At 43.5% G+C, this 72,089-nt stretch overlaps 1 protein-coding gene across 1 annotated transcript; it reads right to left on the bottom strand.

Annotated features, from left to right (window-relative positions):
- Positions 1-30,192: 30,192 nt before the first annotated feature.
- Positions 30,193-60,681, bottom strand: LOC138680971 (cytochrome P450 2K6-like). The gene is made up of 10 exons (XM_069768157.1): positions 60,650-60,681; positions 56,203-56,399; positions 54,675-54,837; positions 52,784-52,933; positions 45,244-45,404; positions 43,928-44,104; positions 38,727-38,868; positions 32,254-32,438; positions 30,648-30,789; positions 30,193-30,540 (listed from the first exon to the last, which is right to left on the bottom strand). The coding sequence occupies exons 2-10, from the start codon at positions 56,383-56,385 to the stop codon at positions 30,362-30,364; spliced, it is 1,482 nt and encodes a 493-aa protein (XP_069624258.1). The 5' UTR covers positions 56,386-56,399; positions 60,650-60,681; the 3' UTR covers positions 30,193-30,361.
- Positions 60,682-72,089: the final 11,408 nt, after the last annotated feature.

Genomic DNA, 72,089 nt, shown 5'->3' with positions numbered 1-72,089 from the left:
ACTCATAGACATCACCAGACACAGTGTTTCCTCCTTTTTGATGCTCTGCCAGGCCTCAACTGCGGTGGTTTTCAGTTGCTGTTTGTTTGTGGCCTTTCTGTCTGAAGTTTAGTCTTTAACAAGTGAAATGCATGCTCAATAGGGTTGAGATCAGGTGACTGACTTGGCCATTCAAGAATATTCCACTTATTTGCTTTAATAAACTCCTGGGTTGCTTTGGCTTTATGTTTTGGGTCATTGTCCATCTGTAGTATGAAACGACGATCAATCAGTTTGGCTGCATTTGGCTGGATCTGAGCACACAGTATGTCTCTGAATACCTCAGAATTTATTCGGCTGCTTCTGTCCTGTGTCACATCATCAATAAACACTAGTGACCCAGTGCCACTGGCAGCCATGCATGCCCAAGCCATCACACTGCCTCCGCCATGTTTTACAGATGATGTGGTATGCTTTGGATCATGAGCTGTACCACGCCTTCGCCATACTTTTCTCTTTCCATCATTCTGGTAGAGGTTGATCTTGGCTTCATCTGTCCAAAGAATGTTATTCCAGAACTGTGCTGGCTTTTTTAGATGTTTTTTAGCAAAGTCCAGTCGAGCCTTATTATTCTTGATGCTTATGAGTGGCTTGCACCGTGCAGTGAACCCTCTGTATTTACTTTCCTGCAGTCTTCTCTTTATGGTAGATTTGGATATTGATACGCCGACCTCCTGGAGAGTGTTGTCACTTGGTTGGCTGTTGTGAAGGGGTTTCTCTTCATCCTGGAGATTATTCTGCGATCATCCACCACTGTTGTCTTCCGTGGGCGCCCAGGTCTTTTTGCATTGATGAGTTCACCAGTGCTTTCTTTCTTTCTCAGGATGTACCAAACTGTAGATTTTGCCACTTCTAATATTGTAGCAATTTCTCGGATGGGTGTTTTCTGTTTTCGCAGCTTAAGGATGGCTTGTTTCACCTGCACGGAGAGCTCCTTTGACCGCATGTTTACTTCACAGCAAAACCTTCCAAATGCAAGCACCATACCTCAAATCAACACCAGGCCTTTTATCTGCTTAATTGAGAATGACATAACGAAGGGATTGCCCACACCTGTCCATGAAATAGCCCTGGAGTCAATTGTCCAATTACTTTTGGTCCCTCTAAAAACAGGGTGGCACATGTTAAGGAGCTGAAACTCCTAAACCCTTCATCCAATTTTAATGTGGATACCCTCAAATGAAAGTTGAAAGTCTGAACTTCAACTGCATCTGAATTGTTTTGTTTAAAATTCATTGTGGTAATGTCTGTAACCAAAATTAGAAAACTGTTGTCTCTGTCCAAAATATATATGGACCTAACTGTAAGTTTGTCCTCTTTTATGCCCATAGCAGCCAGAGATGCAGATGTGTTTTTTGCAGCATGAGACGGTGCATTATCATGCATGAAAATGATCTTGCTGCGGAAAGCACGATTCTTCCTCTTGAACCATGGCAGGAAGTGTTGTTTTAGAAACTCCACATAGATTATGGAGTTCATCTTTACCCCTTCAGGGATCATAAAGGGGCCGACAATCTCTCTCCCCATGATTCCAGCCCAAAACATTACTCCACCTACTCCTTGTTAGCGCCTTAGCCATGTTTTCATGGGGTGTCCATCAACCAGCCATCCTCCACTCCATCCATCTGGACCATCGAGCGCTGAACGGCACTCATCAGTGAACAAAACAGTTTGGAAGTCAGTCTTCATGTATCGTTTGGTTTACTGGAGCCATTTCTGCTTGTGTGCAGTGGATAGAGGTGGTCGACAGGATGGCTTACGCACAGATGCAAACCTCTGGAGGACCATGCATCTTGTTGTTCTGGGGACGTTGGAGGCACCAGCAGCTTCATAAACTTGTCTGCTGCTATGACAAGGCATTTTTGCAGCTGCTCTTTTAACCTTATGCAATTGCCTGTTGGAAAGAGTCCACAATTCTTCCTTATCAGCATGCCCACGTGTGTGCTGGGAATCAGCTACATACTTCTTGATTGTGCGATGATCAAGATGAAGTGTCTTGGCAATGTTGATTGTAGTCATGCCTTGACCTAAATACTCCACAATTTGTTGCTTCTCAGCAGCCTGAGCCGACACATCCTTTTTCTTTCCCATTTTGGCCAAAAATGTAGGCTGATTAATAATGTGGAACAACCTTCTTGAGTAGTCTTGCCTTTATTTGGACACACCGGCCAAACTAATTTGCACAGGTATCTGCAATTGCTTTCAGTGATATAAAAAGCCCTGACACACATCACCATCAATGAGTTTAAATGACAAACAAAAAAAATTCTAACCTTATCACTCCTAAACTCTTTGTGCATAATAATTTGGAACACAGTGTATAGACTGTATATATGTTTTCACGAATATTTGAGGCCATGGATCCGTTATATGTCAATTTTGCAAGCCGACGAGAAAATCTCGCCATGCGGATGTCACACGGATACTTTAGCGAGAAAAAAAAATCGCATCCTCGCATTGCACATGGATGACATACGGATCACTGTTCGGGAACATTTATGCAAATCTCGGCCGTGAAAAATGGACCGATTTTTTTTATATTTTATGTGTGACCTTAGCTTAACTCTTAATCCGATTCAGCTTTCCTTTAAAAAATTAAGAATCTTGGTAAATTAGAAAAACACTCAAGAAATGAGAGCGGCAGCATTCTTGTTAGTACACCTGATCTTATAAGGCTGCGGTAACACTAGCAGTATGTGGTCAGTATTTTCCATCAGTATTTGAAAGCCAAAACCGGGAGTGGAACAATTAGAGGAAAAGTATAATAGAAACATATTCACCACTTCTGCATTTATGACCCACTCCTGGTTTTGGCTTACAAATACTGATGTAAAAAACTGACCAAATACTGCTAGTGTGACGGCAGCCTAAGGCTGGAGGGTAATTTTCCATTGATTGACTTTGTTGCTTTTTAGTTTCATGTTAGTGTTGGATTTCGCATTGTTCTGAAGTATAGAAGTGAGTGCTTAGTAGACAGAGAGGTCAGACAGGTTTTGGAGGAGGAGGGAAGGTTGCATAATATGAACAACTATTGGTAAGGTGAATAGAGATTTTCCTTTAGTAGAAAGGTAATAAATAATTGTACTTGTCCAGACATAGATAAGCATTGACTATCTGGTAGAGGAAAGGTAAAGCCGTCATTAGTAGTGAAATGTAATGTAAAAAGCTTAAAAAAAATTACTAATAAAAAGAAACTAGCAATAAAACAAATTATGTATATTATGTAAAATGGCTTGCTGTTTTCACAGTGAAGAAGCAATGGCTTTTCAATAAGCCTTTCAAATGATCTGCCCTGTTTTGGTAACTGCTTCATGTTTGGGTACCCTGGCCTATAGATAGAAAGTTTCCCATACAGTCTAGCACTATAAAAACAGTGGGCAGCCAGGAGATGAGTGGAGGACCTGGTTGTTCAGTGGCAGCAGCAGAAGATGCAGAGTAGAATGAATGGATGGCTCAGGCGAGGAGAAGTCTGCCAGTAGTAGGACCAACAATGGCCACCCTGTCAGCTGCGGGATAGTATAGCATTATAGAACGCAGTGACCAACCAGGAAATATGTGACTGACATTGCTGGGCAGTGTCAGAAGCTGCATTAAAGACAACGATGATGGGGTAGTCATGGAAGAATCTAGTAGTGTGCAGCCATCATATCCAACAGCAGCATACTACAATACATAGTATAAATGACATGATGAACAGGGAGTCAATGCCTGGCTGAGCATGGCCCAATGCACTGACAACAGAAGAATGGTATAGACAATTGACATTAAGGCAGGCAGATGATTTGGCCGATTTAGGCTAGGTTCACACTTGCTTACAGGGTCTTTGTGGATGGCTGAGAATGTGGCATCCCTAGGGGTATTTGCCACAAAAACAGTTACTGACACTAAATACAAATACTAAAATAGCAAGACTGCACTACCACCTCCGGCCAGAAGGGGGAGTTCCAGAGACTCCCCTTGATCCATTCTGGTCTGAGAGAAGAACTGGCAGTTGGGCTAAGGAGCTGAAAGTGAGAGGTCATACAACTGAATTTCTAACAGCCCTATGACGGTTTCCAGGCCCAAATCACCGGCCTGAGGAGAAAAGGGACAGAGAAAAAGGACATTGTGAGAACCGGGTAGCATTAATCACTACCCAGAACAGGCGCAAAGACGGATACCGGATCCGTGGCTGTATTCATTATATATAATACAGCAACCGGAAAAACGTGAGGTGATATCAGCTTCACTAGGGCCGGACGCAGCAACAGACACAGAGTTCAGCGGTACTCCCAGAGGGGGTAAACCGATAAAAGGACTCGGGTTGCTCGTCGAACCAGGACCCGGAGGGGACAGATTGGGCCGGCTGCCAGTTCACATACAGCAGCAGGGCCACACAGAAACTGCATACAATAAGAGGCGAAGACCCCGGCAGGGACAAAGTAACTCAGAGTTCCCATACAGACTCCGGTGACAGGACTGGTTGTAAATCCCTTTATGTTGAAGTAAACTGGTTAAACGTTTCAGTGCCTCAGTCTTTCATTTGGACAATAGCTATCTATCCAGGATCAGGATCATCACCGCTAAGAGAACCTGCTGCTGATCAAGTAAGTGCCTGTTCCCTCATGATACCCCTTACACTGTGCATTGCCTGAGGCCACAGCACCGGGTCAAGCCACCCGTGACATCTCCCTCAAGAGACAGACCCCATTGGTCCGGTGCTGGGTACCCCGGTCTCCTGGGCGTCACAATTAGCGTCACGAACAGGATTCAGCCAGCCCGTATACCGGGTATTGTGTGCCGTGATTGGAGCCCAAAATTGTGAAAACTTGGATGAAAAATCTTGAAAATTGACTTTATTAAAGAAAATTCCATTTCCCATTAAAAACTATTGAAAGTGACTTTTCCCCATTGGTTATAATGGAGTAAAGATGGCCGCCATCACCTCATAATCGTTAGGCACGAGACTGTTAATTGAGCTACGCCATTACCTGAGCCCCAGTCTGACTGAAAAACTTCAGAATCCGCCATTACAGAGCGCGTGGCGGGCGGGAGCAGCAGGGGGCGTGTCATTGTGGGCGGCACCAAGCTGAGCGCTCTGACGTCAGAGCAAGGGGAAAACCAATCCTGCTGCACAGCGGAACGAATCTACACTATCCCGACGGAAGCGGAGGACCGGAAGGGTCCGGATTAACTAAGGGGGCACAGTATGTCGCAGCACGGAGACGCCGCAGCACCCGGCGACGCTAATGCAGCTGAAAGACAGAGTGTCGATAGAGAGTCCGGTAGCGCAGCGGTGCAAGGAGTGGCGCCCATCATGCCGGTGCTGATGCCATATACCCCGGGTGGCCCATGGCTTCCAATGTATGAAGGTGAGCCTAATACCCTTGACGATTTCAGAGAAAAGATGCTGGCCCATTTTGACATGTTCCCCGTGGGTGAAGTTCAGCGTGTTAGTCTCCTGATGATGCAGTTAAGTGGCCATGCTAAGCGAGAAGTCACAGCATGGGCAGCTGATCTAAAAGGCACTGTTAAATGCATATTTGCTGGATTAAAAGCTACATTTGAAACCACTGCCGGCAGCAAAGCTAAAGTACGATTCTTTAATTGCAAACAAAAAGTTAATGAGGGCGTGGGAGACTTTGCCTTAAACCTGCAGGAAGCCCTTAAATCACTTACACTGGCTGAACCCATTTTTAACACTGGAGCGGATAAACTGCTAAGAGATCAATTTATTGAGGGACTCTACACCCCTTCTCACCGGGGGCATGTGAGCATGCTTGTTTTTAAGAACCCTGAATTGACATTTGCCCAATTAAAGGAGAGCGCTATACGTCTCCAGCTGGCAGAGGCACCTCGGGATCAGGATCCTGCGCAACCCATGGCAGAGGCTCCTCAACAACAGGGAGTGCCAGTGACATCAGCTATTTCCGGGGCCATTGCTAAGCCCCTGGGGCCCAGTACTAATGAGGCTCTTCAACAAAAGCTTGACTCTTTAACTGATGTTGTTGCTTCAATGGCTAAAACCATGCAGGAGATGAGAGGACCCAAGATGGAGTTGGCAAATCGTAGAGAGGATGTTCCATGGATGAGACCCCGGAAATACCCGACATGGAGAGGACGACCCCGCGACCGCTACCAACCGGATGGACAGCCCATTTGCCGTCGTTGCCAGGCCACTTTGCACGAGATTGTGATTTAAAAGGGAATCTCCTGGGAATGCGGGCTGCTTCACAGGAATGAACTTTCAAGGCCCAACACCCTGGCACGACAGGTACATCGGAGGACGACCCATTATCCCTATCGTGCTGGACGGAATTCCCCTCAACGCTTTGCTGGACACAGGTTCCCAGATTTCATCTATACCGTATATCCTTTATAAGAGGTACTGGGCTGATGCAGGTATTGATAAAGGGCCCTCTGATGTTGAACTAGATATATGGGCCAGTAATGGTAAGTTGGTACCGAAACTAGGATTCAGGGAGATGACCATAAAGATTGGTAAAGTAGAATTGAAGAAACAGGGTATAATTGTTGTTGATGTTGACCGGCGGAACTGTGAACCAACTGTATTGATAGGAATGAATGTGTTAGAGAACTGCTTTGCCGAAGTTATTTCTGTCTTACAGCAAATTGCTGAAACTGCCCAATCCTACCAGCAGAGAGTTCTCCGGAGGGAAATAAAAGTATTGATGTTAAGGCAACAGGTAGAAGTTGCAGGTGGAGAAATCGGCAGTGTGAGGGTAAGTGATCCAACGTCTATTGTAATCCCACCAAAAACAGAAATGCTGGTATGGTGTAGAGCAGCCATTGGTACTAAGGGACAAGATTATCAAGCCTTAATAGAACCAGTGTACACCGACAGCAGGCCCACTATACTCACAGCACGAGGGGTAGTCGAGGTACACCGGGGACGAGTGCCGGTACGACTTTTGAACTGTGGAGAGGAAGAGGTCACTTTGCCAAGGTATGCTACAGTGGCAAAGCTATATACTGTTGACAACAATGCCATCACAACCATTGAGCCCTTAGAACCAACCTGTCAGGTGGAAGTCAACGGCTCAGATGGAGAATTGGAGGATTGGTGCCAACAGCTACACGTGGGCATAAATTCAACACCTACCCATCAAAAACAAGGGGTGTATAGGCTAGTGACGGAATATGAAAAAGTCTTCAGTAAACACCCATTGGACTTCGGACGGATAGAAGGGGTAGAACACACAATCCCCACCGGTGACCATCCCCCAATAAAAGAAAGATATAGACCCATAACGCCCGCTCACTATCAATGTGCAAAAGATATGCTGAGGGAGATGAAACAGGCCGGGGTAATAAGAGACAGCTGTAGCCCCTGGGTGGCCCCTCTAGTGATTGTCAAAAAAAGGACGGAACCATGAGAATGTGCATAGACTACCGGCGGATTAATAACATCACCCATAAAGATGCCTACCCCTTGCCTAGGATAGAAGATTCCTTGACTGCTTTGAAATCTGCTAACTATTTTTCCACCTTAGACTTAACAAGCCAAGTCCCTGTGGCTGAGAGAGATAAGGAAAAGACGGCATTCACCACACCAATGGGTCTATGTGAATTTAATCGCATGCCATTCGGACTCTGCAACGCATCCGGTACCTTCCAGCGGCTGATGGAATGCTGCCTCGGACACAAGAACTTCGAGACCGTCCTCCTGTACCTAGATGATGTGATCGTCTACTCAAAGACTTACGAACAACACTTAAAAGACCTGGAAAAAGTGTTCGAAGCCTTTTCCCGGTATGGCATGAAAATCAAGCCATCCAAATGTCACCTTCTCAAGCCAAAGGTACAGTACCTGGGACACATCGTGAGTTCGGAGGGAGTAGCACTGGATCCCGAGAAAATAAGCGCCATAAGGGATTGGCCAAGACCTACCAACGCAAAAGAAGTGAGGCAATTCCTGGGATTGGTGGGTTACTATCGCAGATTTATAAAAGGATTTACCAAGTTGGCAGCACCCTTGCAAGACGCCTTGCAAGACGCCTTGGTAGGGCAGACGAAGAAACCTTCAAACTGAACCCCTCTTTTTCAGTGGAACGACGAAAGGGAAGACTCCTTTGAACAACTAAAGAAGGCACTAACCGGAGAAGAGGTTCTGGCATACCCAGATTACCATTAACCTTTCATCCTCTACACCAGTGTTCCCCAACTCCGGTCCTCAAGAGCCACCAACAGGTCATGTTTTGAGGATTTCCTTAGTATTGCACAGGTGATTGAATTCTTGCCTGTCCAGGTGATGCAATTATCACCTGTCCGATACTAAGGAAATCCTGAAAACATGACCTGTTGGTGGCTCTTGAGGACCGGAGTTGGGGAACACTGCTCTACACCGATGCCAGTAATGTGGGACTAGGAGCGGCGTTGTCACAAAAGCAAGAAGGTCGGGAGAAATTCATCGCCTTTGCAAGTAGAAAGCTCCGGCCTACTGAAAGAAATTCAGAAAATTACAGCTCCTTCAAATTGGAACTACTGGCAGTAGTTTGGGCTGTGACTGAACGTTTCAAACACTATCTGGCCGCTGCAGAATTTATTGTCTATACTGACAACAATCCGTTGACCCATCTGGACTCAGCCAAATTAGGTGCGTTAGAACAGCGATGGATAGTCCGGTTATCTAATTACAACTTCATAATCAAGTATCGAGCAGGTCGCAAGAATGGAAATGCCGATGCCCTATCCCGGATGTCACACTTGAGAGATGTAGAAGAAGAAACTGGGGAGCTTGAAGAAATTGAACTACCAGCCTTCCATCATCCCAAGGCAAAACATCATCAGTCAAGTACCTATCAGAAACAACAAGAGGTGAATTTTAATCCGTTAGCACACCATAGATGGGCTGACACCCAAGACAGCAATCCTGATGTGAAGTTGGTGAAGGAACTGCTGACTGAGCAAAGTGCATATCCTGATGAGGATGCCCCAGAAGAGACGCATCAACTCTGGAAAGAGAGAGGCAAAATGTTCCTGTATCAAGGGAAGCTCTGTAGAAGGTACACCAATCCGAAAACACATGAATTGGTTTGGCAGATTATCGTGCCTAAACAAGATGTGAAGATGGTCCTCGAAGCTTACCATAATGGTGCTGGTCACTTCGGTTGGAAAAAATTAGAAGTACTTCTAAGATAAAGATTTTATTGGGTCGGGATGAGAAAATCAATCGAACAGTGGTGCAGAAATTGTGGCCCGTGCAACCTCAGAAGAAACGATCAAAAGAACCAAAGAGCACCACTGCAGCCCATAATCACCAAACAACCACTTGAACTTGTAGCCATGGACCACGTGAAGTTGACACCAAGCCGGTCCGGCTATGTCTATTCCTTGACCATCGTGGACCATTATTCACGCTTCTTGGTAGTAGTACCCGTAAAAGATCTGACAGCAAAAACAGCAGCCAAAGCGTTCCAAACGTACTTTTGTAGACCCCATGGATATCCGGAACAGGTTCTCACCGACCAAGGTACAGCCTTTGAATCAGAGATCTTCAGAGAATTCTGTAATATGTATGGTTGCAAAAAGATCCGGACGACGGCCTATCATCCACAAACAAACGGCTTATGCGAGAAGATGAACCATATTGTAATAGACCTACTAAAGACTTTACCTGAGACAGAAAGGAATCAATGGCCAGAGAAATTGCCTGACTTGGTGGATCTGTATAATCATGTCCCGGTGAGCTCCACCAACTGCACCCCAGCTTACCTTATGCGTGCAATTACCAATCGATCTAGAAATGGGAATTCTGAAACCAGACGCAGAAGTTCAAGACTCCAATTGGGATATCATACGGAAAAAGCAGTATCGCCAAGTGCAAGAGAGTGTGGAAAGAAGCCTTCAGCAAACTAGAGAAAGACAAGAGCGAACTTTCAACCAGAATGCTCTAGCGACCCCATTAAGACCGGGTGATCAAGTGCTCAAGAGAAATCGTCGAACCAATAAACTAGACAATCAGTGGGAAGCCGTACCCTACACAGTTTTACCAACAAGAATGGATAATCCTAAAATGTGTCTCATTAGCAAAAACGGAGGCTTAACATCTGTATTAGTGTCAAGAGACAATCTTAAATTGTGTCCGGAAGCATTGAAAGAGCCCGAAGTTGTCCAGCCAGAACCAGAAGTTATTCAACCCATTTAGGTTCAACCAGTAAAGGAAAAAGAAGAGGAAATGTATCACACCTGTATAGGAGACTTTCCCAAAACCCTACTAACATACCATGGTGCAGTAGTGGTTCCCATGGTGGCCTTTTACCCAACACCGAACCCAATACCAGAAGTCCCAAGACAGGAAGAGGCTGACCCCGTACTACAGGAGGTTCCAGGCCAGGAAGAACAGATTCCTGATCAGAGTAATACCATTCACGGTGGACTTGCCAACTCCATAGTCATGGAATTATCTTTAGCAGAGTGGGCAGATACTACATCCGCAGTAGACAGTAGTACACCACATGAAGAGATACCGCTATTACGTAGATCACAGCGTAGTACCCAGGGTCAATTACCGGCCAGGTATGCAGATTACCAACTATAAAACTATAGTCATTGTTATCATTCTGCAACGTTTAAGCCCAGTGCCTACAGAGACTTGTCTGTATGAACTTCTTGCATATTCTTGAACTTGTTATCAACCCGGAGGCACTAAATCAAAGCTCCAGAAAGACTGCTTTTTGAACTTTGCTTTTTGCTCTTTTTGAACTTTCTTTAGACTTTATATTGACAACTCTGTTGGAAAAAATGGAACTAAATTCCTGGACACAAAGTGCAGTGCCTTTCCTAGTACCTTCAAGGATAGAACTGTATTAATGGACGCTATTTGAAGTGACTTTTTACAGAACTCTATTTTTGTTTCCTTGAGTGGTTTTTGTAACTTTTCATTTTTAAGACTCTGTACATATTAATTGTTATTTCAAAATGTTATCGTCCCACAGTCCCGGAGTACTGTTCTTTTACTAAGGGGGAATGTGGCACCCCTAGGGGTATTTGCCACAAAAACAGTTACTGACACTAAATACAAATACTAAAATAGCAAGACTGCACTACCACCTCCGGCCAGAAGGGGGAGTTCCAGAGACTCCCCTTGATCCATTCTGGTCTGAGAGAAGAACTGGCAGTTGGGCTAAGGAGCTGAAAGTGAGAGGTCATACAGCTGAATTTCTAACAGCCCTATGACGGTTTCCAGGCCCAAATCACCGGCCTGAGGAGAAAAGGGATGGAGAAAAAGGACATTGTGAGAACCGGGTAGCATTAATCACTACCCAGAACAGGCGCAAAGACGGATACCGGATCCGTGGCTGTATTCATTATATATAATACAGCAACCGGAAAAACGTGAGGTGATATCAGCTTCACTAGGGCCGGACGCAGCAACAGACACAGAGTTCAGCGGTACTCCCGGAGGGGGTAAGCTGATAAAAGGACTCGGGTTGCCCGTCGAACCAGGACCCGGAGGGGACAGATTGGGCTGGCAGCCAGTTCACATACAGCAGCAGGGCCACACAGAAACTGCGTACAATAAGAGGCGAAGACCCCGGCAGGGTCAAAGTAACTCAGAGTTCCCATACAGACTTCGGTGACAGGACTGGTTGTAAATCCCTTTATGTTGAAGTAAACTGGTTAAACGTTTCAGTGCCTCAGACTTTCATTTGGACAATAGCTATCTATCCAGGATCAGGATCATCACCGCTGAGAGAACCTGCTGCTGATCAAGTAAGTGCCTGTTCCCTCATGATACCCCTTACACTGTGCATTGCCTGAGGCCACAGCATCGGGTCAAGCCACCCGTGACATCTCCCTCAAGAGACAGACCCCATTGGTCCGGTGCTGGGTACCCCGGTCTCCTGGGCGTCACAAGTACTTCCTCCCTGAAGCTCCGCCCACTTCTGCACTTCTTCCGTTTAGGTCCGCCTACTTCTGTATGCGTCCTGCGCTGGTATCTTCAACATTGGGTATGCAGGACATGCGGATGCAGGCGGATGTATGCGGATGAATCGTTTTGATGTGCCTGCTGACCCCAAGGCATCGCAACTTGTTGCGCAGGGCCGCGCTTAGTAACCCGATGTTTACCCTGGTTACAAGCGTAAAACTAAAAAGAAACAAACAGCACATACTTACATTCTGGTGTCCGTCAGGTCCCTTGCCGTCTGCTTCCCGCACTGTGACTGCCGGCCGTAAAGTGAAAGCAGAGCACAGCGGCTGTGCTTTCACTTTCACTTTACGGCCGGCAGTCAGTGAGTGCGGGAAGCAGACGGCAAGGGACCTGACGGACACCAGAATGTAAGTATGTGCTGTTTTTTTTTTTTTAGTTTAACGCTTGTAACCAGGGTAAACATCGGGTAACTAAGCGTGGTCCTGCGCTTAGTTACCCGATGTTTACCCTGGTTACCCAGGGACCTCGGCATCGTTGGTCGCTGGGGAGCTGTCTGTGTGACAGCTCCCCAGCGACCACACTACGATTTACCTATGATCACGGCCAGGTCATATCGCTGGTCGTGATCGTAGGTAAATCGTATAGTGTGACGGTACCCTTAGTGATGAAGGAGATAAGAATTCCCTTTTGATCCTGCTGGGATTCCATGTGGTTCTAATCTCAGGTGTTGCATCTTTTAGCCGCTCCTTTCCATTATTTAAACTCTTGCAAAGAAACAAGAGAAGGTAGCACACATGAGCAGGACCAGTGAGACCACGAACAGTATAATGGCTGTGACAGACGAGAGGCCACTAACCTTGTAGGGTCATGCACCCCTGCATAACCTGGGTATAGAGTGAGGAAGGAGTGCTGTAACACCATAGAAATCATGGTTCAGTCTGTTGTGGACAATAAAGGTTGGTGCCTTTTTTAATGATATTTCCTTGCGTCATCTCTGCCTTAGCGCTCCGTTCAGACCGCACTGTTTCCTTTTCTCATTATTTAAACTCATTCCTAGCTCTCTACTTTGCCAGGTATAGGGTTTTTTTTATGCTGACCTCCCTGGAGAAGTTGTTCCAGTCCCTGGAAACCTGATTCCACTTAAAGCTGTGGAGTTCCATTTGTTGTTTGATTTCTCCCTGTTTGTCTCCATCCCTCTATCTTCTTATTATAGTAGTGAGACTAGGGTCTTGTTGCTCTACTCATTTGTCAGGGTTAGCTCAGAGCTAACCAGTGCTTAGCCACGTAATCGCACATGGGGGAAAGATCCATCAAGGGATGATAAGGAGAGCAGTGTTCAGTCTCAGGTGAGTGTAAAGGGGTCTCCCTTCTTCCCTCTCCTTAATATCAGGGCTCTTTTTACCTGTCTCCTAGGGTTTTTCCCTATTTCGTGCCACACACTGGGCATTACCTTTCTCCAGTGGTACAGTAACAAAGCCACTGCCTACAATTAATCCCCTCTGTGACATTATTCTGGAGTCTGGACATGATAGGACACCTGTAGTAAACTGGGCCAGTTCTTGCCATTCTTTCAATCTGACTTAAACGACTATGACATTGGGATTCGGGATATGACTAAACTTGGCTTCTCATCCAGTGTGTCTGAACTAAAGTGCATCAGATTATTCCAAAATTCCCACATTTTGCTTTTATAACAATAGTCTACAGCTTGCCATGTTCTCAAGAATGACCCTACTGGTCACTTTTTATCAATCTGCTGTGTTGGGTAGCGGTAATTGCTAGCATCATCATCATTTTATCTGTGATTGTAAGCCTCATTCCTTGCCTGTACCAACTCTTTGCCTCCCTTCACATCCACCTGTTGCTGTGCCTCTTCTTCTTCCTCCAAATCCTGCAGCATTATACATGGACCTTGACAGTCCCCAACATACAAAAATGGTGATGACCACATGCTGTTCTTTCTACTATCCATTGTATCCAGTCATCAGAAGCCAATGGCAGATATCAAAGAAAAGCACTCTCCAGTTTGAATGGTGCATGGTATATTCCATCACAACTTTACACTGCTCGTACAGATGCTCTAAAATGAGCAGCATTGTATTCCAACGAGTTGCGACATCACGAATCAGGGACTGCTCTGGCAGGCTATTCTATTTCTGAAAAAATATTTTAAAATTAAATTCAGGCTTTGTGCCATGCATAGAACATGCATTACTGTATTATCCCAACCATGCGGCAACCAGAATAATCCTTGCATTGTTATAATAGTTTCCAGTTGCCTTTCATTAGGAGCTATCCAGTGTGAGCATTTTCTGAATGTTTTTAGTAACATGCTTTCAAGAGTGACAGAACTTCACCAGCATGAACAAAAATAGTGAGTTCAGTGTGTGGGATCCATGTAGTGCTCTGTGTCTGTTGGAAATGGGGTCATGTCTGTTGAGTAGGATCAGGTGTTAAGGTACCGTCACACATAACGATATCGTTAACGATATCATTGCTTTTTGTGACGTAGCAACGATATCGCTGAAGGCGAGGGACATGACCAGACACCGGGAATGTAAGTATGTAGTGTTTGTTTTTTTACTTTTACGCTGGTAACCAGGGTAAACATCGGGTTACTAAGCGCGGCCCTGCGCTTAGTAACCCGATATTTACCCTGGTTACCCGGGGACTTCGGGATCATTGGTCGCTGGAGAGCTGTTTGTGTGACAGCTCTCCAGCGACCAAACAGCGACGCTGCAGCGATCAACATCGCTGTCGGTATCGCTGCAGCATCGCTTAGTGTGATGGTACCTTAAGAGATAGGCCACTGCCGCTTGGTGATGGAAATAGATGTAAATCCCAGTCGCAGAGATTCCAGTACCTGTCCCAGTTGTGGTGCATCTCTGCCATTCATACAGTGAGCTGTGAAATGCATGTATTGTTCCTGGACACAGTTGCTGCTCCATATATACAGAGTACAGTGTACTTTGGAACTCAAAGATGTGTCCAGAGCATGGCCTTTGCCTTCCTGCTCATGAAGACATAGCGTGGGCACCCCTTTCTATGAGAAATAATGGTGGATGGGTATCTTCCAGAGATGATGACATACAGTCACTGCCATACCATGGGGTGGTATGGTAGTGACTTGACAAGTAGCGTGTGTTGAGCTCGCATCAGTCAACTTCACATGGTGGTATGGCAGCAACTGCTCCATCAGCAATTCGACTAGGTAAGAATTTGTTTGGCAAATCAGTGGTTGACTGCTTGCTCAACACATAATCAGAGATGGATATTTTTCTGGGGTATGGAGAAATACTACAAGCAGTAGTGGTAGATGAAGATGATGGTGATTTAATCACCAACCAGGTGCAGTAATTTTTTAGGGCTTTACTTTGCTGGCAAAAAAAACAAATTTGAGAAGAAGAGAGAAAGACAACTGTTCCCTTGCTCTCAATGATGGTAGGCTTGCTTTCCCAACTGAATGGAAATTGTTGCTTCATGTGCTGATAGAGAGACATAGTTCCTAGTCTATATGAGCTGGGAAGTCAACTGCTTATTTTCCTCTTGCAGAGCCTGCAGACTACCAATACATTTTCTGGCAGCAACTTGTAAAATTACTCCCAACATGATATGTACACATGTATGACGCGCCATCACCATGACCAGACCTCTTAGGCACTGCTGACCCTCCTCCACCAGCATGGGTGGCATCATCTGCTCCTGAACTGACAACAGAACAAGCAGATTTTACTCTTCAAGATCTTTTATCTACATATTACTGGGCCCAATAACCTCTTAGTCTGATGACATCATCTTCTTGGCAACCCTGCCTGGTTCCCAGGTCTTGTCCACCAAAGAATCATCATCGCCATCCCTAACTTGGTAGATAGTTGTCTCTGTGTGAATAATGGCCTGATCTCCTTGCCCCTCCCTCTCCTTTTCATTACCACCTTTATATTTACAGTGATTAAACTAGCTATTACCACTGCTAGTACTCCTACCATAGCATATTAGTATAACTATGTTCTCCATCTCTCCAGCCCTATGTCGTACCTATACAAAGGATGACTGTTCCTCTCTTCCAAAATGTCTACTGTAAAAAGTAGTTCTTGTGTAGTACAGTATATTTTTTAGCTGTTACGGTTGATGTGGGTTAGGAAATTAAAGGGTTGAATAAAAACATATGTTATTGATGTAATCGAAATTTACCATGTAAAACATTGTGTTCTGGTCGCAGAGGAGGTGAACTTACCAGTATACTGACTCCAGCTGATGGTGTTACTGACAGAGGTTACATTATCCTGCTGTAACTGAGATGGATGATGTGGTGTTTATTCCTTTTACACCCACTCCTCTGTCACATTTAACACACTTGGCAGATGCAAAGGAGGTGATATATATTTGGCACAACCAGTGTTGGGATGGTTGCTGCCAGGAGTACTAGTGGTGGTGTTGCTGCTAGTGTTTTTACTGAGTTTTTTCTATATGAGCTGTTTTTTGATATTAGTGGCAAGACTCGCAATATTATGAGGACCCTTGACGTTGGGTTGCAGGATTACTTTATTTTGGCCAAAATATTAAACCAATACCTCATGTAGTGTATGTGTGTATCATATGCATACATTTTTTTGCACTATATCATATCCTTTTTTGCAGGATGTGGCCAGGCCTCTTTATGTTGGTTAGGTTTTTCTGGGGCGTCTGTCACTGTGGGCTGCATATTATAGTGCTGGGCAGCCCTCCTGTTAATACAAGGGGTGTCATTAATAGGCTGCATACCAGACACTGTGCACCACACTTCTCAGTGTGACTGGCGTCCTATGTGAGCTATATCAATGTGCATTTTTTCAACTAGGCACCAACCCCTGTAATGTTTGGTTGGTGTGGGGGTGGCCGTTTTTATCAAGTAGTTTGCACCTGTGCTGCTCCTAGCCTTTATCAGTGGAGGCCTGCTGCATCCTGCTAAGTGTGCATTTGTCATCAGACAGGGTTTTAGGAAGGCCGTATCTCATGGTATGTATTTTTTCTGAGTTATTTCTATGTGAGCTGTTATTTGATATTAGTGGTAGGACCCAAAATATTATGAGGACCCTTGACGTTGGGTTGCGGGCCAAATATACAGTGGGGCAAAAAAGTATTTAGTCAGTCAGCAATACTGCAAGTTCCACCACTTAAAAAGATGAGAGGCGTCTGCAATTTACATCATAGGTAGACCTCAACTATGGGAGACAAACTGAGAAAAAAAAATCCAGAAAATCACATTGTCTGTTTTTTTAACATTTTATTTGCATACTATGGTGGAAAATAAGTATTTGGTCAGAAACTAAATTTCATCTCAATACTTTGTAATAAATCCTTTGTTGGCAATGACAGAGGTCAAATGTTTTCTGTAAGTCTTCACAAGGTTGCCACACACTGTTGTTGGTATGTTGGCCCATTCCTCCATGCAGATCTCCTCTAGAGCAGTGATGTTTTTGGCTTTTCGCTTGGCAACCGGACTTTCAACTCCCTCCAAAGGTTTTCTATAGGGTTGAGATCTGGAGACTGGCTAGGCCACTCCAGGACCTTGAAATGCTTCTTACGAAGCCACTCCTTCGTTGCCCTGGTGGTGTGCTTTGGATCATTGTCATGTTGAAAGACCCAGCCACGTTTCATCTTCAATGCCCTTGCTGATGGAAGGAGGTTTGCACTCAAAATCTCACGATACATGGCCCCATTCATTCTTTCATGTACCCGGATCAGTCGTCCTGGCCCCTTTGCAGAGAAACAGCCCCAAAGCATGATGTTTCCACCACCATGCTTTACAGTAGGTATGGTGTTTGATGGATGCAACTCAGTATTCTTTTTCCTCCAAACACGACAAGTTGTATTTCTACCAAACAGTTCCAGTTTGGTTTCATCAGACCATAGGACATTCTCCCAAAACTCCTCTGGATCATCCAAATGCTCTCTAGCAAACTTCAGACGGGCCCGGACATGTACTGGCTTAAGCAGTGGGACACGTCTGGCACTGCAGGATCTGAGTCCATGGTGGCGTAGTGTGTTACTTATGGTAGGCCTTGTTACATTGGTCCCAGCTCTCTGCAGTTCATTCACTAGGTCCCCCCGCGTGGTTCTGGGATTTTTGCTCACCGTTCTTGTTATCATTCTGACCCCACGGGGTGGGATTTTGCGTGGAGCCCCAGATCGAGGGAGATTATCAGTGGTCTTGTATGTCTTCCATTTTCTAATTATTGCTCCCACTGTTGATTTCTTCACTCCAAGCTGGTTGGCTATTGCAGATTCAGTTTTCCCAAACTGGTGCAGGGCTACAATTTTGTTTCTGGTGTCCTTTGACAGCTCTTTGATCTTCACCATAGTGGAGTTTGGAGTCAGACTGTTTGAGGGTGTGCACAGGTGTCTTTTTATACTGATAACAAGTTTAAACAGGTGCCATTACTACAGGTAATAAATGGAGGACAGAGGAGCCTCTTAAAGAAGAAGTTACAGGTCTGTGAGAGCCAGAAATCTTGATTGTTTGTTTCTGACCAAATACTTATTTTCCACCATAATATGCAAATAAAATGTTAAAAAAACAGACAATGTGATTTTCTGGATTTTTTTTTCTCAGTTTGTCTCCCATAGTTGAGGTCTACCTATGATGTAAATTACAGGCGCCTCTCATCTTTTTAAGTGGTGGAACTTGCAGTATTGCTGACTGACTAAATACTTTTTTGCCCCACTGTATCAGCCCTCCACCAGCATGTCAAAGACCGCATTGTCCATGCACTGAGGCAAACAGTCAGAGGAAAGGTGCACCTCACAACTGATACATGGTCCAGTAGGCATGGCCAGGGACATTACGTGTCCATCACGGTGCCCTGGGTTAATGTGGTGGATGCAGGGTCCACAGGGGACAGCCAAAGTGGGACAGTTCTGCCTTGCCCACGGTCTAGGAAACAGTTGGTTGTTGGCGTTTGCCACCCCTCCTCCTCCTCCTCATCCTCCAGAAGTGAAAGCTTGTCCACAGAGCGCAGTCGCATGACCACTCCATCTGCAGCTGCCAGTGTTGCACGCGAGGTGTTCCATTATTGAACAGCTAATGGTAAGCATCAGCAGGCTGTGTTACAAATGAAGTGTTTGGGCGACAACAGACACACCGCGGAAGTACTGGTCGAGTACTTGCAGCAACAAACTCAGTCATGGTGTACTACATCTTGAGGCAGGCAAGGTAGTCAGTGATAACGGAAGGAATTTTATGGCTGCCATAGGCCTTTCAGAACTGAAACACATACCTTGCCTGGCTCACACCTTGAACCTGGTGGTGCAGCGCTTCCTCAAAAATTATCCGGAGTTACCAGCCCTGCTCCTGAAGGTGCGAAGACTTTGCTCGCACATCTGCCGGTCGCCCGTACACTCCAGCCGTATGCTGAACCATCAGCTGAATCGTCCCCAGCACCACCTAATAATCGACATTGCAACAAGGTGGAACTCCACACTGCACATGTTTCAGAGGCTGTGCGAACAGAGGCGTGCTGTAACTAATTTGTGGGAGGATACACATACACGAGCAGGCACTTGGATGGCAGACACGGAGTTGTCTGGTGTGCAGTGGTCGAAGCTACAGGACCTCTGTCAAGTCCTTCAGTGTTTTTAGGAATGCACACGGCTGGTAAGTGCAGACGATGCCATCATAAGCATGAGCATCCCACTAATGCATCTGCTGATGCAAAGTTTGACCCACATTAAGGTGCAGGCATCTGCAGCCGAGGAGGAGGGAAGCATTGATGACAGTCAGCCATTGTCAGCTCAGCGAACTCTTCTGGACGAGGTGGCGGACGAAGAGGAGGAGTAGGATGATGGGGATGAATAGTTATGGGAGGAGGATGCTTCTCAGGGGGCAATAGAAACTGGTAGCGTTGCAAGGTCAGGTACAGGGTTTTTGCGGGACACAAGTGATGTTGATTTTGCAAGAAAGTGCCCCTCAACCCAGCACACACAGTAAATTGACACCTGGAACATTGGCCCACATGGCTGAGTATGCCTTGTGTATCCTAAAAAGGGACCCCCGCATTACCAAAATGATGACCGATGACGATTACTGGTTGGCCTGCCTCCTGGATCCACGATATGAAGAAAAATTACAAAATATCATGCCACATGAGAACCTTGAGCAAATATTGGCTACTAAACAAACAACTCTTGTAGACCATTTGGTTCAGTCATTCCCAGCACACAGCGGCAGTGATGGTTCTCACACGAGCCGTAAGGGGCAACATGACAGAGGTGTTAGAGGTGCACAAATCAGAAGTGGTGGTGGACAGAGGGGTTTTATGACCAGGTAGTGGAGTGATTTCGCAATGACCACTGACACGACAGGTACTGCTGCATCGATTCAAAGTGACAGGAGACAGCGTTTATCCAGTATGGTTACCAACTACTTTTCCTCCCTTATCGATGTTCTCCCTCACAGGTCATTCCCCTTTGATTACTGGGCATCTAAAATAGACACCTGGCCTGAACTGGCAGAATATGCATTACAGGAGCTTGCTTGCCCTGCTGCTAGTGTGCTATCAGAAAGAGTCTTCAGGAGGGTGTGGCTTAGGCACCATCAAGAGAGGAAGCTTCTTCCAAGAGCTCCTGATCTTCAGCCTGGAAATCAACATCCATCGGCCACACTGCTGCTGTAAATCATCTTGTCTTACCATCTAAGCCTCCATGAGAGTGTGCTGCATCTGGTGGACTAAAACAAAATAGCTTTTACAGAGTGTGAAGGGATCTCTGGAGCCTGAGCCCCGAGGCCTGGTGAGTGTAACAGGCCAGTGCTTCTCCTGTGGGAGAGGGCCTGTGATTTGCTCTTTGCACCTCTCGCTTCCCAAACATCTAACAGCAGAAACACCAGCACTTTTATCATCTTCCAGAGGTTTCCTTAATCCTTCTCTGCCCACAGTCAGATCTGTTAGGAGATTCCCCCTGAGCAGAGCAGTGATTACAGCCTGCACATGCTTGCAATAGCCCTGTTCTCATAGTGAGGGGGCCGGGACAGATCCTCCTCTGCTGGGCAAACACACTCCAGTGTGAGAGATAAGGGAGGCTGACAATATCCCTTCTAGTCAACAGAAGCTGATCGTCTACCACTGTCACTCTCCTCCATAAGAGAAGATAAACTATTTCTTTGGAATCCCATCCCTTTTCCTGCAGCAGCACCCAGGAGAACAATAAGACATATATCAGAGAGTGTGCTTCCTGTATGTGTTTTCTGCTTCTACAACATCATCACTGAGTTGTACCCTCAAGTACACTGTCCTGGGCTTGTCCCACACCTAACCTTATCATGCTGGACCTAAAATGAGGTGACGAGCTTTGGCATCACCAGACATAACGCGGCTCATACCGGCTTTCACTGACTCTCCTGACCGCTGAGGCGCTTACCGCTAGCACTGCAGCACGACTGGGCACATGATGACCCGAGGCAGATCTCAGAAGAAGGCCTCTCCTCCTCGCCTGCCAGACTTCTTTCCGCGGTCTCAAACCGCACATGCCGCATGGAAAATGGTGGCGGCTTCTCCCTCCAGATCGTCACACTCCTCCCGTGGCTCCCAGGATTCAGAAAGAGGTGAGACCTCAGCAGGAGCACAATATAGCAGCTCTGCACCTATGACCAGGGGGGATATGAAAGAATTCCTCACATCTATACGCGCCTCATTAAAAGAGGATATGCAGGACATGTTGAAGGAGATAAGAGGAGACATTAACTCCTTAGGGGCCCGCACGGATCATTTGGAAAACAAAATGTCCGAATATGTCTCTGTAATTAACGCTCTGGTGGATGAAAACCAAGTTATAAAAGGCAAGTTAGCAGGGGCATTTAATAAATTGCACGACTTAGAGGACAGATCCAGGAGGAACAATATTCATGTGAGAGGAATCCCTGAGAATGTTGCAGATAAAGATTTAGCTGCTTTCCTCCAGAATTTTATGCAGGCTGCCCTGCCCTCACTTTCCTCGAGAGATCTACTGGCGGACAGGGTACATAGAACACCCAAGCCCAAGCATCTAGACCCATCTCTTCCTAGAGACATCCTTGCACGGATTCATTTGTACACTACTAAAGAGACATTCCTGCGGCAGATAAGGAGCCCCCCTGACCTTCCCCCTGAATTCCGGGATCTCCAGGTCTTCCCGGATTTGTCAGCTGCTACCCTGGCCAAAAGGAGAGAATACGCCCATGTCTGTAAAGCATTGAGGGACATCAACATACGTTACCGATGGGGGTTTAATCCTGTGCGTTTGATTATCACTTATGAAGGACGCACGGTCGCCTGCCCCTCGCCTAAACAGGCAGAGGAGAGGCTTACGGCCTGGAAAATACCCTTTGCTCCCAGACCTGCGGATACAGGAAAGAAAATAGCCTCAGACTGTTCTACGGTTTGACAGTGCCACACGGACGGTGTCTGGATTGCTGAGCTCTCCTACTGCACCCCTCAGTGGGCCTTTGGATTGTGAACCTCTCACTTCCACCCCTCCACGCAGATTCTGTTCTGCGGACTGTCTGGACTGTTCTGGACGTTCCTACGAGGATTCCTCGTATATTGACCTATGTTTTGTTTTGTTTTCCTTTGTTTTTACTTTTTATTTTTTGGTTCTTTTTACTACATACTTGCCCTTCCCCTTTCTTCCCTCCAGGTTTTTTCTCTCCAAATCCCCGGGCATTCTCTGTCTATATTGATTTTTGATTGTTATTATGGAACTGGCAGTTATTTGAATATAAGTTTTGGTACACCGCCAGTGGGGTCACTGGGTAATACCAGCAGTATAGACTTTAGTATAATGGTATCATGACTTTACAAATTCTTTCTTTGAATGTCAGGGGTTTAAACTCCCCTGACAAGAGATCTATGATGTGGAGGGAGGTGAAGCGGTCAGGGGAAGATATTATCTGCTTGCAGGAGACCCATTTGTTGGTCGAGGATAATTTTAGGCTTCGTCATCCCCTCTTCCCACACATTCTATTTGCTAATGGCCCATCCAAAAAGGCTGGTGTGTGCATCATGGTGAAAAATACAATCGCTTTTAAATTGATAGCGCAAAATAATGACCCCACTGGTAGGTGCTTAACTATCACGTGCTTATTGAATGGTGAGTTACACACGTTGACAAATCTTTATGCTCCCAATGAGGGACAACATAAATTCCTGAGAACAACCCTTCATGAGGTCTCTGAGAATGTGAAGGGCAGCAATATAATATGTGGTGACTTTAATCTCCCCATGCATGTGGACCTTGATTGCTCTTCTGGTAGCAGACGACCTAGAGGGGACTTGACTCTCCTCACAGGCGAGTTTCACCTGCATGATTATTGGAGATATTCACATGCATCTGAGAGGGATTATACCTTTTACTCTTCCAGGCATTCCACATACTCCCGTATTGATTATTTTCTAACAGACAGTGCAACCTTGTCCAGATGTAGATCCGCAACTATAGGCTTAATAACGTGGTCTGATCACGCTCCCATCACTCTAAATCTTACTTTAGCACACCAAGCTAACCCAGCCTTTAGGTGGCGATTAAACGACGCATTGCTGTTGAATGGGGAGGTGTTAGATAGAATCTCTTCGGAGTTGGAACACTACTTTCAGATAAATGATAATGGAGACGTTTCTGATGAGTCCTTATGGTTGGCGCGTAAAGCAGTGATTAGAGGTGTGCTTCTCCAACAAGCTTCGTACCTGAAAAGGAAGAGGGAGAGTGGCAGAGAGGCTTTACTTTCCCACCTGCAATATTTAGACAATATCAACAAGTCTGCTCCCACGCCTTCTATCTCTGAGGAGATCTATCAGATTAGGTTTAAATTGAGAGAAAATCTCTTGGCCAGATATGCACATAACATGAAGAAATTCAAGACTAATCTATATGCCGCAGGTGATAGGGCAGGTGCACTCCTGGCGCGCAGAGTACGTAAGAGGGAAGCTAAATCAAGAGTGGACCATATCTTAGATAAAAATGGGAAAGTCCTCAGGAACCCTCAGGACATAGTCCAAGCTTTTGCAGAATATTATACCGGCTTGTATAATTTAAAAGATGACCCTTCTACTCCCCAGCCGGATCACCAATCTATTTATAAATATCTAGACTCTATAAAATTACCCCGTATTACATCTGAGCAGCTAAACAACCTTAATTCTCCCTTCACAGATGTAGAAATTAACTCGAAGATTAATCAAACTAAATCTCATAAGGCCCCAGGCCCAGACGGGTTGACGAATGACTATTATAAATCCTTTTATCTGTTGTTGACTCCATATTTGCAGAGATTATTCTCGGTGTGGACAGACTCGGGTACTGTGATGGCTCCTGGTTTGGAAGCTACCATATCTACCATACCCAAGCCTGGGAAACCCCTCACACACCCTGGTGACTTTAGACCCATTGCTCTGCTCAATTCAGATGTCAAAATATTCACTAAAATTATAGCGTCCAGACTAAAGCTTATTATCCCAACTATAATTTCACCGGACCAAGTGGGTTTTGTAGCCGGACGGGAGACGAAAGATGGGGTGCGGCGCATGCTGAATCTGATTAAAATAGCTGAGCTGTCTGGCCTACCCAGTGCATTCCTGTCGCTTGATGCTGAGAAGGCTTTTGACAGGGTGCACTGGGGGTATCTTCGGGCAGTATTGGAAAGGTTTGGACTGTCGGGCCCAATATTCTCAGCAATCTGTGCTATGTATTCGACTCCTTGTGCCAGGGTCTTGACATCCGGTTTTTTATCTGGTCCGTTTCAGATCACAAATGGCACTCGTCAGGGTTGCCCACTCTCTCCTATTATTTTCGCTCTGTGTATGGAGCCGCTTGCTGAACGCATTAGAACCTCTATTAATATCACCGGAATCAAGGTTGGACAGATGGATCACAGAATTGGCTTGTATGCTGATGATGTTATTCTATCCTGTATCAACTTGGAGACATCCTTGACAGCTATTACCTTGGAACTCAGGGAATTCAGTAATGTGTCATACTACAGGTTGAATCCCACGAAGTCCTTGTTGTTTCCGGTGGCGGTTCCATGCGCGGCCAAGTCGAAAATGGAGGCTGAGTTTCCATTTAAATGGATGACAGAGGGTATCCCGTACTTGGGAGTTATATTGACGGGCTCTGAACAGATTGTCGAGAAGAATTTCTCTAAATTGATCACACAGGTTAGGGCACAACTTGACCATTTTCACAAAGTTATGACATCCTGGATTGCCAGGATTAATGTTTTCAAAATGATGATCCTGCCTAAAATACTGTATCTCCTTAGGTGTATCCCATTAAAAATCCCCAAACGTTTGATTTTGAAATTACAAACTATGACATACGATTATATTTGGTCACACAAAAAATCCAGAATCTCTAGGACCTTGATGTACTATCCGTACAAACGGGGAGGGCTGGGAATGCCGAACCTCATGCTGTACCGTAGAGCGGCCATACTAACTGGACTTAGAGACTGGTGGCAGGTAGACAAAGACCACAGATGGCTCCAAATAGAAAACTATTATGCCAAAACTAGATCTACCCGCACAATTCTTGAGGCTGAATCTATTGCAATCACTGATTATTCCCCTCCCTTACCAACCATGAAAATCGCGCTCCACTATTGGAGGACACTGGTCCCTTCCTTGATTAAATTATCTCATGACTCCCTATCCTTAAAAGCCCTTGAGACACACATCCCATTTATTAATCTCCAGCCCTGGGTTGATGCTGGAATCGTAACATAACGGCAGATATTGGATGCCGCTGGCCTTGTCCCCTTTGACCGCTTGGCCTCCAACTTCCCGAATGTCCTGAGATATTTCTATCAATATTTGCAGATACGTCATCTACTTCATAATTCCCCAAACTCGCCTTTCTTCAACTCCCATTTAAATAACAGGGTTAATCGTTATTTCTTGTTGCCTGACTCTGGCCCGAAGGGAATTTCAATATTATATAAAGCCTTAAACGACCCAGCAGAAGATGTTAAACTGCCATATATGATCAAGTGGGAACAGGATCTGGACTTCCTATCGGACCCGATAGATTGGGAGGAGGGACTGGGTGAAGTATTACGGGTATCAGCCTGTGTCAATCATCTCGAACAATTGAAAAAAGTACACCTTAGATGGTATCAATATCCAGTTCAGGTGGCTCACTATGACCCTACCGGGTCGGACAAATGCTGGAGGGGGTGCGGTCACAGGGGAACTCTGGAACACACCTGGTGGTCGTGTCCAATTCTTCAGTCCTGGTGGAGAGATATGGACCTTTTAATTGCACAGGTCTTGGGGATCCAGCTGACTATGTCACCTAGGCAGGCCATTCTTCACATCGGCCTAGAGGACATTCCACACATACTTCGAGGTACACTATCACATATTCTAATAGCTGCCAGGTTATTAGTCGCCTCAAGATGGAAAGACACTAATCCTCCCAATATTAGTGAATTAATTAATAAACTTAATGTCCACTGCCAATATGAACTCGCTTTGGCTCACTCCATGACTGCCAAAACCAAAAGACAAAATATTTGGCACCCTTGGTTACATAGTGGTCATTCTTCTATTGACCCGCACCACCTTGTTTGATCGTTTACTTGAGTGGGAATAAGTAAGCATAATTGACATGTCTGTTTTTGTGTTTGTAATATTCTTATTCTGCCATAGTTTGCCAGGACCCCTTGTCTATAACTGAATTGCTAGATAATGTCTTGTGAATGCCTATACTCCTTTCCTCCCCCCCCCTCATTCCCCCCTACTGTACCTATTCCTCCCCCCGCCTTTCTCCCCTACTTCTTCCTTTCTGATTGGTTTGGTTTTTCTCCTTACTTATTTCTGGTCATTTTTAGTTGACCCCTGTTACTGTTATTACTGTTTGATTGCACTGTATTGTTTTGGAAATCTTCAATAAACACTAATTGATAAAAAAAAAAAGAAAGAGTCTTCAGTGCTGCTGGTTCAATACTGATGTAAAAAAGGACACATCTGGCTACCCAGAATGTTGATGATCTAACCTTCATTAAAATGAACCAATCATGAATTTCAAATTATTTTGCCCCACCTTCCCCTGCTGACACGTAGCTTGCCTGAAAAATGTCTTGCTTTTGGCCTCCTATTACTGACTTCTCCAATTCCTCCATTTGCAGCTGCTGAATGTCCACCATAGGCCATTTTTATACCTCCCTAAATGGGCTGACTCCCCTCATAGGGCCGTGGTCACCACCTGTCGCAAGCACCCATGCGAGTGCCATTTGCCTGGACAGGTGGGTGGGCCCACTCTTGGGCGATGGCACTGGCACAGGGTCCCTCATAGTACAGTGAAGTGTCTCCAATGGTGGTGGTGCACAATCAATGTCAGACACATCGTCGTAATATGACGGGCCCTGTGCCAGTACCACCGCCCACGAGACAGTGTTCCCCCCAGCTCGAACAGTGCTCTACCACTTGCAATAATTTCCTCTCCCTGCTCCACCACTGTGTAGTCTGTGCTGTTAAATCTTTCAATGGCACTGCCAATACAAATTTGTTGAAATGATAGATGATAGTTAAAATATACAGGGTCCCTGGCCTCCATTTAGACCAGTTAATACTTTGCGCCTACTACCACTGTCTGCTAGTCAGCAGGGGAGCCCACCCCTGTACCTAGCCATGCCACCTGTTTATTTTTTAGCAATTTTTTGGCAGACATTTTTGCCCACTTTATAATTTGGGCCAACTAACTGTGTCTGCCATTCATTACAGTTTTTCTCCACTGAACAAAGCTATGCCGCCTGTTTAGTCCTGTTACCACATTTGAACTGCATTTAGCCTACTTTATTATTTGGGCCTACTAACTGTGTCTGCCACTCATTACAAATGTCCTCCACTGAACAAAGCTATGCCACCTGTTTAGTCCTGTTTACAATTTTGAACTGCTTTTAGCCTACTTTTGTATTGTGAGCCTACAAACTGTGTCTGCGCCAGTCATTACAGTCATCCTCCACTGTACAAAGCTATGCCACCTTTTTAGTCCTGTTTCCAATTTTGAACTGCTTTTAGCCTACTTTTGTATTGTGGGCCTACAAACTGTGTCTGCGCCACTCATTACAGTCGTCCTCCACTGAACAAAGCTATGCCACCTGTTTAGTCCTGTTTCCAATTTTGAACTGCTTTTAGCCTTCTTTTGTATTGTGGGCCTACAAACTGTGTCTGCGCCACTTATTACAGTCGTACTTTACTGAACAACTGCTTTTAGCCTATTTTGTATTGTGGGCCTACAAACTGTGTCTGCGCCACTCATCACAGTCGTCCTCCACTGAATAAATCTATGCCGCCTGTTTAGTCCTGTTCCCAATTTTGAACTGCTTTTAGCCTACTTTTGTATTGTGGGCCTAAAAACTGTGTGTGCGCCACTTATTACAGTCGTCCTCCACTGAACAAAGCAATGCCGCCTGTTTAGTCCTTTTCCCAATTTTGAACTGCTTTAAGCCTACTTTTGTATTGTGGGCCTACAAACTGTGTCTGCGCCACTCATCACAGTTATCCTCCACTGAATAAAGCTATGCCGCCTGTTTAGTCCTGTTTCCAATTTTGAACTGCTTTTTGCCTACTTTTATATTGTGGGCCTACAAACTGTGTCTGCGCCACTCATTACAGTCGTTCTCCACTGAACAAAGCTATGCAGCCTGTTAAGTCCTGTTTCCAATTTTGAACTGCTTTTAGCCTACTTTTGTATTGTGGGCCTACAAACTGTGTCTGCGCCACTCATTACAGTCGTCCTCCACTGAACAAAGCTATGCCGCCTGTTTAGTCCTGTTTCCAAGTTTGGCATCTGGCGATAAGAATGTCATCCATGATCCTCTAGTGGATAGGAAGGACATTGTCTTTCCTCCCTTACACATAAAACTTGGATTGATGAAGCAGTTCGTCAAAGCTCTCAATCACAGTGGAGAATGCTTTAACTATATATGTTCAACTTTTCCTGGTCTCCGTGAAGAGAAGAAAAAGGCTGGAATATTTGATGAACCTCAAATACGAACACTTATGAGAGACCCAAATTTGATCACATTAATGAATGAGAGAGAAGAAAGAGCTTGGAATGCATTTTGTAATGTGGTGCAGAATTTTCTAGGGAATAAGAAAGCAGACAACTAAGAAGAGATTGTGGAAGAGCTACTAATGAGTCTGCGAAATCTTGGATATAGAATGAGTATCAAGATTCACTATTTACACAGCCATTTGGACTTTTTCCAGACAACCTTGGGGATGAGAGCGAGGAGCAAGGGGAGCATTTTCATCAGGACATTAAAACAATGGAAGAACGGTATCAAGGTCGGTGGGACTCACATATGATGGATGACTATTGCTGGAGCTTGAGGAGAGACATCCCAGAAGCTGGAGATCACAGATCAGCCAAGAAAAGAAAGTTCAAATAACTACCATTTGTCCTTCATCTGTGCGCCATATATATGTGTTTTTATATTTTGTAGTTTAATTCTGTAAGTATATTTGATTTGCTGTACATAGACTTTGTAATCTTTGTTATTCCTTGATTAAAAATATATAAAATGTAGTACCGAAAATCATGTGTTTTTAACATAAAACATTAGGAGTAATTTTCATCAAAAATTGAAAATATCTCGAAATCCTGATGTGATAGCCAAAAACGGAGTTCATATTCGTAATCAGCAGCCAAAATTGACTTAAAATATGTTTTATAACCTTTTGCCAGAAAATTTGCGTTGACCAGTATTATTCATTATTTATCAAGGTTATAAATGAAACTAGCTTGTTAATTAGTGAACCTTTGTAAATGCAAAGTACTAAACTGAGGCTCATTACCAGAGCAATAAGCAGAGCAAGATATCAGGTTATCTGTAAAAGCTAATCTGCTGCTGATAGTTTTCATGTTCCTTTGCATTCAAACCAGGAGCTGAGACAGAGTTACTTTTTCATTCTATTTTTATTGGGTTTCTTACAAAATGCACACGTAATACTGACAACAATGAAATATACAAGAATATAACGTACATTTACAAATAGCATTAAAGGGCAGGAATATTTATTTTCATAATTACAGTCACTCCTCAAGAAACTGAGAGTTGTCAATGACTTACTACGTTATGTTTCCCAAGTAACGTGACGTGACAGACATCGGAATGTGAGTATGTGTTTTTTTTTTTTTACTTTTACAATGGTAACCAGGGTAAATATCGGGTTACTAAGCGCGGCCCTGCACTTAGTAACCCGATGTTTACCCTGGTTACCCGGGGACTTCGGCATCGTTGAAGACAGTTTCAACGATGCCGAAGTTTTTCCCCTGATCGTTGGTCGCTGGAGAGAGCTGTCTGTGTGACAGCTCCCCAGCGACCACACAACGACTTACCTACGATCACGGCCAGGTCGTATCGCTGGTCGTGATCGTTGGGAAATCGTTTAGTGCAACGGTACCTTAACACTTGCAGTGGCTGACATGTTTTGTTTAATAATGTGGAATTGCACATATCTCATGTTCTTGGGGGCGTGTGGAGAAGCCAACGGTACCATTGAGATCCAGCTTTGCTCCGGGAGGAGCCTTGAATGTGAAGTTCTGAAGCAGCTTTGTAAAGAAGAGGAAAAGTTCCATTTTAGCCAAGTTCTCTCCTGCACAACTTCTCTTCCCTATAAAAATGAGCAGATAGAAAACATAAGACCATGGAGTGTTCTGGTATCAGAAAGTCCCTGAGATGGTTGAATTATTCACCATCTCTACTTTTGAGAATACTCACCAACAGAAAATGGTATAAAGGCCTCATTTTTGACAAAATTTCCATCAGAGTCCAAAAAATGTTCAGGATAAAAGTTGTCAGGTTTCCTGAAGTACTTGTCATCTCGAAGGACAGATGTCAGTGATGGTATTACATGAGTTCCCTGCAAAAAAATCATGAATTCATTAATGATTCTTCATGCTAAGATGTACTAAATGTAGGGCAGAACCCTCAGCACTAATAACTGGACCTCATAAGGGCACATTATTAGATCCCCATGTGGAAATGTATTCAGTACTTTTTGTGGACAACAGAGGAGGCTGGCGTATTTCGTCTCAAGCAGCCTCTCATTTATTATTATTATTATTATTATTATTACTCATTTTTAAATCAAGTGACATCTGAAAGTGATCTCTATGCAGCCTCTTTGGCCCAAAACATATATTTATTTAGGCAAGAGAAACTGAACAATAATCTTGGACATTGTGTTAAAGGGGTATTACAAAAAATCTTAACTTGCTGATTGCTGATGCTTTGACCACTGAGACTCCTAGTTATCCTGTTATCGGGACTTTGGGACCTTTTACATACTTGTCATTAGTTTGGAGTATAAAATCCTGATAACATCTCCATATTGCATGACTAAATAAATGACCTCTTCTAATATTTCCTAATACCTCAGGATGTCCTATAAACTATGGAAAAATACAAGGTCCCATTAATCAAGAATTGAGATAAGTTGATCGCTTCAATCTTTGAATTTGTCAGGTTTGATAACTTTACCTCCAAAATTGATTTGATTAGAATATATTTGCCACAAATCCCTAAAAAGTCTCTAACTGCCTGAAAAAACGCGTCTAGGAGCTTATTGAACCCTTTCTCAGCTCTGCATTGAAAAGACAGCCTCTCTAATGTCTAAATTATGTCAATATATCTAAATAGGTGTAAATGGATGGTAAGTGGAGGTGGTGGCAAATTATCTTTTGGATATAAAATATATTTATGACTTGCTGATCTCGCAATGCAGGAAGCATACTTTCTGTTGAACTCCAGCCTTGGATTCAGGATTTTGTTTCAGTAGCAATATTTTCACCGAGGGGCTTATTGCTGCCCTCCTTGATGGCAGTATGTGAAAAAATGCTGATATTAAGGTGTGTCTATCTCAGATCAATCAATTTGCAGTCACACTGACAATACAGGTACAGTGTTTCACTGCTTAGGCCTATATCTATCCCTAGGGGGAATGAGCTGTGTGCTCTGACCTTTTTTATTACACTGCAAAAGCATAAAATGGCACTCATTGACCAACTCCCATTTTTTAGGTTTCCTGTGATAACCCCATGATTGGCTGTGTTAGTCCATGTCATGTGATAGCTGTAGGGTATCATGGTGAAGCCATGCTGGAATGCATGACTTTATTGCCCCACTCTTAGTCTTTGGTTGTGTGTTAAACAATGCTGGGCACTTTTTTCTTTTGGCCGATCCTCGCAAACTCAATGGCAACATTTTTGATTATGTGAGTATCTGCAAATTTCAGGAAATTCTACTAGAAGTTGTTCCTCTGCGGATTGATTCACTCAACTTTAAGCAAGATGCTACCAGGGAATATTCTTTTTTTAATACCTACTTTTGGCAGGAAGAAGCCCTTCACTGTGACATCTTGAGTGGTCTGACGTGGTACGTTGGTTGGCACAAGATTGGCAAATCTCTGAATCTCGTGGATGACAGCGTCCGTGTATGGCATTTCTTTGCGATGTATCATCTGAGGTTCAGCTAAACCGATGACTGTTTCGATTTCTTTATGAACATTTTCTGTTATTAAAGAAATAATTATCCTTAATATCTCAAATTCTTAACTAGAACCATGTATCCTGTTTTATAAAATCACAGATCCCCAGCTTTCCCTCATAAAATCATAGAGGTACTTGTAAATTAGCAGACCTTGACCCTCTAATTTGCATTAGGCATCTAAGGTACCTGTTTAAAGGTCATTGTGAAGGAAGGAGAAGGAGGTGGGCTGTGACATGCTGCATTGTGAATGGTGGATCTTGTGTTATCTACTGTATATAAAGGTCTTATCAGTCATTGCCCAGGAAGGTGAAGAGGTGAGCTGTCACATTAAATATTGAAAATGGTGGATTATTTGTTATATAATATATATATAGGTGTTATCAGACATTTCAGAGGAGGAGGAGGTGAGCTGTGACATTACCCATTATGAATGATGAATCATCTGTTATCTACTGTATATAGAGGTGTTTTCAGTAGTGATGAGCGAGCAATAAAATGCTCGGATCAGTAGCGTAGCTACCGGGGGGGCAGAGGGTGCTGTCGCCCCGGGCCCGGAGCTCAGAGGGTGCCCACCCGAAGCTACGCCACTGTAACTGCATCGAATTGATCTCCCTGCTCTGTCAGTATGGGGCTCCTGAGCAGGCGGGGGGGGCCCGGTGCCAGCAGTGGGCCCCCCGCCTGTCGTCACAAGGTGAGCTGTATCGGCAGCTAGCCAATACAGCTCACCGCATTGATGGGAGAAGGAGCGGTGCGCTCCTTCTCCCATCATCCTTCTGTCAGCGTCTGGCCTCCTGGCATCGCCGACACTGACAGCGGGTGCCGGGATGACATCATCGTGGCCGCTGTCAGTGTCGGAGATGAGCGGGAGCTCGTCGCAGTGCAGGAAGCAGGTGGAAGAGAGGTGAGTATTGTGTTTCTTTTATGGGGGCTGCCTTAAACTACAGGGTCTGCCTTTGGGGGTACTGTATTATATAAAAGGGTCTGCCTATGGGGGTACTGCATTATATAAAAGGGTCTGTCTATGGGGGTACTGTATTATATAAAAGGGTCTGCCTATGGGGTACTGCATTATGTAAAAGGGTCTGCCAATGGAGAAAATGCATTATATAAAAGGGTCTGACTATGGAGGAAATGCATTATATAAAAGGGTCTGTCTATGGAGGTATTGCATTATGTAAAAGGGTCTGCCTATGGAGGTATTGCATTATGTAAAAGGGTCAGTCTATGGGGGTACTGTATTATATAAATAGATCTGCCTATGGGGGTACTGTATTATATAAAAGGGTCTGACTATGGAGGAAATGCATTATATAAAAGGGTCTGCCTATGGAGGTATTGCATTATGTAAAAGGGTCAGTCTATGGGGGTACTGCATTATATAAATAGATCTGCCTATGGGGGTACTGTATTATATAAAAGGGTCTGCCTATGGGGGTACTGTATTATATAAAAGGCTCTGCCTATGCAGGTACTGCATCATATAAAAGGGTCTGCCTATGGGGGTACTGCATTATATAAAAGGGTCTGACTATGGAGGAAATGCATTATATAAAAGGGTCTGCCTATGGGGGAACTGTATTATATAAAAAGGGTCTGCCTATGGAGGTACTGCATCATATAAAAGGGTCTGCCTATGGGGGTACTGTATTATATAAAAGGGTCTGCCTATGGGGGTACTGTATTATATAAACTGCCTATGGGGGTACTGTATTATATAAAAGGGTCTGCCTATGGGGGTACTGTATTATATAAAAGGATGTGCTTATGGGGGTACTGACTTATACAACAGGGTCTACCTGTGGGGGTAATGTCTTATATTATTATTATTATTATACATTTTTATAGAGCCATTTATTCCATGGCGCTTTACATGTGAATACAGGGCAAATATAGACAAATACATTAAACATGAGCAAATAACAAGGCACACGGGTACATAAGGAGGGAGGACCCTGCCCGTGAGGGCTCACAGTCTGCAGGGGATGGGTGATGAAACACTAGGAAAGGGTAGGGCAGGTTGCACGGCGGTTCAGTAACTTCAGGATCACTGCAGGCTATAGGCTTGTCGGAAGAGGTGGGTCTTCAGGTTCTTTTTGAAGGTTTCTATGGTAGGCGAGAGTCTGATGTGTTGGGGTAGAGAGTTCCAGAATATGGGGGAAGCACGGGAGAAGTCTTGGATGTGGTTGTGGGAAGAAGAGATGAGAGGGGAGTAGAGAAGGAGGTCTTGAGAGGATCGGAAGTTGCGTGTATGTAGGTACTGGGAGACCATGTCACAGATGTATGGAGGAGATAGGTTGTGGATGGCTTTGTATGTCATTGTGAGGGTTTTGAACTGGAGTCTCTGGGCGATAGGAAGCCAGTGAATGGCTTGACATAGGGGAGAGGCTGGGGAATAGCGGGGAGACAGGTAGATTAGTCGGGCAGCAGAGTGTAGGATGGATTGGAGTGGTGCCAGAGTGCTAGATGGGAGTCCAGAGAGTAGGAGGTTGCAGTAGTCGAGGAGGGAGATGATAAGGGCATGCACTAGCGTTTTTGCGTTGTTGCGGTCAAGGAAAGAACGGATCCGGGAAATATTTTTGAGTTCGAGACGGCAGGAGGAGGCAAGGGCTTGGATATGTGGCTTGAAAGAGAGGGCAGAGTCGAGAATCACCCTAGACAACGGGCGTGTGGGACTGGGGAAAGTGAGCAACCATTGACATTGATGGATAGGTCTGGAGGAGAGGTAGAGTGAGATGGGGAAAGATGATGAATTCTGTTTTGTCCATGTTCAGTTGTAGAAAGCGAGCAGAAAAGAAGGTTGAAATAGGAGACAGACAGTGCGGGATTTTAATAAGTAAGGAGGTAAGGTCAGATCTGGATAGGTAGATCTGCGTGTCATCAGCGCAGAGATGGTACTGCATACCGTGGGATTCTATGAGCTGTCCCAGGCCGAAAGTGTAGATGGAGAAGAGTAGGGGTCCTAGAACAGAGCCTTGAGGAACAAGGGGCGAAGTGAGGAGGTGGATTGGGGGAGGGAGACACTGAATGTTCGGTCTGTCAGATATGATGAGATCCAGAAAAGGGCCAAGTCTCTGATGCCAAGAGATGAGAGGATTTGTAGCAAAAGGAAGTGGTCCACAGTGTCGAAGGCAGAAGACAGGTCCAGGAGAAGGAGGACAGAGTAGTGTCGCTTGCTCCTGGCACTTAGTAGGTCATTGGTGACTTTAGTTAGGGCAGTTTCAGTTGAGTGATGGGGACGGAAGCCAGATTGTAACTGATCAAAGAGGGAGCAGGAGGAGAGGTGGGAGGACAGTTCAAGATGGACGTGTTGCTCCAAAAATTTGCAGGCATAAGGGAGAAGAGATATCAGGCGATAGCTAGACACAGAGGATGGGTCGAGGGAGGGCTTTTTGAGGATGGGTGTGATGTTGGCATGCTTTAAGGATGAGGGGATACTACAGGGTCTGCGTATGGGGTACTGTCTTATACTACAGGGCCTGCCTATGGGGTACTGTCTTATACTACAGGGTCTGCCTATGGGGTACTGTCTTATACTACAGGACCTGCCTATGGGGTACTGTCTTATACTACAGGGTCTGCCTATGGGGTACTGTCTTATACTACAGGGTCTGCCTATGGGGTTACTGTCTTATACTACAGTGTCTGCCTATGGGGTACTGTCTTATACTATAGGGTCTGCCTATGGGGGTGCTGCATTGAGCTATACTGAGGACTATCTGGCACATTATACTATATAGAGGTTATCTATGGGGCCATCATAAAGTGTGGGGATTACAATGAAGGGGCCATCATACAGTGTTTGAGCCATGAAACAGTTTGGGGGCTACTAAGGGGCCATTATATTGGGTGAGTGGTACTATACAGTGAGGGGGTATTATACTGTGCATAAGAGAGCATCATACTGTGTATAGATGAGCTGTACAGGGGGGGCGACTCGGGACATTATTAAATGTAAAGTGGGCACTTATTGTTATAGGGGAACACAGGTTACTGTGACTATCAAAAGGGCACACAGGGCATTATTACTTACTAGGGGGCACAATGTGGGCTCTGTTTTCTAGGGCACTTGTGCCTGGCATTCTTATATTATAGTGGGTTGCTTTAGAATTTAGAGGGCATAGAGAACCGCACAGCAGATGCAGTAATAGAGACACATATGGCAGCAGAGGCTCAGTATTGGGGTATCAGTTACAGTAATAGGGACACATACGGCAGCAGCAGCTCAGTATTGGGGTATCAGGTGCAGTAATAGGGGCACATATGGCAGCAGCGGTTCAGTATTGGGGTATCAGGTGTAGTAATAGGGACACATACGGCAGAGGCTTAGTATTGGGGTATCAGGTGCAGTAATAGGGACACATACGGCAGCAGCGGCTCAGTATTGGGGTATCAGGGGCAGTAATAGGGACACATACGGCAGCAGCGGCTCAGTATTGGGGTATCAGGTGCAGTAATAGGGTCACATACGGCAGCAGCAGCTCAGTATTGGGGTATCAGGTGCAGTAATAGGGTCACATATGGCAGCAGCAGCTCAGTATTGGGGTATCAGGTGCAGTAATAGGGACACATACAGCAGCAGCGGCTCAGTATTGGGGTATCAGGGGCAGTAATAGGGTCACATATGGCAGCAGCAGCTCAGTATTGAGGTATCAGGGGCAGTAATAGGGTCACATACGGCAGCAGCGGCTCAGTATTGGGGTATCAGGTGCAGTAATAGGGTCACATATGGCAGCAGCAGCTCAGTATTGAGGTATCAGGGGCAGTAATAGGGTCACATACGGCAGCAGCGGCTCAGTATTGGGGTATCAGGGGCAGTAATAGGGACACATACGGCAGCAGCGGCTCAGTATTGGGATATCAGGTGCAGTAATAGGGACACATACGGCAGCAGCGGCTCAGTATTGGGGTATCAGGTGCAGTAATAGGGACACATACGGCAGCAGCGGCTCAGTATTGGGGTATCAGGGGCAGTAATAGGGACACATACGGCAGCAGTGGCTCAGTATTGGGGTATCAGGTGCAGTAATAGGGACACATACGGCAGCAGCGGCTCAGTATTGGGGTATCAGGTGCAGTAATAGGGACACATACGGCAGCAGCGGCTCAGTATTGGGGTATCAGGTGCAGTAATAGGGACACATACGGCAGCAGCGGCTCAGTATTGGGGTATCAGGTGCAGTAATAGGGACACATACGGCAGCAGCGGCTCAGTATTGGGGTATCAGGTGGAGTAATAGGGACACATACGGCAGCAGCGGCTCAGTATTGGGGTATCGGGTGCAGTAATAGGGACACATACGGCAGCAGCGGCTCAGTATTGGGAGATCAGGTGCAGTAATAGGGTCACATACGGCAGCAGCGGCTCAGTATTGCGGTATCAGGTGCAGTAATATGGACACATAGGGCAGCAGCGGCTCAGTATTGGGGTATCAGGGGCAGTAATAGGACACATGCTGCAGCAGCAGCAGCAGCTCAGTATTGGGGTATCAGGTGCAGTAATAGGGACACATACGGCAGCAGCGGCTCAGTATTGGGGTATCAGCAGAATGAGGAGTTTGTGCAGGTTGGGAATAGATGTGACGGAGCTTGAATATGAGAAGTGAAATGTGTCTTTGTTGTATTCTCTGCAGACGAGTCCTGGGTGGAAGAAGCTGTCATGTCAGTTTGGGCCAGATAGAAAAAACGGGAAAAGTGAACGATTCCATAAGAAAGGACGGCAGCGGTAAGACATTAACTGTGCTGTGATCTCTTATATGTTCTCTAGGGCTGGTATCTACCACTGACTATATGGCGGTACTATCCATGTTGGTCTTTATGTAGAGATTATCTTCAGTAATAGCGTGGTCATCTGCTGAGGTTCTCCTCCACTATTAGGGTGCGTCACCCTTTTCACACTGGTCTGGCTCCAAGAGTGGTGTTCCACACCCCCTTGCAAAGTGAGACATGAAGTTGGCTTGACGTGAGGTGGGTGAGGAGGGGGATGAGTCCAGTGCTGTAGCTCTCTCACTTCTATTTTTAGGCAATAAAGATGTATTTCCCAAAAGAACTGGTCTATACAGCTTGTCTGATTTCAGTCTGACAGGAGATTCTATAGCACATAGCTTACTCTTAGATGTTCAGAACACAATAACAAATCTCCAATTATCCCCCCAAGTTAAGCTAACCACTCCCTGTCAGCAATTACAGTTTTATCCACTATAGCGCTGGATTTTTCTAAATCAACAGTGTAGCTTCTATCAGTCACAGTTAGACATAACTGCTTGTATATTTCTATTGTATTTACAACAATCATTAGTCATGTCTCCTTACTTTGGATTTCAGGATATTTCATCATCAGTAGAAGGCCCCATCTCAGGGTGGTAGAAGTCGTCTCCATTCCAGCAGCGAACAAGTCAGTTACAACAGCTGTTAAGTTTTCATCATGAAAATGTAATTCAGGATTTGGTTTCTCCTGAAAAGCACAAAATGCAGAATACATCTATTAGGGAACACTGTAGACAAATACTAGAAAAAGCAAAAAGGATATTGGAGCAAAGTAAATCTCCATTTTTTTTAATACTGTTTCATTTTTTATTTCAATTGTTTTTGAATAATTTCTAACTATAACTTAAGAGCACTTGAATTTTTGTTTTGGATATACAGAACTCCAAATCCCCTGTATAGATCTTCTTTTAAAAGTAAACTTGCCCGCTAGTGTTGACGAGCGGGACCAATAGAGGGAGCTTACTGTGTACTGTGTGATTATTGAGTTCAAGGTACAATCAGTGTGCAGAAATCTCCTTCTAGTGGTGACTTCAGGATGCCAACACAATAATATATAAGGGTGTTTAGATGGCTTTATCAAATTACCGTGTTAGATAGTAGCTTGTGAACCATACTTCAGCTCAAACTTAATTAATGCACTCAATAAAAACAATTGTTCTGCATCACAAAGGATTATGAGTAGAAAAAAATTATTTCTTAGAGAATAGAAATTCTACCCGCGGACCGAAATAGCCGTGGGGCTGGAAAACAGAGTTCCATGGGCCGCACCGTGCCTACCTGCTTGCTGTCTCCATCTGTGCTGACTTCTCTGGTGGGGGAGGGGTCTCTGTCCACTTCCTCCACCAATCAGCGTGTGAATCGGCTGTCATGATGATGTAATTTTTTTGTGTCAACTGTGTGCTACTGAGAGTCAGCGCACAGGAGACACCAAGACGGAAGCAAAGCGCCGGGGAACAGGACCGAGGAGAGTATGTGGTGTTCATTTCTTTTCATGTGCATGGGATGTTTGGGTGAGCATGGAAAGGCTATGAGGGTGTGGTACTGCACAAGGGGAGGCTATGGTGGTGACATGGTGCACTTGGAGAGGCTATGTGGGTGTCGATATGCACATGGAGAGGAGATGGAGGTGTTATGATGTACATGCGGAGGCTAAGGGAGCATCGTGCTGCACATGGAGATGCTATGGGGTGTTGTGCTGAACATTAGGAGGCTATTGGGGTGTTGTGCTACGCATAGGGAGGCTATGGGGGCATTGTGCGGCACATGGAGAGGCTACGGGGTGTTGTTCTGCACATGGGGAGGCTATCGGGGTGTCATGCTGCACATTGGGAGGCTACTGGGCCTCCTGCTGCACAAGGGGAGACTATGGGGGCCTCGTGATGCACAATGGGAGACTATGGGGCCTCGTGCTGCACATGGGGAGGTTATGGGGACCTCGTGCTGCACAAGAGCAGGCTATGGGGGTGTCGCTCTGTGCATGGGGAGGCTATAGGCATGTTGTGCTGCACATGGAGAGGCTATAGGGGTGTTTTGGTGCACATTGGGAGGCTATGGGAGCATTGTGCTGCACATAGAGAGGCTACAGGGTGTTGTGCTGCACATGAGGAGGCTATTGGGGTTTCGTGGTGCACATAGGGAGGCTACAGAGCCCTGTGCTTCAAAGGGGAGGCTATGGGTGCCACGTGCTGCACAAGGGAAGGCTATGGGAGCCTCGTGCTGCAGTAGGGGAGACAATGGGGGCCTTGTCCTGCACAAGGGGAGGCTATGGAGGCCTCATTCTTCCCATTGGGAGCTGTGTGGGGCTTATGCAGTATGAGAGTAGGTTGTGTGGGGCTTGTGCTATGTATGGGGAGGCTGTGTGGGGCTCGCGCTGTGTATGGGGAGTCTGTGTGGGGCTCAAGCAGTATATGGGAGGCTGTGTTGGGCTCATGCCATATATAGGGAGGCTGTGTGGGGCTCATTCATTATATAAGGAGGCTGTGTGGGGCTCATGCTGTATATAGGGAGGCTATGTGGGGGCTCTTACAGCATATAAGGCTCTGTGGGGGTCTCATATGATATACAAATGGGCCTGTACTCGGGTTCAAATGATATATAAGGGGATGTCAACTTAATTCTGCTCAATATTAAGTGATACAATTAATATTAATATAACTATCAATAATATAATAATTATAATATATTATTATTATTATTATTATTTATTGTTATAGCGCCATTTATTCCATGGCGCTTTACATGTGAATATTGATGTTAATATTGAGCAGAATTAATTTCGGCTTATTGGTGCAGTCCTCGACAACAGTCGCGGTCTCTCATGTGGCCCCTCAGGAAAATTAATTGCCCACCACTGCATTAAAGCATTGATCTCTAACACATGGTCTGACGCCACATGGAGCCCTTGAGGCTGTCAACTGTGGCCCACGGGGCACTGAAGCTCTCGGGACAGCACAGAGCAGATCGTAGAAGAAGCTTGTTGTCGCCCCTTACTGACATTACACCAGAGCACAATCTGTCAGGATTTTGGAGTTGAGGGGATTCTTTCCTACCCTTCTGAATTGCTGGTGGCAGATGAATGTGTAGAGGAGGATTTTTTTTTTACTCTTTTAGAGGAAGGTGATTTCTATAAATCGCCATACATGTACGACGAAAGGATATCATCAGTCAGTGTCAGTTGTAAATGGTAGCTAGCTATCGAATAACCCAAGCTATGAAATGGTACCATAACCCAGGAAGACTGAGCAGGGGTGAGACTATGAACAAAGAACAAAGTTGTGGTCTAGAGATCTTATGAATACAGAGAATGGTCCCCCCTCCCACTAACAGCCTTTCCTTGAAGGAATCCAGTAAGGTTTGAAAGGGTCCTTTAAATTGAATGTCTTAATGAGTAATAGACCTCTAGATTTAATTTGGAATTTCTCACCTCTCTTCTCTGCCATATTCCTTCCAGTAAATTAAACAACCAAAGTACTATAGTGCGCATGTGCCGGCTTCACTTCAGAGTCATCGATACTGTGTGGCCTTTCACGGCGCATGCGCACTACAGTACTCTACCCTCGTCAAGGCAGAGAGAAGTGCACCTAAGCAGGAGTGCAATTGTGGTATACTGTGTGGATGGCATAGGACGCATCATCCACATGAAGCGGGAAGAAGGACCGCAATTGTAAGAAGAGATGAGGTCCCAGATCGAGGCCAGAGATGCCCATTTAACCGGACCGCTCTGTCTGTGGGTATCATGAAAGCTATTTTCTGTGCTATGCAGAGAGGATTGGAGACATATATACAACATGCCAGAATGGTGTAAAAGAGGCCTGAAAAATGATGGCCACTCTTTAGAAACCTGGTGAAAGGTTCAATCTTAGAGTGCTGCACCTGAACTAAACTGATCAAACATTTGGGCTGATAGAATTTTTGATCTTTCAATTAGATCAGACTATCACCAGGATAAAATAAGACATTGTGATAGAAAATGTCATAGAAGATATTGTTCACAAAGCATTAAAAGACTGGCTTAAAATGAACTAAAGCATCAAAGGAGAAATAAGGCCCAGTAAAAGTGGTTATCTATAGATGGAGATTAGATAAAAAATAATTTGAGAAGGCAGCAGACTGGCAGCGGACCTCTCATAGAAAGGACAGGAGCGCTCTGCTGGATCAGCCCTAATGGGTTTGGGAGAAGCAGCAGAGATGGCTGCCAGCCAAACGATCGGCCGAACAATCATTCCGTTGACAGACATCTAATTTATGGCTTTCTTTCGACCAAGGCATGACCCAGAAGCATTGTCACATTGTCACAGTTGGGGGTGATCCAAAGACAAAGTCATTTTCATTTTTAATTCCTTTCTATATGTTGACGTGATCTATACTATTTTGTAATATTCTTGCATTAAAAATTCCCTATTGGTCCCGTGATGATATCATAGAATCCACCCAGGAAATAGCATTAAGTTACAAAGCAACAGATCACTGGATCACACGAGTTCAAGTGTTTGTCTCAGCAAAACAAAGTTTTGCTCAGGAAACTGGATTTGTACCAAATGGAAAACTCAACCGTACTCACTCATCAGCATCCACTAGCATCCAACACAGGCCACAATGTAGTCTTTGCAGCGACAGGAAATAGTGATGCCCCCGTTGCCCCTAGCTGCCTGACCACTGAAGCTTGTGATTGGCTGCAGCAGTCAGGCGATTTGAGCAGCGCGTCATCAGATGTTATATGGTGATACACTTCACAAAGTCATCTGACTGCTGCAGCCAATCACAGGCAGCATTGATCTGGTGGCTGGTGTAATATTGGCATCCATTCTTCCTAATTCTTTGCAGACCAAGTCCCTACTGTCAGTTTGGTTATTGTGATCCAAGCTCTGTCTATTTTTCATGGACATGTAAATTTTGCTTAAAGAGGTTGTCCACTATTTTTACATTGATGACCCAACCTTTGGATCTGTCATCAATGTCTGATAGGCTGGGGTACGACATCTGGCACCCTCCAGATCAGCTGTTATCGGTGTCGGCACCGGCCGGAAGTACTCACTTGCCGAGCAGCTCCATCTACTTGTAGTGTTCGGGGCTTGGTACTGCACTACAAGTAGATGGAGCAGCTCAGCAAGTGAGCACTTCTGGATGGCTGCCACCATCACTGAAACCAATAACAGCTGATCTGGAGGGTGCCAGGTGTCAGACCCCAGCAGATCAGACATTGATGACCGATCCTAAGGATTGATCATTATAGTAAAAATAGTGGACAAACTCTTTAACCTAAATTTACATGTCCATGAAATATAAAAATAGACAGTGATCGTATCACAATATCCAAACTGATAGTCAGGACTCAAAACTTGAAATAACTTTTCCATTGAAATATACAAGCAGTTAGCTCAGGTCAAGAGTGTCACCATAGCTCATAGCTATGATTAAGGAATTAATTTGGAAATGCATAAGAATATGTTTTGACACATGTTATTAAATGTTGTCTATGCCCATCATTTTGAATAAAGAACAAGACTTTGTCTTGGAGGACAGAGCCGAACTTTTCTTCGCATGCTGTCCATGTTTCAAAGACGTTTGACCTCCACCTTTTAAAGCTTTGACAAAACTGGTTTTATTGCATTATATCATGAAGATTGGATTCCCAGGGGTCCCAGCATTCTTACTCTGCCTTTTTGCCGTGCTCAGCAAATATTAACCTTCTCCTTTCGCCCCAGAAAACCAGTATTATTAAACAAACATCTATCTTATTACTTTACCTCTTTCTGCTTGACCAAAAAAGAATCTATAAGACTACTCTGGTCATTCACATCCAGTTCCTTCCTTTGTTTGGTGAAGACCTCTTTAACAAATGAATGTAATTCAGTAACGTTTTGCTGGATACATTTATGAGTTCCAGGAAACCAGCGCATCAGGAAAGGAAATGCGTTGTACAACTGTGGAGGGAAATGCATATGAAGTCATTGCATCTAGGAGTATTGATGGGTGTAACAACTCATCAGTATTACATACATTGTACCATTCCCACTACCTTCCAATTGATGATGCAAAACTTTAACTTTCTCCGTACTCAGAAAGATGGCTGATTATTTATTTCTTGTGTTTTGGGGGTTTGACAATACCTATCTTGACCATACGAGGTTACTCAGCTGGACTTCAACCCTAAGGACTCTCACTAGACTACAGGGCAGACATTTCTGGCTGGGTTCAAGTCTACCCCGCTCATACTTTGGAAAAAAAAAATATTTTAGTACCTCAAAGAGTTACCCCATACTTTGACCAATTGCGTCCAAACTGTTCAAATTTATCGAATTCTATTAAGGATATAGTTTTACACCCAGTAAACAACATTGGGTTTTGCCTTGGCCTACACTTACAGGGGAACAATAGACTTACATCCTTACAAGAAGTTCTTAGTCTAGCAAAAGAGACCTCTATCTTCTGTAGTTCTCACCTCGGAGTCTTCTCCAACAAGGCACAGTTCCGTGCCACTATGAGGTTACCATCTCATACAGCCTCCCACCACAAATGCTAAAGTCATGGGGTTTCACAACTTAGTGAGTCTCTCTCCACGACTCAGTGGTTTCTCATGGCAGCTATGCCAATATCACAACTACCCTACGCTGGAAGCGTGCAACCTGCATGTTATGACTTATCTACTCGCTCCATCATATGGCAGATATTGCGCTATGGAGTAGAAGGATTAATTCAAGGTTAATTTTGTCCCATTTTAAATTGGTTATGCAAGATTAATAATATATTTTTTGCATTCAGTCACTGGTTTGCCCATTGTATATAACCAAATCTTTACTCATCCACCTCCGGTCAAGAGCTTCCTCTCAGCCCGTGCCCCCTGTCCTTGTTGAAAGTCTCTAGCAGTCATGTCATAGTTACACAGCATTTGACCGTTGCTACCAATTTATGAGCTCTACAGTGATGTTAAGAAGGAGAGAAATGTAAGCAAATCATAAAAATGGTTGATGGTGTGATGGTTAAGCAACTTTTGACAGCAGACGGTGCACCCTCCCACACCCTTTGCCGAACTCTGCAACCATTTACCACATCAGTAGCTTACCAAGGCCATGGGGCTACCAGCAATCATGGCCAACTCCATTACTAATTTCAAAAGTCTGTGAAGTTTTTGGTCATCATAGTCAAAGCGATGGCCGAATAACATAGATACAATGATATTACAGACGGCAGTGTTCATCATCATGGTGTTGTCAAAGGGTTCACCTAAAGGAACAGCAAAAAAAATGGAGGATAATGATTGGAAAGCTGAAGGCTGAATTCATTGATCAGTATGAAGACAGAAAATAAAAATAGATTCCTGACAACTGTAAGGAAATACAGAAATATATTAAGATAATAAAGAAGAGAGCTTTCAGGGAACCTGTCACTTATGAAACCTTTGTTTATCTGCAGGCAAAATTCATGTGTGGCAGTGTAACTGGAAAAGCGGCTACAGCGAAAAAATACAGATATTATATATTGTCTGCAGCCGCTTGTTTCCAGTTATCGGAGTAGCTCAGGGGGCAGTAACAGTCACAACACAGTCAGCATGCTGTTATCGCTCCCTCTACACCTTGACTGGCAGCATATCGGCAGCTTGTTTGTGACTGGAAGTGATCGGCTGCAGGGAGAATATAAGCTCATTTTCTCCCTGCAGCCGAGCTTGCATGAGACCAGCCTAACATGAGCTATATCCTATTTACTACAGATTAATGCTATACCTGCAGCTAAGCAGTGTTTTTAAGGAGACCGGTTCCCATTAGTAGTAATAGTTAAAGGGGTTTATCCATTAACAAAGTACATTTTAATTAATAGATCTTGGAATAAAAATAAGTTTCACAATTGAATGTGTTAAAAAATGTTTTTCCAGTGCTGAGATAATTTTTTAAATGTGCTCCTGCTTTGTACTGTGTAATGGCTGTCTGACTGTACAATCATCATAGCTCCTGGGAGGGGGAGGAAGCAAAAGACTATACAGACATTACAGCAGAAGATCACAGCTGATTCTTTTGCGGGACAAAGCATTTTACTGCCAGTTTTCAAGCAATTTTTTACCATAAAGAAAGAATAATTTGAGATCCCATACTGTTCTGTCTGTATACTCTTTTGCTTCCTCCCCTGCCCAGGACCTGTGATATAAACAGACAATATCCCTGTACGGTGAGACATGGACATTACACAGTACACAGCAGGGGCACATGTATAAGATTATCTCAGCAAAAGAAACAATTTTTTAAACACATCAAAATGGAGAACGTATTACTATTCAAAGATCTATTGACTAAAATTAACTTTCTATGTGGGAAAACCCCTTTCAGTACATTGAGGCTTTATCATGGTAAATAAAAGATTCTAAATAGGTTGCTGGATTATATTAGCTATATACTTGTACATAGGGGCAGTATTATAGTAGTTATGTTCTTGTACATAGGGGGCAATATTATAGTAGTTATATTCTTGTACATAGGGGCAGTATTCTAGTAGTTATATTCTTCTACATAGGGGGCAGTATTATAGTAGTTATATTCTTGTACATAAGAGCAGTATTATAGTAGTTATATTCCTGTACATAGGAGCAGTATTATAGTAGTTATATTCTTGTACATAGGGGCAGTATTATAGTAGTTATATTCTTGTACATAGGAGCAGTATTATAGTAGTTATATTCCTGTACATAGGAGCAGTATTATAGTAGTTATATTCTTGTACATAGGGGCAGTATTATAGTAGTTATATTCCTGTACATAGGAGCAGTATTATAGTAGTTATATTCCTGTACATAGGAGCAGTATTATAGTAGTTATATTCTTGTACATAGGGGCAGTATTATAGTAGCTATATTCTTGTACATAGGAGCAGTATTATAGTAGTTATATTCTTGTACATAGGGGCAGTATTATAGTAGTTATATTCTTGTACATAGGGGCAGTATTATAGTAGTTATATTCTTGTACATAGGAACAGTATTATAGTAGATATTTTCTTGTACATAGAAGCAGTATTATAGTAGTTATATTCTTGTATATAGGGGCAGTATTATAGTAGTTATATTGTTGTACATAGGGAGCAGTATTATAGTAGTTATATTCTTGTACATAGGGACAGTATTATAGTAGTTATATTCTTATACATAGGAGCAGTATTATAGTAGTTATATTCTTGTACATAAGAGGCAGTTTTATAGAAGTCATATTTTTATATGGAGAAGAATTAAAGTAATTGTTTTCTTTCTCATAGAGCTTAGTATTGTGCAGTTGGTGTAGTATTTTATTTTTTTTGCAGTGTAGGAGATATGGCCATGACAAGATGTACTAATAGTTTAGCACTAGTGATGAGCGAGTATACTCGTTGCTCGGGTTCCCCCAGCATGCTCGAGTGATCTCCGAGTATTTTTTAGTGTTCAGAGATTTCTGAACACTAAAGCGAAGTGAAGTCTCCCTAAGCTAGAAGATCGTTGGGTACAGCCGGGACCAGCTGCTTCGAAAGCATCACCAAACCAGGGATTCAAGCTTCAGGAGGCTAATTTGCATATTCCAGGTGCCTTCTGGGAGAAGCGAAGTCTCCCTAAGCTAGAAGATCGTTGGGTACAGCCGGGACCAGCTGCTTCGAAAGCATCACCAAACCAGGGATTCAAGCTTCAGGAGGCTAATTTGCATATTCCAGGTGCCTTCTGGGAGAAGCGAAGTCTCCCTAAGCTAGAAGATCGTTGGGTACAGCCGGGACCAGCTGCTTCGAAAGCATCACCAAACCAGGGATTCAAGCTTCAGGAGGCTAATTTGCATATTCCAGGTGCCTTCTGGGAGAAGCGAAGTCTCCCTAAGCTAGAAGATCGTTGGGTACAGCCGGGACCAGCTGCTTCGAAAGCATCACCAAACCAGGGATTCAAGCTTCAGGAGGCTAATTTGCATATTCCAGGTGCCTTCTGGGAGAAGCGAAGTCTCCCTAAGCTAGAAGATCGTTGGGTACAGCCGGGACCAGCTGCTTCGAAAGCATCACCAAACCAGGGATTCAAGCTTCAGGAGGCTAATTTGCATATTCCAGGTGCCTTCTGGGAGAAGCGAAGTCTCCCTAAGCTAGAAGATCGTTGGGTACAGCCGGGACCAGCTGCTTCGAAAGCATCACCAAACCAGGGATTCAAGCTTCAGGAGGCTAATTTGCATATTCCAGGTGCCTTCTGGGAGAAGCGAAGTCTCCCTAAGCTAGAAGATCGTTGGGTACAGCCGGGACCAGCTGCTTCGAAAGCATCACCAAACCGAATTTTTGCCTGTAGAACATTATTGCAAGAGAGCTTGGCTGAGTAGATTACACAAGAAGGAAAACACACAGCAAGTCAGCAGGATCTAGGAGCAACATGGCAGATGTGACAACCTACATGGTGAGCTGCAGCATGTGCTACATGTTCACAGATCGACCAGAAGAAGAATCCAATTTCACCTGTCAGAAGTGTAGACTAGTGGCCCTTTTAGAAGAAAAGGTGCGGGGTCTGGAAGAAAGAATAGCAACTTTGAAACTCATCAAAGAGAATGAAGACTTTCTAGACAGAACAGAAGCATCTCTACTGGTCACAGAAGGTGCAAAAAGTGTCAGAGAACCTCCAAAAGCAGATGAGTGGAAGCATGTGACCAAAAGAAGCAAGAAGACCATGGAGAAATCACCAACCACACAACTGAAGAACCGATATCAAATCTTTGTAGAGGATGAAGATGGCACACCTAAGAATGAAGCAATACCAGCAAGCAAAAAAGAAAAGGGCACACAGCAACAAGTGACAGCAAAAAGTACAGCCAAGAAGCAACGAAGAGTGGTGGTGGTGGGAGACTCACTACTGAGAGGCACCGAAGCAGCCATCTGCAGACCGGACATAACTGCAAGAGAAGTATGCTGCCTTCCAGGTGCGATGATCAAGGATGTGACCGATAGGATACCAAAGCTCTTCAGCTCCAAGGACGTCCACCCATTTCTTCTGATACATGTTGGCACCAATGACACGGCAAGGAAGGACCTACCGACAATCTGCAAGGACTTTGAAGAGTTGGGGAAGAAAGTAAAGGAACTGGATGCACAGGTAGTTTTTTCTTCTATCCTTCCAGTAGACGGGCATGGCACCAGGAGATGGAACAGGATCCTTGATGCAAACAACTGGCTAAGACGATGGTGCAGACAACAAGGATTTGGATTCCTGGACCACGGTGTGAATTACTGGTATGAAGGACTCCTCGCCAGAGACGGACTACACCTCAACAAACCTGGGAAACACACATTCGCCAGAAGACTCGCTACACTCATCAGGAGGGCGTTAAACTAGAAGAAGAGGGGACGGGAAGAAAAACATTAGACTCGAACAAAGACGACCCAGGAAAACATACTCAGAATGGAGGTAAGAACATTTCTAAAACAATCCACAGTGAGGAGATTGGAACAAAACAAAATCCTCTAAACTGCATGCTCGCAAACGCCAGAAGCCTGACAAACAAGATGGAAGAACTAGAAGCAGAAATATCTACAGGTAACTTTGACATAGTGGGAATAACCGAGACATGGTTAGATGAAAGCTATGACTGGGCAGTTAACTTACAGGGTTACAGTCTGTTTAGAAAGGATCGTAAAAATCGGAGAGGAGGAGGGGTTTGTCTCTATGTAAAGTCTTGTCTAAAGTCCACTTTAAGGGAGGATATTAGCGAATGGAATGAGGATGTCGAGTCCATATGGGTTGAAATTCATGGAGGGAAAAATGGTAACAAAATTCTCATTGGGGTCTGTTACAAACCCCCAAATATAACAGAAAGCATGGAAAGTCTACTTCTAAAGCAGATAGATGAAGCTGCAACCCATAATGAGGTCCTGGTTATGGGGGACTTTAACTACCCGGATATTAACTGGGAAACAGAAACCTGTGAAACGCATAAAGGCAACAGGTTTCTGCTAATAACCAAGAAAAATTATCTTTCACAATTGGTGCAGAATCCAACCAGAGGAGCAGCACTTTTAGACCTAATACTATCTAATAGACCTGACAGAATAACAAATCTGCAGGTGGTTGGGCATTTAGGAAATAGCGACCACAATATTGTGCAGTTTCACCTGTCTTTCACTAGGGGGACTTGTCAGGGAGTCACAAAAACATTGAACTTTAGGAAGGCAAAGTTTGAACAGCTTAGAGATGCCCTTAATCTGGTAGACTGGGACAATATCCTCAGAAATGAGAATACAGATAATAAATGGGAAATGTTTAAGAACATCCTAAATAGGCAGTGTAAGCGGTTTATACCTTGTGGGAATAAAAGGACTAGAAATAGGAAAAACCCAATGTGGCTAAACAAAGAAGTAAGACAGGCAATTAACAGTAAAAAGAAAGCATTTGCACTACTAAAGCAGGATGGCACCATTGAAGCTCTAAAAAACTATAGGGAGAAAAATACTTTATCTAAAAAACTAATTAAAGCTGCCAAAAAGGAAACAGAGAAGCACATTGCTAAGGAGAGTAAAACTAATCCCAAACTGTTCTTCAACTATATCAATAGTAAAAGAATAAAAACTGAAAATGTAGGCCCCTTAAAAAATAGTGAGGAAAGAATGGTTGTAGATGACGAGGAAAAAGCTAACATATTAAACACCTTCTTCTCCACGGTATTCACGGTGGAAAATGAAATGCTAGGTGAAATCCCAAGAAACAATGAAAACCCTATATTAAGGGTCACCAATCTAACCCAAGAAGAGGTGCGAAACCGGCTAAATAAGATTAAAATAGATAAATCTCCGGGTCCGGATGGCATACACCCACGAGTACTAAGAGAACTAAGTAATGTAATAGATAAACCATTATTTCTTATTTTTAGTGACTCTATAGCGACAGGGTCTGTTCCGCAGGACTGGCGCATAGCAAATGTGGTGCCAATATTCAAAAAGGGCTCTAAAAGTGAACCTGGAAATTATAGGCCAGTAAGTCTAACCTCTATTGTTGGTAAAATATTTGAAGGGTTTCTGAGGGATGTTATTCTGGATTATCTCAATGAGAATAACTGTGTAACTCTATATCAGCATGGGTTTATGAGAAATCGCTCCTGTCAAACCAATCTAATCAGTTTTTATGAAGAGGTAAGCTATAGACTGGACCACGGTGAGTCATTGGACGTGGTATATCTCGATTTTTCCAAAGCGTTTGATACCGTGCCGCACAAGAGGTTGGTACACAAAATGAGAATGCTTGGTCTGGGGGAAAATGTGTGTAAATGGGTTAGTAACTGGCTTAGTGATAGAAAGCAGAGGGTGGTTATAAATGGTATAGTCTCTAACTGGGTCGCTGTGACCAGTGGGGTACCGCAGGGGTCGGTATTGGGACCTGTTCTCTTCAACATATTCATTAATGATCTGGTAGAAGGTTTACACAGTAAAATATCGATATTTGCAGATGATACAAAACTATGTAAAGCAGTTAATACAAGAGAAGATAGTATTCTGCTACAGATGGATCTGGATAAGTTGGAAACTTGGGCTGAAAGGTGGCAGATGAGGTTTAACAATGATAAATGTAAGGTTATACACATGGGAAGAGGGAATCAATATCACCATTACACACTGAACGGGAAACCACTGGGTAAATCTGACAGGGAGAAGGACTTGGGGATCCTAGTTAATGATAAACTTACCTGGAGCAGCCAGTGCCAGGCAGCAGCTGCCAAGGCAAACAGGATCATGGGGTGCATTAAAAGAGGTCTGGATACACATGATGAGAGCATTATACTGCCTCTGTACAAATCCCTAGTTAGACCGCACATGGAGTACTGTGTCCAGTTTTGGGCACCGGTGCTCAGGAAGGATATAATGGAACTAGAGAGAGTACAAAGGAGGGCAACAAAATTAATAAAGGGGATGGGAGAACTACAATACCCAGATAGATTAGCGAAATTAGGATTATTTAGTCTAGAAAAAAGACGACTGAGGGGCGATCTAATAACCATGTATAAGTATATAAGGGGACAATACAAATATCTCGCTGAGGATCTGTTTATACCAAGGAAGGTGACGGGCACAAGGGGGCATTCTTTGCGTCTGGAGGAGAGAAGGTTTTTCCACCAACATAGAAGAGGATTCTTTACTGTTAGGGCAGTGAGAATCTGGAATTGCTTGCCTGAGGAGGTGGTGATGGCGAACTCAGTCGAGGGGTTCAAGAGAGGCCTGGATGTCTTCCTGGAGCAGAACAATATTGTATCATACAATTATTAGGTTCTGTAGAAGGACGTAGATCTGGGTATTTATTATGATGGAATATAGGCTGAACTGGATGGACAAATGTCTTTTTTCGGCCTTACTAACTATGTTACTATGTTACTATGTTACTATGTTTTAATTGCCCCAGCTGAATAATTTACAGCTACTAGCCAGCTTGATTACATGTGAGGATTCCCTAGCAACCAGGCAACCCCCACATGTACTCAGCCTGGCTAGTAGATGTAAATCATTCACCTGAGGCAATGAAAACTAAATCTCCGAACACTAACAAACACTCAGAGACCACCCGAGCAAGGAGTGCACTCGCTCATCACTATTTAGCACTCAGTTACATACATACATACATTTCAGTATAATAATACTTTTTTTCTGACCTTTGTAGGATCTAAATATTTTTATTAGATAATTGGCTTCCTCATTAATGTTCTCTTCTATGGCTCTTGTCCCCATACCATAATCACGTAATGTGGAAAGAGTAAACCGTCGCATGGCTTTCCAGTTATGTCCATTAGAGAAGACAATACCTGTGAAATAGACATAATAAATCATTTTTCATCTTCTCAAAATCCTTTCCTTGTGTAAAATAATATTGCATTAAATGGGCCTCAGTCTAATAGATGGAGATGTTCATTAAAGGGAACCTGTCACCCCGAAAATCACGGGTGAGGTAAGCCCACCGGCATCAGGGGCTTATCTACAGCATTCTGTAATGCTGTAGATAAGCCCCCGATGTTACCTGAAAGAGGAGAAAAAGACGTTAGATTATACTCACCCAGGGGCGGTCCCGCTGTTGGTCCGGTCGGATGGGTGTTTCTGGTCTGCTCCGGCGCCTCCCATCTTCATTCCAAGATGTACTCTTCTGATCTTCAGCCACGGCTCCGGCGCAGGCGTACTTTGTCTGCCCTGTTGAGTGCAGAACAAACTACTGCAGTGTGCAGGCGCCGGGCCTCTCTGACCTTTCCGGCGCCTGCGCACTGCAGTACTTTGTTCTGCCCTCAACAGGACAGACAAAGTACGCCTGCGCCGGAGCCGTGGCTGAAGATCAGAAGAGGACGTCTTGGAATGAAGATGGGAGGCGCCAGAGCGGACCTGAGACACCCATCCGACCGGACCAACAGCGGGACCGCCCCTGGGTGAGTATACTCTAACGTCTTTTTCTCCTCTTTCAGGTAACATTGGGGGCTTATCTACAGCATTACAGAATGCTGTAGATAAGCCCCTGATGCCAGTGGGCTTACCTCATCCGCGATTTTCGGGGTGACAGGTTCCCTTTAAGAGGAAAATTGACTCTGCAACTACACGATAAATTGGACAAAGAGGATGGAGACATTTAGCATCCAGGGCATTTTTACAGGGGTAAGACAACATTTCCTCACAATGTAAGTGATTTACAGTTTTGCTCTTTATTCCACTGACTAAATTTGGGCAATCCAATGGCTTTTATAAAACTAACATTGACCAATCAATGCCATTTCAAACCCCGCTTTTAAGGGGTAAACACCCTACTATCTCTCAGATGCATATTTAAAACAAAAACTTTTGGCATGTAAGTTATTGCATGTTATTGACTGGGCAGGACTCGTAGTGCTGAGCCTGTGTGGCTCTTGTGCTCGGTCACGTAAAAACATCTACGGTTCATACCTTGAGCCAATCTCTACAGATTCAATGCAATGTGGCAAGTCGTTTGGCTCAGCCAGTGAAACCCAGTGGTCACTGATCAAAACCCCCCAAATATCATAGCATTATTGCCTCCATTTCGATTTCCATTTTTTCCTTCATTTGTTTTTTTTTTTGTGCTTATTTTAGCCTTGATTCACTTAAATAAACACTCTGGGGGAAAAAAAAAAAAGTATGACTATAGTATATATGCCCAGATCGGGGCCAGATGGGGCGATGCATTATATCGCGATTTCCCTTTTTGAGAGCTCTCCTTAGTGTTGTGTCATTACAATATCCAAATGCTTATTAGGAAATATGGATTCCATCAGGGTGCAAACCTCACTCAGGATCTCTAATTCTGGTAGACTTTAGTCATCCATGTAGTACATATGAATGATTACTATGCATTACTATTTAAATTTATCAGAAGGAAATTCTTTGCTCATTGTAGCTTCTCGGACACAAAATAAGGAGCCAGAATTCAGTCCAAAATGCAGTCGTTTAATAAGCAAAAATTGCTGAAAAACATGGGTGGTCCATCTCTACTTATTAATTTTTCCAACCAGATGCATAAAAAAGGATAATAACAGAACATATAAATGTTACCGTTGCCTTTCGAATAATCAATGAAAACAGGTATGTTCGGTCTGTCGGTGAACATCTCTGCTCGGTTCACAAGAGCTTCTTTCACAACGTCATATCCGGACAATACAACCATCTCCTGAACTCCAATCTTTATACTGTAGACTGGACCATACGTCTTTGCAAGCTGCAAGTACATACAACCAATTGCAATATTTTAACTGGACCACAGAAGGTTGGAGTTTACTCAAATTTAGTATTTCTAACATTTTTTTTTTTACTTTTCTAATTTTTCAGGGCATAACGAAAGCAAGGTTACAGTTACTCAATGATTTGGAATTCAAAATGTTTGTAAGTATGCAAATACTCAAGTAGTTGTCACCTGAAATATGTTCCTAAGTTGTAAACTGCAACACTGAAGAATTAGTCTGCTGCTTCTAATACGCAAGAACCTCAATCCCATCACAATACTTTTAACTTGAAAAAGGGCTGGACTTAACAATTATTAACAGTGTAAAATATTTTTAATAATCAGAGGCATAACTGAAAGTCTTGGCAAAACCATCAGCAGGGACCCTAAGTAACGTGTTCCAGTTATGACTGATAGTAGAGACACAGTAGAGGTACGGCATACCTAAAAGTACTTGGAGATGCTTCAGATATTTATTGAACCATATTTCACATTTTTTGGTTATACTGCTGTAAGTACAGTATTACCAATGTTTCGAGTGAAGACCTTTCATCGGATGTATAGGCTATGTTCACTGCATATAGGTCAAGGGGATCAAGGGAGAGGGCCTTAATTCAGCTGGATCCTGGTTGTCCTTGTTTGGGGAAATCCTACGCCGCACCCTGAATTCCATCGACCTATATGCAGTGAACATAGCCTATATGTCTCATGAAGGGTTTTCACCCAAAACGTTACGTAATACTGTACTTAACACGGTGTAACTAATGAATATTAAATACTGTCAATAAATCCTATTTGAAGCATCTCCAAGTACCTATAGATATGCAGTTCTTTCACTCTGTCTACTATTCGTCTGCAGGAGCTCAGTGGTGGGCTCCAGAGGAACCAACACTCTTCTCAAGCTAAGGCTCTGTTACTGGGTGTGTCACATACCTGTTTGATTATTTATGACTCCGTTGTCTGTGTATTTGGAAGAGAGGCTTAAGTGTGTGATCTGGCCTGTATCTGATCTCAAATGCTACTTTCTGTAATTACTTACCTTGGGTAGTTTCACAGTGATAGAGCAATGCTAGTAAGTAGATATTTTAACCCTACATGAATATGAGAAATAGATCTGTTTCTGTTTACAGGTCTACCTTATAATTCACCACTAAACTTTAAGATGTCTTAAGGCACTGGAGATATGTATAAGATGACTGATCAGCATTATGGTCTTTCAAGATGGCCAATCAAGTCTTAAGCCATATCAACCAATTGACAACCAATTGCTTTATAATGTATGTATTATCATCTGTTTTAAGATATTCTCAGCCTTGGAAGGCATCTACAGATGATGAAAAGTCAATGATCTCCAGATCTTACCTCTTGAAATGATAAGTAAGGTTTCTGTACATCCAAGTTGAGAATATTTCCAATTATTGGCCATGGCTTTGGACCAGGAGGATAATTTGGGTGAACACGTTCCTTCTGTTTATACATAACAGTTGCCAAGAAAATGCATGTTACAATGGACAAGAGAACTGTGACTGGATCGAGGGGCAACATGTCCTCAGAAGAACCTGTGGTGGAGAAATAAGAGTCCTTCATTGCAGTGTAATGTGTACAGCTAATGACATGCATCTTCCTAACCACTGATGATCACAGGATTTGGTAGGATTTCAGATTCAGAAATCTTTCATTCCACCATATTCTACAGAGTTGGTCACTTAAAGGGAACCTGTCACCCCGAAAATTGCGGGTGAGGTAATCCCACCGGCATCAGGGGCTTATCTGCAGCATTCTGTAATGCTGTAGATAAACCCCCGATGTTACCTGAAAAAGGAGAAAAAGACGTTAGATTATACTCACCCAGGGGCGGTCCCGCTGCTGGTCAGGTCGGATGGGCGTCTCCGGTCCGCTCCGGCGCCTCCTATCTTCTTTCCATGACGTCCTCTTCTGATCTTCAGCCATGGCTCCGGCGCAGGCGTACTTTGCTCTGCCCTGTTGAGGGCAGAGGATAGTGCTGCAGTGCGCAGGCGCCGGTAAGGTCAGAGGCCCAGCGCCTGCGCACTGCAGTACTTTGTCTGCCCTCAACAGGACAGAGCAAAGTACACCTGCGCTGGAGCCGTGGCTGAAGATCAGAAGAGGACGTCATGGAAAGAAGATAGGAGGCGCCGGAGCGGACCGGAGACGCCCATCCGACCGGACCAGCAGCGGGACCGCCCCTGGGTGAGTATTATCTAACGTCTTTTTCTCCTTTTTCAGGTAACATCGGGGGCTTATCTACAGCATTACAGAATGCTGCAGATAAGCCCCTGATGCCGGTGGGATTACCTCACCCGCGATTTTCGGGGTGACAGGTTCCCTTTAACATGAGCACTTCAACCTAACTTTACATACTGTAATTACTTTCTAGCTATTTCATGCTTACAACATGTTTTTAGAAAGATTAGTAATAATTTCAAGTTTTTCAGTAAATGGAACCCATTTGAAAAGCAACTACTCATGTTTAAAATTTTGGCAGACCAAATTAAATATTTCATTCATCCATACTTTACCAATTGTTGTCTTAAAGGGGAACTCCGGGGAGATAAAACTTTATTTTTTACTGCCCCTGCCTTATAAACTATAATTATGAGATACCCAGAGCAGTTAAATTATCTTTATAACACTTGTAATTTAGTGTGACAGGAGCTTCTCCTCACTGACCTCCCCCACTGTAAGGGGCAATACCTCACTCTCCAGTGTGTAGCTCCCTGCTGTGAGGAATAGCCAGCCTGGAAAGATGGTGGCCAGGCCACACCGCCTGTTTTCTGCAGAGAAACAGCTATTATCAGAAGACTGACTGATAGCAACAGCAGGGAACTGCACCCTGCTGAAATGTCCCAAAAAAGGGTGAGCAATGAAGAGCAGCTCGTGTCACAATGAATTACAAGAGTTATAAAGATAATACACTGGATATCTCATCTTTTTAGTCTATGAGGGCAGTTACTGTACAATGTTTTTATTATCCCCAGAGTACCCCTTTAACATGAGCAGATCAACATAATGTTGCATACTATAATTACTTTCTAATTATTCCATGCTCACTTTTTTTTTAGAAAATTTTGTAATAATTTAATTTTTACTGTAAATTAAACCCATTCGATAAACAACTACTCATGATTGATATTTTGGCAGACCAAACGTTTTCCAATGCCAACTGTTATGTGTGTGATACTGTCTCCTAGAAGAACTGACTCTTGAATCCACAAGTAAGATGTAAACTCCACCCATATGACAAAAAACCGATCCCGCCAAATTCAGGGGACAGGTTCCCTTCAAAGTGTGAAATGATAACATTGTGAATGAGGCCTTGTTTACATTGGACAATTAGGTGTTACTAAAAAACTTAAGGTACCGTCACATTAAGCAACGCTGCAGCGATATAGACAACGATGCCGATCGTTGCAGCATCGCTGTTTAATCGTTGTGTGGTCGCTGGTGAGCTGTCACACAGACAGCTCTCCAGCGACCAACGATGCCGAAATCCCCGGGTAACCAGGGTAAACATCGGGTTACTAAGCGCAGGGCCGCACTTAGTAACCTGATGTTTACCCTGGTTACCATTGTAAATGTAAAAGAAAAAACACTACATACTTACCTTCCGGTGTCTGTCGCGTCCCCCGGCGTGGAGCAGCTTAATATACATTTTTTTGCAAAAAAAAACGTATTAACTAAATACCCTGTATTTTTATCATTTTTTGACTAGCACTTGCTCATTTACTGTGACTTCTTTACAGCAGAGTATTTTTGACCTTTGCTGGGCTCTTTTTGTGTCTTCAAGTTTCTTGGTGGTGTGAACAGGCTTCTACAGACTTGTTCACTGTGCAAGTAGCCCATGTGTTTTTGGTTCTATAATTGTTCTCTTGTTTCTACAAGACTGGGGAGTTCACCACTCCTCTGTGGGCCAGTTGCACTAAAGCTGTTCCATCCTGCATGTCCACATGAATATTTTCTCTCTGAACCCTGCTTATTCAGGTACTATACAGATGATCAGGTTTTTAAATACATCAGATAGGGATTATATACATTAGATAGGACTGCTCTATTATGGGTATACCTTGGCGATTGGTGGAGCAGCTTAATATATATTTTTTTGCAAAAAAACGTATTAACTAAATACCCTGTATTTTTTTCATTTTTTGACTAGCACTTGCTCATTTACTGTGACTTCTTTACAACAGAGTATTTTTGACATCGCTGTGCTCTTTTTGTGTCTTCAAGTTTCTTGGTGGTGTGAACAGGCTTCTACAGACTTGTTCACTGTGCAAGTAGCCCATGTGTTTTGGTTCTATTTTTGTTCTCTTGTTTCTACAAGACTGGGGAGTCCACCACTCCTTTGTGGGCCATTTGCACTAAAGCTGTTCCATCCTGCATGTCCACATGGAAATTTTCTCTCTGAACCCTGCTTATACAGGTACTATACAGATGATCAGGTTTTTAAATACATCAGATAGGGATTATATACATTAGATAGGACTGCTCTATTATGGGTATAACTTGGCGATTGGTGGTGCAGCTTAAGATACATTTTTTTCAAAAAAACGTATTAAATAAATACCCTGTATTTTTTCATTTTTTGACTAGCACTTGCTCATTTATTGTGACTTGTTTTCAACAGAGTATTTTTGACATCGCTGTGCTCTTTTTTTGTCTTCAACTGCCCCAACCAGTAGCATCCCAATTTTGGCTGGCACCCACAGAGAGGAGGTAGCGACAAGCTTTGGAAGCTGACTGAGCACAGTGAGAGTTATGGCAAGGTGACCTGATTGCCCTAACCTGGGTTCTCCAAACTTCTTTGTGGGTTCAGTGATGGGCAGTGGTCACTTGGGGTGATGTCCTGCAGAGTCTCTCTGAAAACAAAGGCAGATTCCTTTTCTATTCCACAACTCCCTTCCAGGTCATTTTCCCACCGGATTGGGAAAGGTGGGGAGATGTAAACCCTTACTGTTCAATTGTTCAATCAACCTTCATTTTTGTCCTCAAAGATGTGTGGACTAGTAAAGTGCAGGTAGCTTCTGCAATATGTAATCAGCAGGCATTCCACAAATTAACAAGCAACAAGAGTCAATGTACAAGCTCATATGAAAGAATGGTGCATGTCCCTGGACCTAACAAACAGACGAATAATACCTTTGGTATAATTAAGAATAATCCACCCTTATCCCAGTAGCCAGATGGCTGCTGTGTGGTCTCAGCCAGTATACTAGCTAAGGAGCACAAACTTACAAACCCTTGCTATAGAGCTTGCACATGTAGTTCTTTAGCTTACTGGATCGCTGTACTCAGCCATTTTTGTTTCCCCTGCTCTCCTCTGATGTTGCAGAAGCAAAGCTAACTTGTGAAAGTGCACAGTTTGGACCAATGGTGCCACCATGCTTCTGGTCTAAACTGTCAATCATCAGAAGCGGACCTTCCCTGCAGCAAGCAGGAGGCAGAGGAGCAGTGCGCTCCTAGATATGGGATAATCAGACAACATCTGTAACTTCCCATTCAGAATCAAATGCGACATTTTCAGGGATGCTTTAATGAAGAACATGATCAGTCATCTCTGCTTATATTCTCCCATAAATAGGAAAATGCATTTACAATGTAGCTAAATGCAAGAATAACATAAACAGAGAATATTACATACTTTAGATTACATTAGATACTCTGTCATAGTTACTTTGTAAATTTTTTAAAGAAATTATACTTTTATATTATATTAATTTATAATTATTTTTTAAAACAATTTAAAGTCATATTTAAATGTTATTGAAACCAGTTGAAAGACTACATTGCTTACCAGGCAATTTAGAGAATACAGCTGGATGCCTGTTGTCTCTTCAGTCCGTCTGTAATATATTATCACGGAGCCTAATATATAGCAGCAAATACTGAGAAAATATTTAAACCCTGAACTGACGTCACCTGGTGCATTCTATCTCGAGAAGATCTACAGATATTGCAAAACTTTTCCTTATAATATTTCCTCCAGCAATAACATTGAATATCTCCCCATTGTTAATTAATTTCTTGTAGACGAGCCGTAATACAATGGTGAAATCAGTGATATTCAGACATATTGCTCTGAAAGTTATAGTTCTAGAGAGTTTTTTTTCTATACGTGGAGTTTACATATATTATTATTATTATTTATTTATATAGCACCATTAATTCCATGGTGCTGTACATGAGAAAGGGGTTACATACAGGGTTATAGAATATACAGTGGGGCAAAAAAGTATTTAGTCAGTCAGCAATAGTGCAAGTTCCACCACTTAAAAAGATGAGAGACGTCTGTAATTTACATCATAGGTAGACCTCAACTATGGGAGACAAACTGAGAAAAAAAAATCCAGAAAATCACATTGTCTGTTTTTTTAACATTTTATTTGCATATTATGGTGGAAAATAAGTATTTGGTCAGAAACAAACAATCAAGATTTCTGGCTCTCACAGACCTGTAACTTCTTCTTTAAGAGTCTCCTTTTTCCTCCACTCATTACCTGTAGTAATGGCACCTGTTTAAACTTGTTATCAGTATAAAAAGACACCTGTGCACACCCTCAAACAGTCTGACTCCAAACTCCACTATGGTGAAGACCAAAGAGCTGTCAAAGGACACCAGAAACAAAATTGTAGCCCTGCACCAGGCTGGGAAGACTGAATCTGCAATAGCCAATCAGCTTGGAGTGAAGAAATCAACAGTGGGAGCAATAATTAGAAAATGGAAGACATACAAGACCACTGATAATCTCCCTCGATTTGGGGCTCCACGCAAAATCCCACCCCGTGGGGTCAGAATTATCACAAGAACGGTGAGCAAAAATCCCAGAACCACGCGGGGGGACCTAGTGAATGAACTGCAGAGAGCTGGGACCAATGTAACAAGGCCTACCATAAGTAACACACTACGCCACCATGGACTCAGATCCTGCAGTGTCAGACGTGTCCCACTGCTTAAGCCAGTACATGTCCGGGCCCGTCTGAAGTTTGCTAGAGGGCATTTGGATGATCCAGAGGAGTTTTGGGAGAATGTCCTATGGTCTGATGAAACCAAACTGGAACTGTTTGGTAGAAACACAACTTGTCGTGTTTGGAGGAAAAAGAATACTGAGTTGCATCCATCAAACACCATACCTACTGTAAAGCATGGTGGTGGAAACATCATGCTTTGGGGCTGTTTCTCTGCAAAGGGGCCAGGACGACTGATCCGGGTACATGAAAGAATGAATGGGGCCATGTATCGTGAGATTTTGAGTGCAAACCTCCTTCCATCAGCAAGGGCATTGAAGATGAAACGTGGCTGGGTCTTTCAACATGACAATGATCCAAAGCACAGCGCCAGGGCAACGAAGGAGTGGCTTCGTAAGAAGCATTTCAAGGTCCTGGAGTGGCCTAGCCAGTCTCCAGATCTCAACCCTATAGAAAACCTTTGGAGCGAGTTGAAAGTCCGTGTTGCCAAGCGAAAAGCCAAAAACATCACTACTCTAGAGGAGATCTGCATGGAGGAATGGGCCAACATACCAACAACAGTGTGTGGCAACCTTGTGAAGACTTACAGAAAACGTTTGACCTCTGTCATTGCCAACAAAGGATATATTACAAAGTATTGAGATGAAATTTTGTTTCTGACCAAATACTTATTTTCCACCATAATATGCAAATAAAATGTTAAAAAAACAGACAATGTGATTTTCTGGATTTTTTTTTCTCAGTTTGTCTCCCATAGTTGAGGTCTACCTATGATGTAAATTACAGACGCCTCTCATCTTTTTAAGTGGTGGAACTTGCACTATTGCTGACTGACTAAATACTTTTTTGCCCCACTGTAGATATATAGATATCTAGAATATAGAATATCTACATATAGATTTTGTCCACAAATAAGTTGCATTTAAACAGACATTGCATTAGTTATATTGCACTGATCGTAAATTACCGCTAATCAGTGACCCTGCTGTTCGGAATCTCCTTTTCTTACTTGGTGCAACTTCAGGACATCTTCCTCTACCACCAGTTAAGATGAATTGAACTTTTGTTTTTAACCTCAGAGAATGCTTGTTTTATACTACAGAGCTGCAATCACAATTCTGTTGATTGTGACTAAAAAGCAAGTTTAGAAAACAATAGTCAGCAAGTTTGCAAAAAAAACAACTTTATATAAAATAACAAGGAGGGCTAGAGCCTGAATATGCTAAAAGATGTCCTCCTGATTTCATTCCAGAGGTTTTCAATGGGGTTCAGGTCTGGAGATTGGGCTGCCCATGACAGGGATTTGATGTGGTGGTCTCTTAATTGTTGCCAGAGCAGTTATGTCCTGCCTGGCCACTGAGTTTAGCATAACAATGGTCGTCATTATAGGGTGTCAACCTTTGTGGCCAAGCAGAACATAAATCTACAGGGCTAATGCGAGCCGGAAGGATTTTTTGGTTGTGATTTATCTTAGTAATCCTGATCTTTATTATACAGTGGGTACGGAAAGTATTTGTTAAATTCAAAAAAGTTCATTTTTTCTCATTAATGTACACTCTGAACCCCATCTTGACTGAAACAAAAATAGAAATGTAGTAGTTTTTGCAAATGTATTAAAAAAGAAAAACAGAAATATCACATGGTCATAAGTATTCAGACCGTTTGCTCAGTATTGAGGAGAAGCACCTTTTGACCTAGTACAGCCATGAGTCTTCTTGAGAATGATGCAACAAGTTTTTCACACCTTGATTTGGGGATCCTTGGCCATTCTTCCTTGCAGATCCTCTCCAGTTCCATCAGGTTGGATGGTGAACGTTGGTGGACAGCCATTTTCAGGTCTCTCCAGAGATGCTCAATTGGGTTTAGGTCAGAGCTCCGGCTGGGCCAGTCAAGAATAGTCACAGAGTTGTTCTGAAGCCACTCGTTTGTTATTTTAGCTGTGTGACTGGGGACATTGTCTTGTTGGAAGGTGAACCTTTGGCAAAGTCTGAGGTACAGAGCACTCTGGAAGAGATTTTCACCAGGATATCTCTGTACTTGGCCATATTCAGGTTTCGTTCATGTTTCCTTCAGTGGCAACCAGTCGTCCTGTCCCTGCAGCTGAAAAACGTCCCCATGGCATGATGCTGCCACCACCATGTTTCAATGTTGGGATTGTATTGGGCAGGTGATGACCAATGCCTGTTTTTTTCCACACATACTGTTAGAATTGTCACCAAAAAAGTCTATCTTCATCTTATCAGGCCAGAGAATCTAATTTCTCATAGTCTGGGAGTCTTTCATGTGTTTTAAAGCAAACTCTATGTGGGCTTTCATATGTCTTGCACTGAGCAGAGGCTTCCGTCGAGCCACTCTGCCATAAAGGCCCGACTGGTGGAGGGCTGCAATGATAGTTGACTTTGTGGAACTTTCTCACATCTCCCTACTGCATCTCTGGAGCTCATCCACAGTGATATTGGGGTTCTTCTTTACCTCTCTCACCAAGGATCTTCTCCCTTGATTGCTCAGTTTGGTTGGACAGCCAGGTCTAGGAAGACTTCTGGTAGTCCAAACTTCTTTCATTAATGGATTATGGAGGCCACTGTGCTCTTAGGAACCGTGAGTACTGCATACATTCTGTTGTAACTTTGGACAGATCTGTGCCTTGCCAAAATTCTGTCCCTGAGCTCCTTGGCCTGTTCCTTTGACCTTATGATTCTCATTTGGTCTGACATTCACTGTGAGCTGTGAGGTCTTATATAGACAGGTGTGCACCTACCCAAATCAAGTCCTATCAGTTTAATTAAACACAGCTGGACTCCAATGAAGGAGTAGAACTATCTCAAGGAAGATCACAAGGAAATAGACAGCATGTGACTTAAATATGAGTGTCTGAGCAAAAGGACTGAATACTTATGACCATGTGATATTTCAGTTTTGCTTTTTTAATACATTTTCAACAATTTCTACATTTCTGTTTTTTTCAGTCAAAATCGGGTGCAGAGTGTACATTAATGAGAAAAAATGAACTTTTTTGAATTTACCAAATGGCTGCAAAGAAACAAAAAGTGAAAAATTTAAACAGGTCTGAATACGTTCCGTACCCACTGAACTTACATTTTTGTGCAGTCATTTAACCCCTCATATTGCCAGATGAATCTAATTATGATGGCTCTCTTGGGCTCAATTTTCTAAATATATGTCTTGGTTCTTATGAATATATTTGTTGTGTGCATTTTAATTGAAGTTTAATAAACATTAATGGCTTTAATTTGTGCTGTTTAGTTTCCAGTAGCCTTAAGACATGTCAATCAGATTTTTTTTATAACTTGTGTCTTTAAACTTACATGCTTAAAAAGCCAAATATTAGGAAAACTCTTTTAAAAGTGTAACTTATCCATTAGGATTGTTAATGGAGAGGGTATTTAATTGTAATAATTCCAAATTTAGTAAATACATGAATAAACAATTAGATGCATGAAAAAGATATGAAATACATAAAACCCAAATCTTTCAAAAAGCGAAATTCACATTTGATGCCTTTTACATATTTAGGTTTTTAGAATATCTTTTTAATTTTTTTATTTGTTGTATTTTGGATTGTTAGAAATTTACCTTTTCACTTTAAAAACACGGATTAATAGATGATTAGAACCTTTCAATAGGATTGCTATTTTTGTGCTTATTAACTCGTGGTCTATTTTATTAGATCACATATGGAGAAAAGCCTGAGCGTTGTGCATCTAAGTGACCTACAAGAAATGTTTTCTTTTGATACAAGCAAACAATGATTTGCTCCTGATCTGTGCTCCATTATCACTAAATGTACTAAACAAAGAGAAGTTACACATCTTGCAACAATTCCCTAGCTATTTTTTGTGCAATGCACGGTCAAAATAGTGATATTATGAATAGCTAATGTGGTTGTTCAAGAATTCGAGTCACCTACATCTAGCTTTGTATTCTGGAATTTGCAGAATGTACATGTATGTGGAAATTCATGGAAGAGCTGAATTCAAGCACAGGTTGTACTTTTGAACGACGTCATTGTTTTTACGATGTCATGTACTAGGAACCAGGAAAAAAATTCCAAGTACGATGAAATTGCAAAAAAATTGCAATCCCACACTCGTTTTTTGTTTGCCTTTTTTGCTAGGTGCACTAAATGCAAAAACTGACCTGCCATTATGATTCTCCAGGTCATAACGAGTTCATAGACACCACAAATGTATAGGTCATATTTAATCTAAGTGGTAAAAATAAATTCCAAACTTTTGTAAAAAAATAAAAAAAATTGCGCAATTTTCCGATACCCGTAACGTCTCCATTTTTCGTGATCTTGGGTCCGGTGAGGGCTTATTTTTTGCGTGCCGACCTGACATTTTTCAAGATAGCATTTTGGTGCAGATACATTCTTTTGATCGCCCGTTAATACATTTTAATTATATGTTATGGCGACCAAAAAAACGTAATTCTGGCGTTTTGGATTTTTTTTCTCACTACGCCGTTTAGAGATCAGGTTGATACTTTAATTTTTGTTGATAGATCGGGCGATTCTGAATGAGGCGATACCAAACAAGTGTAGGTTTAATTTTTTTTTATTGTTTTAATTTGAATGGGGCGAAAGGGGGGTGATTTAAACTTTTATTTTTTTTTATTTTTTTCATATCTTTGAAAACTTTTTTTTTACTTTTGCCATGGTTTAACCCCTTCATGACCCAGCCTATTTTGACCTTAAAGACCTTGCCGTTTTTTGCAATTCTGACCAGTGTCCCTTTATGAGGTAATAACTGAGGAACGCTTCAACGGATCCTAGCGGTTCTGAGATTGTTTTTTCGTGACATATTGGGCTTCATGTTAGTGGTAAATTTAGGTCAATAAATTCTGCGTTTATTTGTGATAAAAACGGAAATTTGGCGAAAATTTCGCAATTTTCACATTTTGAATTTTTATTCTGTTAAACCAGAGAGATATGTGACACAAAATAGTTAATAAATAACATTTCCCACATGTTTACTTTACATCAGCACAATTTTGGAAACAAAATTTTTTTTTGTTAGGAAGTTATAAGGGTTAAAATTTGACCAGCGATTTGTCATTTTTACAACGAAATTTACAAAACCATTTTTTTTAGGGACCACCTCACATTTGAAGTCAGTTTGAGGGGTCTATATGGCTGAAAATACCCAAAAGTGACACCATTCTAAAAACTGCACCCCAATGGTAAAAGGAGAAACTGAACCACGAAAGTTGTTGTCCAATTTGTCCTGAGTATGCTGATACCTCATATGTGGGGGTAAACCACTGTTTGGGCGCACGGCAGGGCTTGGAAGGGAAGGAGCACCATTTGACTTTTTGAATCAAAAATTGGCTCCACTCTTTAGCGGACACCATGTCACGTTTGGAGAGCCCCCGTGTGCCTAAAAATGAGTGGGGGTAAACCACTGTTTGGGCACACGTCGGGGCTCAGAAGGGAAGTAGTGACTTTTGAAATGCAGACTTTGATGGAATGGTCTGCGGGTGTCACGTTGCGTTTGCAGAGCCCCTGGTGTGCCTAAACAGTAGAAACCCCCACAAGTGACCCCATTTTGGAAACTAGACGCCCCAAGGAACTTATCTAGATGCATAGTGAGCACTTTGAACCCCCAGGTGCTTCACAAATTGATCCGTAAAAATGAAAAAGTACTTTTTTTTCACAAAAAAATTCTTTTAGCCTCAATTTTTTCATTTTCACATGGGCAACAGGATAAAATGGATCCTAAAATGTGTTGGGCAATTTCTCCTGAGTACACCAATACCTCACATGTGGGGGTAAACCACTGTTTGGGCACATGGTAAGGCTCGGAAGGGAAGGAGCGCCATTTGACTTTTTGAATGAAAAATTATTTCCATCGTTAGCGGACACCATGTCGCGTTTGGATAGCTCCTGTGTGCCTAAACATTGGCGCTCCCCCACAAGTGACCCCATTTTGGAAACTAGACCCCCCAAGGAACTTATTTAGATGCCTAGTGAGCACTTTAAACCCTCAGGTGCTTCACAAATTGATCTGTAAAAATGAAAAAGTACTTTTTTTTCACAAAAAAATTATTTTCGCCTCAATTTTTTCATTTTCACATGGGCAGTAGGATAAAATGGAACATAAAATTTGTTGGGCAATTTCTCCCGAGTACACCGATACCTCATATGTGGGGGTAAACCACTGTTTGGGCACTCGGCAGGGCTCGGAAGGGAAGGCGCGCCATTTGACTTTTTGAATGGAAAATTAGCTCCAATTGTTAGCGGACACCATGTCGCGTTTGGAGAGCCCCTGTGTGCCTAAACATTGGAGCTCCCCCACAAGTGACCCCATTTTGGAAACTAGACCCCCCAAGGAACTTATCTAGATGCATATTGAGCACTTTAAACCCCCAGGTGCTTCACAGAAGTTTATAACGCAGAGCCATGAAAATAAAAAATAATTTTTCTTTCCTCAAAAATGATTTTTAGCCTGGAATTTCCTATTTTGCCAAGGATAATAGGAGAAATTGGACCCCAAATATTGTTGTCCAGTTTGTCCTGAGTACGCTGATACCCCATATGTGGGGGTAAACCACTGTTTGGGCGCACGGCAGGGCTCGGAAGGGATGGCACGCCATTTGGCTTTTTAAATGGAAAATTAGCTCCAATCATTAGCGGACACCATGTCACGTTTGGAGAGCCCCTGTGTGCCTAAACATTGGAGATCCCCCAGAAATGACACCATTTTGGAAACTAGACCCCCAAAGGAACTAATCTAGATGTGTGGTGAGGACTTTGAACCCCCAAGTGCTTCACAAAAGTTTATAACGCAGAGCCATGAAAATAAAAAAAAAAAATTATTTTCTCAAAAATGATCTTTTAGCCTGCAATTTTTTATTTTCCCAAGGGTAACAGGAGAAATTTTACCCCAAAAGTTGTTGTCCAGTTTCTCCTGAGTACGCTGATACCCCATATGTGGGGGTTAATCACTGTTTGGGCACATGCCGGGGCTCGGAAGTGAAGTAGTGACGTTTTGAAATGCAGACTTTGATGGAATGCTCTGTGGGCGTCACGTTGCGTTTGCAGAGCCCCTGATGTGGCTTAACAGTAGAAACCCCCCACAAGTGACCCCATTTTGGAAACTAGACCCCCAAAGGAACTTATCTAGATGTGTGGGGAGCACTTTGAACCCCCAAGTGCTTCATAGAAGTTTATAATGCAGAGCCGTGAAAATAATAAATACATTTTCTTTCCTCAAAAATAATTATTTAGCCCAGAATTTTTTATTTTCCCAAGGGTTACAGAAGAAATTGGACTCCAAACGTTGTTGTCCAGTTTCTCCTGAGTACGCTGATACCCCATATGTGGGGGTAAACCACTGTTTGGGCACATGCCGAGGCTCAGAAGTGAAGTAGTGACGTTTTGAAATGCAGACTTTGATGGAATGCTCTGTGGGCGTCACGTTGCGTTTGCAGAGCCCCTGATGTGGCTAAACAGTAGAAACCCCCCACAAGTGACCGCATTTTGGAAACTAGACCCCGAAAGGAACTTATCTAGATGTGTGGTGAGCACTTTGAACCCCCAAGCGCTTCATAGAAGTTTATAATGCAGAGCCGTGAAAATAATAAATACGTTTTCTTTCCTCAAAAATAATTATTTAGCCCAGAATTTTTTATTTTCCCAAGGGTTACAGAAGAAATTGGACTCCAAAAGTTGTTGTCCAGTTTCTCCTGAGTACGCTGATACCCCATATGTGGGGGTAAACCACTGTTTGGGCACATGCCGAGGCTCGGAAGTGAAGTAGTGACGTTTTGAAATGCAGACTTTGATGGAATGCTCTGTGGGCGTCACGTTGCGTTTGCAGAGCCCCTGATGTGGCTAAACAGTAGAAACCCCCCACAAGTGACCGCATTTTGGAAACTAGACCCCGAAAGGAACTTATCTAGATGTGTGGTGAGCACTTTGAACCCCCAAGCGCTTCATAGAAGTTTATAATGCAGAGCCGTGAAAATAATAAATACGTTTTCTTTCCTCAAAAATAATTATTTAGCCCAGAATTTTTTAATTTTCCCAAGGGTAACAGGAGAAATTTGACCCCAATATTTGTTGTCCAGTTTCTCCTGAGTACGGTGATACCCCATATGTGGGGGTAAACTACTGTTTGGGCACATGCCGGGGCTTGGAATTGAAGTAGTGACGTTTTGAAATGCAGACTTTGATGGAATGCTCTGCGGGCGTCACGTTGCGTTTGCAGAGCCCCTGATGTGCCTAAACAGTAGAAACCCCCCACAAGTGACCCCATTTTGGAAACTAGACCCCGAAAGGAACTTACCTAGATGTGTGGTGAGCACTTTGAACCCCCAAGTGCTTCATAGAAGTTTATAATGCAGAGCCGTGAAAATAATAAATACGTTTTCTTTCCTCAAAAATAATTATTTAGCCCAGAATTTTTTATTTTCCCAAGGGTTACAGGAGAAATTGGACCCCAAAAGTTGTTGTCCAGTTTCTCCTGAGTACGCTGATACCCCATGAGTGGGGGTAAACCACTGTTTGGGCACACGTCGGGGCTCAGAAGGGAAGTAGTGACTTTTGAAATGCAGACTTTGATGGAATGGTCTGCGGGTGTCACGTTGCGTTTGCAGAGCCCCTGGTGTGCCTAAACAGTAGAAACCCCCACAAGTGACCCCATTTTAGAAACTAGACCCCCCAAGGAACTTATCTAGATATGTGGTGAGCACTTTGAACCCCCAAGTGCTTCACAGACGTTTACAACGCAGAGCCGTGAAAATAAAAAATCATTTTTCTTTCCTCAAAAATTATGTTTTAGCAAGCATTTTTTTTGATTCACAAGGGTAACAGTAGAAATTGGACCCCAGTAATTGTTGCGCAGTTTGTCCTGAGTATGCTGGTACCCCATATGTGGGGGTAAACCACTGTTTGGGCACACGTCAGGGCTCGGAAGTGAGGGAGCACCATTTGACTTTTTGAATACGAGATTGGCTGGAATCAATGGTGGCGCCATGTTGCGTTTGGAGACCCCTGATGTGCCTAAACAGTGGTAACCCCTCAATTCTAACTCCAACACTAACCCCAACACACCCCTAACCCTAATCCCAACTGTAGCCATAACCCTAATCACAACCCTAACCACAACCCTAATTCCAACCCTAACCCTAAGGCTATGTGCCCACGTTGCGGATTCGTGTGAGATATTTCCGCACCATTTTTGAAAAATCGGCGGGTAAAAGGCACTGCGTTTTACCTGCGGATTTTCCGCGGATTTCCAGTGTTTTTTGTGTGGATTTCACCTGCGGATTCCTAATGAGGAACAGGTGTAAAACGCTGCGGAATCCGCACAAAGAATTGACATGCTGCGGAAAATACAACGCAGCGTTTCCGCGCGGTATTTTCCGCACCATGGGCACAGCGGATTTGGTTTTTCATATGTTTACTTGGTACTGTAAACCTGATGGAACTCTGCTGCGAATCCGCAGCGGCCAATCCGCAGCCAAATCCGCACAGTGTGCACATAGCCTAATTCTAAAGGTATGTGCACACGCTGCGGAAAACGCTGCGGATCCGCAGCAGTTTCCCATGAGTTTACAGTTCAATGTAAACCTACGGGAAACAAAAATCGCTGTGCCCATGCTGCAGAAAAACTGCACGGAAACGCAGCGGTTTACATTCCGCAGCATGTCACTTCATTGTGCGGATTCCGCAGCGGTTTTACAACTGCTCAAATAGAAAATCACAGTTGTAAAACCGCAGTGAAATGCGCAGAAAAACCGCGGTAAATCCGCCATAAATCCGCAGCGGTTTAGCACTGCGGATTTATCAAATCCGCAGCGGAAAAATCCGCAGAGGACCAGAATACGTGTGCACATACCGAAACCCTAACCCTAACCCTACCCCTAGCCCTAACCCTACCCCTAACCCTACCCCTACCCCTAACCCTACCCCTAACCCTAACCCTACCCCTAACCCTACCCCTAACCCTAACCCTACCCCTAACCCTAACCCTATTCTAACATTAGTGGAAAAAAAAAATTTCTTTATTTTTTTATTGTCCCTACCTATGGGGGTGACAAAGGGGGGGGGGTCATTTATTATTTTTTTTATTTTGATCACTGAGATATAATCTATCTCAGTGATCAAAATGCACTTTGGAACGAATCTGCCGGCCGGCAGATTCGGCGGGCGCACTGCGCATGCGCCCGCCATTTTGGAAGATGGCGGCGCCCAGGGAGAAGACGGACGGGACCCCGGCTGGATCGGTAAGTATGATGGGGTG

This window comes from Ranitomeya imitator, chromosome 5, assembly GCF_032444005.1.
Source record: "Ranitomeya imitator isolate aRanImi1 chromosome 5, aRanImi1.pri, whole genome shotgun sequence".
NCBI lineage: Eukaryota > Metazoa > Chordata > Amphibia > Anura > Dendrobatidae > Ranitomeya > Ranitomeya imitator.
This window is presented reverse-complemented; position numbering and strand designations above follow the sequence as displayed.

Coding starts and splice junctions, on each gene's coding strand:
- LOC138680971 (XM_069768157.1), bottom strand. CDS start 56,385: ATGTTGCCCCTCGATCCAGTCACAGTTCTCTTGTCCATTGTAACATGC. Junction 45,405..52,783: donor AATATTTAGATCCTACAAAG/GTCAGAAAAAAA, acceptor CTGTTCCTTTAG/GTGAACCCTTTGACAACACC. Junction 32,439..38,726: donor GAAATATCCTGAAATCCAAA/GTAAGGAGACAT, acceptor CTTTAATAACAG/AAAATGTTCATAAAGAAATC.